This window comes from Leptidea sinapis, chromosome 23, assembly GCF_905404315.1.
Source record: "Leptidea sinapis chromosome 23, ilLepSina1.1, whole genome shotgun sequence".
NCBI lineage: Eukaryota > Metazoa > Arthropoda > Insecta > Lepidoptera > Pieridae > Leptidea > Leptidea sinapis.
This window is the reverse complement of record NC_066287.1, coordinates 11,658,903-11,730,991: the sequence shown is the minus strand read 5'-3', so window position 1 is coordinate 11,730,991 and position 72,089 is coordinate 11,658,903. Positions and strand designations below refer to the sequence as shown.

Below are 72,089 nucleotides of genomic sequence, written 5' to 3'. Positions count from 1 at the left end.
CAGTAGCGTGCACATGCGTTTTGCACACGTTGTATTAAATTCTTAGTATGTGCAAGTAAGCGTGGCCCTACTACTGTATCAGCATAATTAAACTTGGATAAGACCAGGGCTTCGCATAGCTTAATGCGCACTACCGGCAAAATAAAATCTCTTATGCGATAAAGAATCTTTAAACGGTAAAAGCAATTCTGAGAAATATTTAGAACGTGTTTTTCGAAACGAAGCCTTTCATCCATTATAACCCCCAGATTGCGCGCCTCGGTAACTCGTTGTATACGCTCTCCCTTTATTTGTATATCAGGGTCGTAGTGTGATATTGCCTTTATTTGTCGTTCGGTACCAAGTATCATGAATTTTGTTTTACTCGAATTTAAGACTAGGCAATTCGATTCTGACCATCGTACGATACGTTCTAAGTCGTTATTTAGTTCTACCATAGCTGAACGTGTATTTTCTGGCTTAAATGAAATATATAATTGTATATCATCTGCGTATATGTGATAATTGCAGTGTTTTATTTCCTTTATGATATCCGCAGTGTAAATAATAAATAAGATAGGGCCTAATATAGATCCTTGCGGAATCCCTCTTTTAACCTCACTACACTCTGACCGATCGACGTTGCCGTTCTTGTCTTACGTCTACTACTTGAGTGCGATCTTTCATATAACTTTCGAACCATAATAATGTTGCTGTAGAAAAACCATAATATCATAGCTTGGACAGGAGCAACGATACATTTAAACAGTCGAATGCCCTAGTATAGTCCAGAAGCACTAACATAGAACCCTCTCCTTTGTCCTGAGCAGTCAAAATGTCATCAACACCGTTATGAGAGCAGTCGCGGTACCTCTCTGTTTCCTAAACCCGGACTGCAGATCTGGTAAGATGTTATTTGATTCCAGATAAGTTCTCAGTTTTTCAGAAACTACTTTTTCTAATATTTTAGACAGGCATGGTAATATGCTGATAGGCCGTATGTCCTTAAGGTTATTTGGGTTATTTGTTTTTGGGATAGGCTTGATGATGGCCTGACGCCACTTGCTTGGAAAAGTACTAGTTAAAATTGACGTGTTCACTATTTTGGTTATTATTTGCAAGGTGTAATCTAGTGTAGCTAAGACCATTTCAAGTGAGATACCATCATGTCCAGTTGCGTTTGAGGTTAGTGATTTAATGTGCTTATAGATATCAAGCTCTGTGACAGTTTTCAAGCTGAAGGTGGAGTCCCTAAATTTGTGATTCTTGTAAAAGTTTATATATTTTTCAGTAACATTTTTATTACCAGGCACTGTAAGAAAATGGTTATTTATTAAATTTGGGTCTTTTAAGTTATCAGGCAATATAAAATCACTCTTTTTACTATTAATGTTTAAATTATTTTTTACGTGTTGCCAAAGGAATTGAGGATTACGTATGTTTTTGTTTATGTGTGTGTTATAGTATGCCTTTTTTTCATTTTTTATAGCAGTGTAAACCGTGTTTCGGAGACTTTTATAATAAGCTTGGGCTTCAATGTTGGTCTTTTGGGCTCTAATAAATGCTTTATCTCAGAGTTTCATCATTAATTTTATATTATAAGTTATCCAAGGATAACGTCTTTCTTTAATGCATACACGTTTAAGTGGGGCCAATTTATCAAAAATGCGCAGTAATTCACTGTCAAATATATTGACCATATCATTTAAGTTTTCTCTTTGGTACATATATTCCCAGTTATACATATCTAAGGTTTTTCTTAATTCAGCTGGTTCAATATTTTTGATATATCGGATATATATGTTTTTTGGGTGTATATTTACTTCATCGACATGTAATATACAAGACAAAAACGCATGATTACTTAAGTTACTGATATAATCGACTGACATACTATGAATGTTGGCATCTGTGCAGATTAAATCTAAAAGAGTTTGACTATGGCTCGTAAAATGAGTCGGCTCCCTTACAAATTGCTTCAATTTATACGATGTCAAAAAATCAGATAGCATCTTAGTACTATTATTATTAATGTCTAACATATTAATATTAAAATCGCCAATTAGGATATAATAATCACACCAAGAGAATTCAGCCAGTGAAGCACATAAAGCGTCCTGAAAACATTGCACGTTCAACCATGGGGGTCTGTAGGCTGTGCCTATTACTATTTTATATTTCTTGGCCTTGCCATTATATACAGCCACATTTGCTCAACAATTGGGGAATAGGGATGCTTAAGGGTGCTTGCAGGCAAACCGTGCTTAATGTAGAAACCTACACCACCACCTCTTTCCCTTACCTCCCGTGGCCGCGGAATATGGCGTAATGAATATCCAGAGATATTTGGGGCGCGGCTTTCCTCCCCTGGTCTTAGCCAAGTTTCATGCATAGCTAATATATCTATGCAATGTCTTTCAACTGCAACGATAAGTTCTTCATGGTTTGTGCCAAGTGATCCTGGATTTATAAAACCAATTTTTAAATGACGTCTTTGAGTAGCCATTTAAAAAAGATATGTATACTTATATATATTAAAATCGTATATTTTAAAATAGCAATAATCAAATTTATAGTTTGTTAATTTTACTCTAAATATAATAGATAGATAAGTTTTTTTTATTTATTTCCACTTTATGAAGCTTATCAGTGTATGTTAGCCGTTTAAAATTTAATTACATAATAACTCAAAAACAAAATAAGTAAATTGTTTAATATAGCTGTTGTTTAATTAATTTTAATTTACTCTTTAATTACTAAGACCTTCAAACAAAACAAATCTTATAACTATATTTACAATACTATCTATGATTACATAATATTAAAACTGTAGTTACGGGGAAGCGTTCCAAGAATAATGGCAGAATTTCCGCGTTGGATAGCTAGGCTAATCCGTTTACCGAGATAGCTGCCAGGTCTCGGGTTTCCAGTAGCCATAAGGGTGCTGTATCTGCCAACGGCCTTGAGTATCTGGGCGGAGCGAGATGTTTTCCCCGCACCTACCGGGCCCCCTCTATTATTCGTTGGCCGCGCGGCCGCGCTGCAATCTGGCTCCTGGGCCATCGTTGCGTCATGCGTGCAGGCTGCTGTTGTCGAACTATCGATACTTTGGTTATCGATATATGATTTATTATAAGCCGGAAATATTAATATTTAGGTTCAATTATACAATAGTATTGCTGTGTATCGAAAATATCGATACTATCGATAGTTTATCGATATTATTTGGCTTCAATTATTAATTATAATATCCTATTGATAAAGGACTATTGAACTAAAACTCTTTTGTGTGTCATGACTGTCATTTTTATTGTAGGTACATTTTATTTCTATGGTACAACTCGGGCGAATCAACATGACACCTGGCTTAAATGTCGCTTGGGCAATGTGCAAAAAAGTTTTTGTTTCCATTTTACTTTCTCGTACGAAAACGAATAATATGTATATTTTTTAACGTCTAACGTGTCTATTATTAAATAACATAGGGTGTCTATGTTATTTAGGCCTTAGGTAGTAGGTAACTTGTAGTTGTTATTCGATTTATATGGAAATAAAACAAAAATATATAAATAAATATACTTAAAAAAATAAAATAATTATTCCTGTTATTCTTTGAGATTTTTTTATTTTCCATAGTTAAAAAGTTATATTTTTACTATGTTTTATTTGTACTCTATCGCTATCATTGTCATATTCGAAACATCTTTTTCTCGAAGAAAAGTCCAAATGTAACAAATACAACAAAAATATTAAAAACCTCATTCAAGTCAATTTCCTACAATAGTAGAGAAGTAGTAGTAGTATACAACAGTAGATTTATAAGAGCAAAATCTCAAGTCAATTTTCTAATATGCAAATATTGGGGTTGAGCAGGTTATCAACTGTAAAGTAGATCCTGTAGATGAAGCCACAACCTGAGAGTTGAACAAATCATACAAGATTTTATGACGAAACGTCACTCGAACGGTTAGCTCAGTTGACAGAGCACTGGCACGGAACGGCAGAGGACGTGGCTTCGAGTCCCGCATCGTTCATAAAATTTTGTTTTCAAATTTTATTTGTGTATTAATCCTAGAAGTGAGGGATAACCCTCACTTCTAGGATTTTAGACTTTAGACTTTAAAAACATAACAAATTGCTTAAATATAAATAGCACGTGCTAATTTAGAATATTTTGTAAATCATGTTTGTTTTTAATTATAATAATTGAATCACATACACATGATTACACGTATATAATAATTATGTATTTAACACGTTGTAGCTAGGTAGAGACTTGGCTAAAGATCCCACTTCCCAGGAATCGATCCATTGAAAGGAAAAAAACATAGGGTTTTTTTTTGAGATTGTATCAGCATAGCAATGATATGTTGGACACCTCCACATACATTGCTATGCAGACGACAGCAATGGTGATACCGTATACATGGGCCATGCAGGTCTCTCTCGGGTAATCGTCGACCAGAACCTTGAACCTTGTCCACCAAAAAAACCCCATTTGTCGTATCACCGCTCTTCGACAACACTTCCATTAAAGCCTCGCCTAGTATCGGAATACTGGGTCTCGAAATCTCGAGCAATTGCCAATTCCGTGGCCATCTTGAGGGCAAAGCCGAATTGGCTTCGAAGAAGCTGGGCGTTATCAATAAATAATAAATTTGCGCAACGACCATCTTGGATTTCAAAAATGATTCCAAATTCGTTTTCTGCACCTTCAAGAACCTCGGATACGATATCCATATTGTTGAAATCATAAATTTGCGCGGCGGCCATATTGAATTTCGAAAATGATCCCATATTCGTTCTCTGCACCCTCCAGAACCTCGGATACGATATCCATAATGTTCAAATCATAATTTTGTGCGGCACCCATCTTGGATTTAAAAAAAAACCTGCACGATACAAGACTAGTAGGGTAAGAAATACTCTTACTCAATTAGTGTCAATCGCTCTCTCCCTTGATCAAAAACCTCCTCCTCTTCTTGAACAAAAACGTCCCAAATTTCCGTTACGCTTCCGTGTCCGCTTGATTTGTAAAAAATGCCCTCATGCGCCTAAAGAAGTTTCACTTCAAAACTTTTTTGCACACTGTACATTGCACAAACGACATTTGAGCCAGGCGTCATGTTGATTCGCCGATTCCGAGTTGTACCATAGAAATAAAATGTACCTACCTAATAAAAATGAGAGGACACGCAAAAGTGTTTCAGTTCAATAGTCCTCTATCATTAGGATATTATAACAGCAGATAATTGAAGCCAAATAATATCGATAAACTATCGATAGTATCGATATTTTCGATACACAGAAATGCTATAGTATAATTGAACCTAAATATCGATAGCCCTATAGATATTATAGATGATTTCCGGCTTATAATAAATTATATATCGATAACCAAACTATGGATAGTTCGACAACACAATAAGTACCTTATACTAAAATAAAACAAGTGTCACTAAAGCGGGATACGCAAATTAGTGCACCATAAAATTACAACAAGTAGCGTTCTCTCCTTCCGACAGTCCGACTTACACTGCCGCCCGTCGCCCGCGCACGGACCCGACCATGCGAATTTATATAGAAAACAAGGAATAGTTATTTTTAACCTTATAAGTCATTATATTGAGTCGCCAATCGTACACTTTGTGAAAAATATCTAGCCAAAATTTTATGCGAAAGAAAAATACTGAAATTCAATGCCGTTTAGAAGAAGTTACAAAAATTCAAGATTTTTTTTTTCATCTATTTATAACATTATAAGAATAATTTCAACCGTTCGAACTAAAATATAAGTCCAATAAATAACATATATTTTTTTTGTTCATTTATATTCAATCAATAAAGAACAGTTACACGAAGAAAACCACTTATTGACATATACACAATCCTTAATGAGGCGCGTAGATAGTACTCTCTGCGCCTCTGGGCCCCACGGTCCAAGTGTCTCGACGCCTAACGGCGCAAAGATATTTGACTCCCTGAGACCGACATATTTGCTACATTTGCTGTCTTCGGCAGTCGAAGTAGCAGCCCCAGCACCAACTGACGCAACTTGGACATAAGAAGGAGCCAGAGTGTCGACGCAAGTCGCTTCCCACACCAGCGCCCTTCCCCGTGCCCAAGCCACCAGCGTCATTCCATCAGGACGCTTCCCATGGGGGGTAATACCATTTGGCTTAAACAGCTGGTTTATTAAGAGCGGCAAATGCCCTGCCCTGCCATGACATCATTAATGCTGGCGTGACGAAAGAGCATCTACCTGATTGCCACATCTACCTACATTGATGTGGTACATTCAGTTTTATACCTAACAAAAAGAAAAGAATAATTTTCAATTACAGTTATTACATCATAGATCGTATCGTAAACAATAAAATGCAAATAAAAAATAAATTACCGAGCAAACGTAACCAATTACTTTGTGTATTTGACTTGATTATATATTGTTTTCTTATTACATAGCTACTAGCAGCAGATAAATAATATTAATGATACATTTTCTCTATATTTAATTATAATTTATGAAGCTTGAGAAGATGAGAAGACGTGTAGAACGTATTTTCCTCTGGGTTACATGATTCAAATCAGTTGTTGAATCGAGTTATTCAGACAGTAGAGCAACACCTAAAATAATAGTACAAACATTGTACTGCTCTGAAATAAACAAGGACGAGGTCAATGGACAAAAAAATTCAAAAAAGAAAGGGAAAGACGCACAGTTTCCGAACGAAAGAACCTACGTGATTACTAGACGTGCATAATAAAGATATTATAGTACCGTTGCCAGCTACAAAGTAAGTTTACAGATATCTTATCACAATGACTGTAGTTGCTAAGGCATTATATGAAAGTTGCTTTGCTCATTTTGGTGTTACTTAACGCTGAACTAGCAATTAAAGTCGTTGATTCTAAAATAACTTATTTTGAGAACTCTTAAGGAGTATAGATTAAAAGTAGTCCTTTTTTATGAAAAGAAGGGATGAGACGAGCAGGTCGTTCAGGTGATGGTAATTGATACGCCTTGCCCATTAGAATGCTCAGGATTTTTGCAAAACCCAAAAATTACCTTGCTCGTTACCTTGAGACTTAAGATGTTAAGTCTCATTTTCCCAGTAATTTTACTAGCTACTGCGCCCTACAGACTTATTTCCTTCTTCACGGCAGAAATAGGCGCCGTTGTGGTACCCATAATCTGGCCGGCATCCTGTGCAAAGGAGCTCCCACTGGTCTCCTTATTGACTACAGAGTTATAGAATACCCGAACGAAGAATCTAAAACAGGCTTTAGCAGCGCGTCTGATGGATATGGCGTGGAGTGACGAATTACCTTCTGTCCTAATAGGATTACGAGCTACCGCTCGTACCGCTGTATATACCGATAGGGGAGATAGAAGAGCAGAGATTAGTTCATCTAGTACATTGTAGTACTGTACCGACTACCATAGGGCCGACCGATCGTACCCGGCTAATGCAACGGTGAACGAGATGAATGAATCAGAGATGCGAAGCCTAGGACTTGGGAGTGAGTAAGATAACTATAACTTCCGCGGTCCTCTCACATAGTGCTTTTTATTAAGGATTTTGAATAAACAGGGAATAATCGTGATCAGGCTATAATTCCGTTATTATTGCAGATATTATATCCTTAACCTTAATCCTTAAAGTACCTTACGTTATCAGTAAAATGACATCAATAACATTTAAAAATCAGACGAGTCATATACCAGATTTTGATTTAATCGAATAGATTCTGTATACTCACAGAATAGAAATACTTAATGTTACAGTTTATTTTTCTTGTGCGGTGGAATTCCACCGCACAAGAAATGTAATAGAAACTGTAGAAAAATACACAATTGTGTATACTACTTTTGGAAATTTTAATTTAACTTAGGTTATAAGGTTACTCACATATTATTACTTTTATTACTTTTATTAATTATTACTTATATTATTACTCACAGAATCTAAGCGTGCAGCGCTTAATTTATTAATAATAATAGAATGACAGTCTTACGCAAGTGTCAATCGATATACAGCTTAAAAACGAGAAATTAGATATAGTTGATACCGCTGTTTTTCTTGGAATAACGCTAGATGCCAAACTCTAAAGGGTATCCCTCATATAGAAAATTTATCAAGTAGATTAAGTTCTGCTGCATACGCAGTAAAAAAGATTCGTTCCTTAACAGACATTGAAACTGCAAGATTGGTTTATTTTAGTTACTTTCACAGCATTACGTCATATGGTATATTATTATGGGGTAATGCTGCTGATATTGATTTTATTTTCGTGCTGCAGAAAAGAGCTGTTCGGGCAATTTATGGTATGGGACCAAGAGAGTCGTTTAGATCTAAATTTAAAGATTTTAAAATTATGACTGTTTCTAACCAATATATATGAAAATTTAGTGTATGTTCATAAAAATGGCAATAAATTTCAAAAGGAAAAACATAATATTAATACTAGAAACAAAAATAAACTGTTAATGCCCACTTCTAGGCTTAGTAAACTCGACAAGTCATTCATCGGTAATTGCGTTAGATTTTATAATAAGCTTCCTGAGAACATAATGGAAATGTCTCTCAACAAGTTCAAAGCCTATATTAAACATAAACTTATGGAAAAATCATATTACAATTTAAAGGATTATTTAGATGATAAGAAAGCATGGGTATGAATTGCTCTAAAAGATTTGAGTTTTAGTTACCCTTAATTAAATTTAATCATTAACAATTTTAAAAAATTGATAATTTATACTAAAAGCAAAATGGTCAAATTATAAGTAGAGGTGTTTAGTGAGTGTTGTTGAATATAGTTTAGATGAACATTCTTGTTTTTAGTTATTTGGTTGAAAAAATGGTCGAGGGAGGCGATGGCTGGCTCATGCGTCATGCTCGTGAACGGGCGCTGCTTGTGGTGGCGGGATGATCCTATTGCCGGGGACTCGGTTTCAGATTCTTTAAAGTTATTGTGTATATATATATATATGTATGGATATATACATGTTTATTTATTTATAATCGCTTATAAAATGCTCACAGAATACCTTTATTGATTTATGGTGTATGTGGATGATGCAGTTACTGTACTCAATAACTTGTATTAATTTACATTTATTTTTTTTGACTTACTCGTGTAAGACATTGACTATTTGACGTTTGAGTGTGTTTGTTGCATCATTTTACATTTTACATATTATATTGTAATTGAAATGATCTGTAAATCTTGATATAAAAGAGTGGCAATGAGTTTCTTGCTACTTCTTCTCATTAGCCCAACCCTTTACGAAGTAGCAGTAGATTCAATAAGATTTTTTTTTTTTTTTGACATTGATAAGTGTCATTTTCGTGACCTACTTGTGTAGTGACGTGTACGTGACAGCAGTATCAGTGTGTGTAAAGTTTTATTAAAATTATTTAGGAAATACCAAGCGGATTTCAACAAAAAGTGCATCCAACCATTTATAAAGGTACTGTGAACCACATACTTTGGAGGTTTCTCTAAGTCATCCCGTTTTATTTAAATAATAAGCAAAATATACGAAGCATTCTATGAACTATTTGTATAAATACCCTCACAATAATTGATAAATTATTGTCGCCACAATAATATAAATATCCAAACACGTCAGTCAACGTCACTGTTAAATTGGATATTTAGCATTTGACAACTGACAGCAGCAGTATTGCCATACCTAGCAGACCAACCGGTCGGATACAAGGATTTTGGCCTACTCTACAATATACTCTTTGGATTATTCTTATATTAAACTCTGATTGGGATAATTATAATAATGCACTGCCGTAAATGTTTAAAAAGTATATCTGATGTAGAGGGCATTAAATGTACCTCTTGCTTAGCATGGTTGCATTTTTATTGTGCTGATTTGACGGAAACAGACTTTAAAAAAATTTTACCTATGAACAGAATAAAGTGGAGGTGTTCTGCATGTAAGGCAAAAAAGAAAGCTATAAATTCAACGACCACCTCGCCCACACCTAACTTAGCCGCATCCTTAAACGTAACTAGATATATGGATACAAAACTTGCAGACTTGAGGCAGCAGTGGCGTGATGATCTCAATTTTGCTATCTTGGAGGTCTGACGAACACTTAGGAACGATATATGTGCCCTAGAAAATCGCATGAGCACATGGGAAGAAAGGTTGGCTCAAGTGGAATCGGCGAATGTCACAAACCCCCCTTCCCTGCCGTCAAACTTTCTCGAGGAAAATGCGGCACTGCGTAAGGAGCTGGAAACCCTACGCAACAAATTCGACGACGTCGATCAAGCCTCCAGAACCTGCAACATTGAGATCCAAAATGTGCCCGAAAGAAAAGGTGAAAATCTAATTCAGCTTTCTTATACACTTAGCAGGATATTAAACGTTGAACTAAAGGACTCTGACATAAAAACTGTTCATCGCGTTGCGCCTGGTGTACCTACAAATCGCCCGAAAAATATTATATTGCAATTAACAACTCGCAGAAAACGTGATGATTTTATTGCTGCTGCACGTGTGCGGGGCTCTCTGAAAATTGATCAATTGCTCAGCGGGTCTGCAGTTGCTCCTGGTGTTAATGACAATAATCGATTCTACGTCAATGAGCACCTAACTCTGAAAAATAAAATACTCTTCAGTAAAGTCAGGCTTCTTGCAAAGGAAAAAGGATATAAGTATGTATGGATAAAAAACTGTAGTATTTTTGTGAGAAAAACTGATGAAGCTAAAGTCATTCAAGTGAGATCCAATGATGATATAGCTAAACTAGTATGACTATATTGCCATTTGTTTGTATATTATATTATAGTCAAATTACCTATAATTATTATTGTTATTTGTTATTGTTACCTTAACAGGCATTTAACTGTTTTTACCATATCTAATACTCGTCTTTTTTACTCATGTCATATTATTATAATTTTGTATTTATACTCTATTATTGCAGTACGGAGCGCGAAACTGGTTTTATCTATAATTTTTATATTTTTCTTATTCATCTTTTTTGACTACGGATAATGGTTCAACATGCCTTATCTATTTACTATCAAAACTGTGGAGGCATGAAGAGTAAGCTTGACAAATTCAGACAAAGTGTTCTTTCTAGCAACTACGATATTATTGTGCTGGTAGAGACCTGGTTAGTTGATTCTATTTTTGATGGAGAGCTGCATTCGGGGGATTATGACATATTTCGACGAGACAGAAACCTTGAACTCTCTCGTAAAAAAGGTGGCGGTGGGGTCATGGTCATGGCGAGGAGAGAAATTAAAGCTATACGGTTGACTGAGTTTGAAGCCCCGGATTTGGAGGAAATATACATTAATTTGCCATCTCACTCTGGTCTGCTTCTCAATACTTGTTACTTTACACCTGCCTCTCACTACTCTGCATACATAAAATTCTTTGATAAATTGCATGACATATATGCTAGCTCACGTTTTTCTAATTACATAATTATGGGCGATTTTAATTTACCCAATCTCATTTGGTCATCCACTCCCGAAATTTTATTACAGTCTGCAAATACTGAGTCATCTAAATTATTGCTGCATACCATGTCCTTTATGAATTTAAAACAGATTAATGCTGCTTACAATAACAATGCGAGGCTTTTAGACCTAGTACTGTCAACACTTTCCGGAAAAGTTGACTTCTCCATTGATCCGTTACTTAATCCGGTTCCTCATCACCCGCCTTTAGATTTGCTATGTTCTTTTGATAAGACAACTATCATGTCATCAGCTACTGTCAATCGAAGAAATTTTTTAATAAATAATGCTATCGACAAGGTTGATTGGGTGACACTACTGGCCTCGTCTTCTACAGAAGATGCTGTTGCCATGTTTTACTTAAAAATAAATGAGATTATTGCTGCTTATGTACCATTCTGTAAACCTAAATCCCGAAAGTATCCACTTTGGTTCAGCAATGGCTTGATAAGAACTCTAAATCGTAAGCAAAAACTCTGGTATCGTTGGAAGACCTACAAAAACTTGTGCGACTACCAGGAGTTCTCTTTACTAAGAGCGCGTGTGAAGGGTCTTATGAAACATTGCTTTAATCGATACATAGAAGGGATTGAATTTTCGCTGAAAACAAATATCAAAAAATTTTGGAAATACACGTCGACAAATAAACATACTAACTCAGGATACCCTAAGCTTATGAAATATGGCACTATTACATCTGACGACCCTAAACAAATAGCAGACATGTTTTTAAAATATTTTCAGTCAGTTTTTGAATCTCAAACTGGTTCAAGTCGAGACACTGGTTACACGGTTGACGAGAGCCTTTCCAGTGACTCGCATATCCTTATAAATAATTTATGTTTTTGTAAAGAGGACATTAGTAAAGAATTGTATATGCTTGACTCTAATAAACGCCCTGGCCCAGATCAAATTAGGCCAGTTTTTCTCAAGCGTACCTATCGGTCAATATGTATGCCTCTACAGATTTTATTCAATAAGTGTCTCTCCGGTGGTGATTTTCCTCATTGCTGGAAATTATCTTATATAACGCCTATTTTTAAGTCAGGTTCTAAGAGTGATGTTGAAAATTACCGCCCAATCTTAATCCTTTCCGCAATCCCTAAGGTCCTCGAAAGATTAGTGCACCGAAGCATTTATTCCTGCCTAAAGCATGTTATTATTGACCAACAGCATGGCTTTGCAACGGGCAAATCTACTCTAACTAATCTCCTTGTTTTTACTAATTATGTTTTTAGCAGTTTGGATAGTAAACATCAGATAGACACAATCTATACAGATTTTCAGAAGGCATTTGACAAAGTTGACCATATAATGCTTTTACAAAAGTTGTCTTTTAATGGTATTAAAGGAAATCTTTTGCGATGGTTTACAGCTTACCTACATAATCGCGTTCAATTGGTGATTATAAATGGGTATACTTCATCTCAAGTATTAGTGACATCCGGCGTACCCCAGGGCTCAATCCTTGGGCCGTTGCTTTTCTCCTTATTTATCAACGACATATCGACGTGCTTCCTACATTGCAATTATTTACTCTATGCAGATGATCTAAAGTTATATAAAAAGATACTTACACCTTCTGATGTGTCACTAATACAGGAAGATCTTGATAGGCTCGATGACTATAGCAAAAGAAACAAATTATTTCTAAATTATAATAAGTGTCAGCATGGCATCTTTACTAGAAACACCCATAATATAATTACGTCTAACCTCACCCTTGGAGATCATGCCCTTAAATCTGTTCACTCTGTCAGGGATCTTGGGGTCCTTCTTGACCCTAAACTAACCTTGGACAAGCATGTGGGCATAATTATTAATAAAGCTTACCGAATGTTAGGCTTCATAACCCGTGTCATCAGACCTTTCAAAGATAAAGCCACATATATTTACCTTTATAAAACGCTCGTGCAGTCTCAGTTGGAATATGCCTGTCAAATCTGGAATCCCCATTATGCTATATATGTTACGCAGCTGGAGGCTGTATAAAAGAAATTCTTACGCATTTTAAACTATCGTATGAATTGTGGTAGGGCTAACTACAATGAACTTTTAAAAACATACAATTTACTTTCACTTAGCCAAAGACGTCACTTAATAGACTGTGTCACCTTAAGAAAAATATGTGTGAATGAACTAGCTTGTCCTGAACTTCTCGAGCTTTTGCCATTCAATGTTCCTGCCAGGTCTTTACGCACGCACAGAACTTTCAACCTACCGACTCCTAGAACCAATATTGGGTTTCGCGCGCCTCTTCACAGAATGTGTTCATCATTGGATTCTCACATTAATGTCGACCTGTTTTCGCACTCCTCTACTGCTTCATTTAAGACTAAGTTAAAACAACAATTACTGTCCTTATCTTAAACCTTGTATCTTTATTCATTATTATATCCCTGTCTGTGTCTTTATTTATATAATACTGTGTAATCGCCTAAATATTCTATTGTTTACTTATCCTATCGTTCTGTTGTCATGTATGTAAAATTGTATTCTTTTGTGTTCTCAGTGAAACTGTTCTAGGATATATCTAATATTGTAATTTGTATATTTATTTAACTTTATTTGTACTATAGTGATGTATCTGTTTGTTTCCTTAATAAATAAATAAATAAATAAATTAACTGATTTTGATTTGATTTGATTTGATTTAAGCCTGCGAAGTATGAAGGAAAATCAAATATTAACAGCAAAACTTTATTAAAGTACAAGGAGACTGAACTAGTAAATTTCATTGATTTTACTAAAATGGAGCGCTCCTTTCAATGTCTGAGCAAGAACAATGTCTGGATGGAGGAGACGATTCTCATAGTAACAATATCCGCATTAGTGCAGAGTCTGTTTTTGATACTGAAATAAGAAATTGTGATGCAAAAAACAATTAAATGATTAATGTTGAAAATAAAATGAAAGGTGGAAGTAACAAGAATAAACTGTTAAACAGTCATTGTACCAGTTTTATGATATTGAGGCATTTTGTAAGTACTACGTAGCAAGTTTTTATTTTCACTAGCTGACCTGGCAAACGTTGTTTTGCTATATAAATTATATATTATGTAAACCTTCCTTGAGCTTCAACGAATCTATTACAAAATATTTCATTGAGAAAGGTCGAATAGTTTAGGAGTTATTAGGAAACATACAAACATACATTCTCTTTTATATATGTAGATTGGCGCTGTTATATATTTATCTATATATATAAATGAATTGCTGTTCGTTAGTCTTGCTAAAACTCGAGCACGGCTGGACCGATTTGGCTAATTTTGGTCTTGAATGATTAAAGGGTGAATAAATAGGAAAATGCTGCTAAATTAAATAAAAACAACAAATTTGTTTTTCCTTTGATGTGTCCATACATAATTTCTATGAGAGAATTTATTGACGCACGGTTTGACAGTTCTGCTGTGAAACAATTTCATTACGACAGCAGGGTAACTAACAAAATAAATGTTTTTTATAAGTAATATTATTAGTGTTTGTCCATTATAATCTAACAGCATGTATATTTGTTTCAGGTATAATAAGAAAATAAATCTGTTTTGATTCTGGGCACCGGTCATTACTATAATCACTCGTAAATTCGTTTACACCGATCAAATGACACATTCTTAGCTTGTTGGTCTACTGAAACATGATATTGGCGAGTTTTGGTGCCCCTTCCACAGAAGCCACTAGAAATAATAGAATAGAACAGACAGCAGGGTGCATATTTTACGAAGTAATTTTTGATGTTATGATATGTAATAATATGTATTCAGTTCAATAATAAAATAATGTTTTTATTATACACAGAACAACGTCTGTCGGGTCAGCTAGTTTGTAATAAATATGTAGGTAATTTTGTGTTTAAGGGTTGATCTTCGTGTTTTAAACCACATAGAATATGCTTCTATAACAGTTAAATAAATAATCAAGTCTTGATATATACATAATTAATAATTGATTGACATAAATATTTACAAAAAATACCTTCCAATGTATACAATTTTATGGACTTTGGTTAGTGTATCGCGATAAATAAACTTATCAGCGAAGAGGAAAACAAAAATAAGTAGGTTAATATGCTAACAAATTATACTGATTACACAAATTATAATAAGGGTTACACTACATGTACGATTAAACAACCGAATTACCAACTTTGTTCTTCGAATAAAACTTAATATGGATTATTTTAAAAGTTTATTTTTTGTATACAAACCATTAGTTTATTGTTTAATTAATATTGTTAAAATCAAAGTAAAGAAAACATTCAAATTTAATTACTCTCCGAGAACCATTAGTCTGTACTTTGAGTTTGACCCATTCAATGTTAAGGTATTTTATTTAATTACATAGGAATTAATCAATTACATAGTTGATAATTTATCCAGAAACATCAAGTAGAACGGTCACGTGAGGTGTAAGATTAAATGTTTTTTAAGTGAATTAGCAAAAGATACACAATCACTGTATAAACTTTAATTACCAGAATCAGTTCTTTATTCCAGATAACTTGAAAGGATTTCTTTTTTCATTCTGTCAATTTGATTTATGTCACATGCATGTTCCAGACCAGTGAACCAAAGCTTAGCTCCGAATGAAATAAACTAAAATAAAGAAGGTGAAGGTTTTATCCTTTACAGTTAGATAATTAACGAAGCCGTTATACAGTTTACATGACTTGTGTATTTTATAATAGATTATTACAGAACCTTAATTTTTCATTTAAAACTCACCTCTTGGCGATCTTATAATCCAACATTATACCAAAAGTCATAAGATTGAATTGAAAATTAATTGGGTTCTTTTTCGTATGGAGGTGAATATAAAATACTTATCTTTATTTAATTATCGTAGATTAAGAGAATACTGGTCAACTATGTGATATCACCCTAAATAGATATACAATTTGATTCATCATATTAATAATTTTGTAAAATTTTTGCTTCATCCACATAAAGTAGAACGTTGCAGTTATTAATATTACTTTTTTTATTTAATTTTTATTTTTACAACTTTAGAAAACTTACAGCTAGGTACATATTAAAAATTAATCTATTGTAAAAGAGAAATCTATTTACAAGTTTTCACAAATAATTACTATTTATTGCGTATAGTTCCTACATTTAATATAATATTATATAACCTACTTTTACTTTATATAAATTAAAAGTTTTTATTTACTTGACGTCTAAATTGAAATGGTGTCGTCTTGAATAAGTCAAGGTCGTATTCACTATTAACTTAATTATAAAGTTTGCATGCTCTTATAAGAAAACTGTTCTGTCTATAATTACATTTTGCTGATTGTATTTCAAGTATGTTACTCGCATTTGGGAGGTGACAGTGGTTCGTAAGATCTGCTCTAGCAGTTCTACACAGTTAACTCTACCGTCTGCTATATTTAGGATATAAGTAATGTCTGCAACACGTCGCCTTTCTTGGAGAGGCAAAAAATGAAATTTTTTACAGCGTGACATGTTATTATCGTTATAGTTTTTTGTACGGAATTGTAAGTAACGTATGAATCTTTTCTGTATTGCTTCAATGCGGTTAATGTACACATTATAAACTTGATTCCATACATGAGATGCGTATTCTAGATGGCTACGAATGTAAGCACAGTATAATATTTTTATCAGTTGAATTAATGTTAGTTCAGAACACATCCTTATGATAAACCCTGTGTCTTATTAGCCTTAATAAATATATTATTTATGTGTAGATCAAATACACTGGCCTTCAAAAGTAAGTATCACACTTTTAAAATTGGGATAACGTTTTAAGTTCACAAGATATACTTTCGAAATCAAAAGTACTCCAAAGAGAATTTAATTTTGTACATAAAAACTTTATAGTCGGTAACCTTCTTTTAAGAATTGGCTGAAAAAAAAACTTCAAAAACAAAACCATTCCTTTTTCAAAGTGGACGTTTCCGAATTACAATTTTACCATTCACATTTTTCTTTCTGTTTTAAATTTTTTTCAATATCGATGGGTCTTGTTTTAAAAATTTATGCTAAAAGCACATAACATTTATTTATCATGCCTCTTTCAGTTGAAGAATGTGCTAGGATCATGGCTTTTCTGGAACATCAGTATGCGTCGCACTGCAAGAATGGTGGGTGTGATGGTACGAACGGTCCAGAAGGTAAAGCGAAGGTACGAAGAGACTGGACACCATCTGAGGAGACCTTGTAATGGCAGACCCAGGTGTACCAGTGCCCGAGAAGATCATTATATTATTTCCACTGTGTTAAGAAATTGCCACCAAAATGCATTTGAAGTCCATCAATAGCTACTTCAGACCCGGAGGGACTACATTAGTGACAGTACAGTGAGAAGAAGACTTGCTGAAGCAAATTTGAAACCCCGATGACCAGCAAGTGGCCCAAAACTCGAGCATCGAGTAGCGAGACTGCGATACGCCCGTGAACACATGCAGTGGGATGAAGAAGAATGGTCAAGAATTTTGTTTGCAGATGAGTCTCGATTCTCTCTTTACACTTCTGATGGAAGGCGAAGTATTTACAGGCAACCTGGTGAGCGATACTTTCAAGCCTGCATCTCAGAAAGAGTCCAATACGGTGGAGGCAGTGTACATGTATGGGCTGGCATATCTTCAGAAGGTCGCACAGAGCTAGTAGCCATAGAAAATGGCACCCTCACTGGGCAAAGATATGCTCAAGAGATTCTCAATGAGTATGCAGGACCGTATTTAGCAAATATGGGTGATGGATCGATGCTGATGCATGATAATGCCCGGCCACACACGGCTCATATCGTACAAGAGTATATTCAGGAGGTCGGTATCAGCGTGATGGCTTGGCCATCAAGGAGTCCTGATCTCAACCCGATTGAACACGCCTGGGATGAGCATGGGAGGCTAGTCAGAAATCGCAGTCCACCACCTACTACCCTCAGGGCACTAAAGCAGGCCCTGGTAGAAGAATGGGAGAATATTCTCCCCCCAACATCGGCTCCGAAACCTAGTGTTCAGTATTATCAAACCGGCTCGAAGCTGTAAGCAGAGCTCGAGGAGGCAATACCAGTTATTAAAAATTAAATAACACATTTTAGTTAATTTTTTTTTTAACTTAACCTAAAAATGTCTATTTTCATTGTTTTATCTTTTTAAGTTAAAAATATTACTAATGTATAATTTTAGTTTCTTGGAATTAAAGCCTATAAAATTTGCATCAAAACGTTTTTAATCTTAAATCTCTACCTTCTATAGTTAAGAAAATAAATTAATTTGAAAAGTGTGATACTTACTTTTGCAGGCCAGTGTAGAAGCTTTGAATCAAAGATAACTCCGAGATCTTTAATGGATGATACTCTTGTTATTTATATTCCAGATATTGAGTAAGTTTCATTTATGACATTCTGTTTTCTAGTATATGTGCAAATAAAGCATTTTGAAATATTGAGATCTAATTTGTATTCTGCAGAATAACTAACAAATTTATCTATATCAGTTTGTAAAAGTTCAGCGTCTCTAAGACAATTAACCGGGCAAAGTATTTTCATATCGTCGACGTATAGTATTACTTTGGAATGTTTAAAATTAGAGGATATGTCATTTTCGAAAATATTAAATAAGAGGGGGCCCAGAATGGATCCTTGTGGGACTCCTGAAGGAATAGACATAGTAGCATATTTAAAACCATTTAGAACAACAACCTGACATCTATTGGCGATATAAGCTGAAAACCATCGATATAAGTTGCCTCGAATTTTGTCTATGTGTAGTAATTTGTCAAGAAGAATAGAATGGTCAATTCTATCAAATGCTTTCTTAAAGTCAGTGTATATGATATCTACATGGGAAGGCTCCGACATATACTTTAACAGTGTTTCAGTGCAAAGAAGCAAATTTGATGTGGTTGATCTTCCATGAAGAAAGCCATGTTGATTTTCACTAAATATGTGTTTTAGGTCAAATTAAACTTGCTTGTGCAGTATTTTTACTAGAACTTTGGCAAAAACACATGGTTTAGAAATTGGTCTATAGTTTTCCACTCGGTCTTTAGGGCCACTTTTATGAATTGGTGTGATAAAGGCTTTCTTCCAGATATCAGCTAAAATGCATTCATTTATGGAACGTCTATAAAGAAGTGTCAAGCACCTGATGATTAGTAAGGGTGGAATGTTATCGGGACCAGCAGACTTGTATGGATCCAAGCATTTGAATAGTTTAAGAACTTCTTTTTCACTTATTTCTTTTTTCACTTTTTATATGGGAAATATCACTAAGCGAGTTATTGACGTCTATTGTTTCTTTATTATTGACAGAAACTGTGTTGTTGAGAAAGTTTGAATGAAAAAATCTCCGAAAAAGTTACAAATCTCCTCGCCATTACTTGAGTATCGACCCATGTATGTAAATACAGCGGGTTAGTTGTTTGAACCGCTCTTCGATATCTGATACCTGATGGTACGACCAGAATGACCTAGGATTATTGCTTATATTCGTCTCAATTTTTTTAATATATTCATCAAACATTTCACGCTCCATTCTAAGAGCACGATCTCTTAAAGTGACGTATGAATTAAAATCGGAAAGATTGCCATAATTTTTGAATTTTTTGCGAAATTTGTATGTTTCTTTTAAGATTTTGATAAGAGGCAATTTATACCACTGGGGATATTTGCGGTTATTATACATTTGTTTAGATGGTATATACTCGTCTCTTAATTTGTATAATGTATCATAAATAAAACTTACAGCTTCCTCAAAAGTTTAATTATTAATATGGTATATCCAATCAACCTCATCAAGTTTCTTTTTAATATAATCATAATCTCCTAAGTTATACTGGTACTTTAAATGTGGTACACCTTCTAATGAATGTAATTCAACAAATTCAGCATAAATTGTTAATGCTTTATGGTGGGCATCCTCAGGCACTAGAGGGCTGGTTGACTGAGAGACGGAAACCTCATTATTCGATAGTACAAGATCTAATATTTTATTATTTATGTTCAAAATTGAGTTATACTGTGAAAGATTGCAAATCGAAAGGTTGTCAATTAATTCCAATTGAGAGGTACCTTGTATATTACATGCTTGATATGAACAACCGTCCTCAGATATTTTCCATTCTAAGTTAGGTAAATTAAAGTCCCCTAATACAATAAATTTATCGGAAGGATGATTCATTACAATATTTGTTAGATTTGATGCGAATGTCGACGTCTGTTCTGTGAAAGAGTTCCCTAAATTTTGATGACACATAATATAAACTACACATATGTGCAAGATGCCGTCGTTTAACCAAGTCTCAGTAATACAAATAACATCATAGCCGCACAGACTTACATTTCTGAAAAATTGTAAGGTTTTAGTTCGTAATCCACGAATATTTTGATAAAATATTTTTAACTCTGCCATTTAAAAAAAAATTATAAACTTTATAAATAATTTGTTAATAGTTTTCAAATTTAAAATAAGCGAAGCATGTTGTTTGTAATAGTTTTGTGTGCGTAATAATGCTAGTAATAGTAATTAACCATTCAATTTGAAATAATAGTATTTGTATTTATAATATAGCAAGTTAGTGATGATAGATAAAACTTTAATAGCATAATCAAGAGTAAGCGTTTGAGAACTTTGCGGTAAGTAGTAATTGAACCTTGTATGAAACTTTTTAAAGTACATTTGATAATAATTTAATTTTGAATACGGTTGTTGGCGGGTTGCTAAGTGAAATAAACAATAAGCGACTGTCGGCAATGCGTAAGACCAGAACAGGTTTCTTATACGATGAGCAGCAGTGATATTATTACACGATGCATTTGTTGGACAGAAAGTATTGAGATTAGTTTTAGCTAAGTAGGACAGTATAGCACAAATGCTATTGTTTGTGCAATTAATGAATGGCAATTGAGTAAAGTGAATTGGATTATATATAACAGTGTGCAGACGTATCAGTAAAATTAGGTTTATGGTATAACATATGAAAACGAATATCAATAAATAAAGTTGTACGTGTTTACAGTGTAAAGTTAAAGTTTTCTTAAATCTGATTCTGACCTTACGGTGAGTGTTGGAGATGATGGATTTTTTTTAAAATATCTTGCAACCTTTCACCCATGTATTAGCATAATTCTTCTCTTTTGCTAATGTCTTAACTCTGTTTAATAACACTTTATTTTCATTGGTTAAGTGATCATTAACGTATACTCAATTCTCACCACACAAATCTAAGTTCTTAGGAGTAATTGTACATTTTCTTGCCACAGCCACAAAACCTTCTTTTAAGTATCTATTATGCACAGTTACTCCAATATTTTTATTTTTGTTGAATTTCGCATCAGTATTCTCGCCACATAGCTAATTGAGTCTTTCGATAGAGGACACTTTATCTACGATTAAAAACAGGTTCTCTCCACTGGTGTAAGGTATCCCTTTTATTTCTATATTATTTAAGCGTGAACGCTGTTCTTGATCCAGGATAGTGTCTTGAATCTGCTCCATTTGCTTCTGTAGGCGATTAACTTCTTCTTTCGTTTTCAGTAACACTTGAACTTCGTGTTCGACTGCTGTTATTTTCACAGTCAACGTTTCGACTGAACTGTGCACGAAATTCATTGATTTCTTGATGTCCTCTATGTCTGTTTTCACTGCCATGATGTTAGCAATATTGGCTTGAATTATTTTAACGCTCTCCATAAGTGCCGGGAGGGCTGATATATGCTTTGTTAGTAATCTTAGGTCGCGTGATATGCTCTCCATGTCTAGTGTCGTTGGGGATTTCGTTTCGGCTGATTTCGAAGTGGGGACAGTAAGCGGACTCAAGGACCCCGACGTTTTGCATGTGGAACATCTCCATGTATTCCTTCTTTCACCTAACTTTCTGTATCCCGTTTCCGTGATACCCGCACAGCCAAAGTCATAACGACCCTGACACGTACTACATAAAACTCCATCTCTGAACTCTGCCTCACACCGTTGACACTTGTACATACTTCAAATATATATCAGAACAAATCGATTTAATTACTGACACAATTTGTGTGTTAGTGGACAATGCCAATTACTATTAATATTGATGTTCAAGGCAAATATAAATGACCCTTATTGGGATTCCTGTCAGACCACAGATAATATAGTGATAGTAAATTTAGATAATGTATGTTTTGATGGAAATGATGGCCAGAAAACGAATTGTTTTGTAGGACTTAAATAGACCCAGTAGAATAGGGCAAACTGAGTGCATACTTTGACAGCCAAAAACACCTCTAAAGGCAAATTATGATTGATATTATACAATGCTTTAGAAAAATCAGAGTAATTGCATCTAACTTTTTAACTTCTATTTTTGGCCATGGTATCAAGTAAACTTTGTACTTTAGTTTGACAGTAATTAAATTTGTGTCTACAGACCTGCCGCGTAAAAATCACGGCCTGTTAATTTTTTGAGTTTCCAAAAATACTTTGGGTTCTTATTGATTTCATTCACAGAAATCTTCCTAAAACATTGTAGAAAATGCTCTCCATATACTGGGCTCTAGTTCTAAGTTGAGAAATTATAATATAATCCAATTTATTACCATACGTTTCGAGTGATAAATACGCTTTTATTTAAGTAGTATCATAAGCGATTTTAGTAATCCATTTTAATTAAATTATTTAATAAGAATAGCTTAAAATAGATTGACCAACGAATCACAACCAAAAATATATGTAATATATTTTATAAACACGTGTTTGTTGCTGTTGTTACAAACACATAAAACATGATCATCAATATTCCATTTCGTATTGATGGTGAAACCTACTAGCCAGCAAGCTCGTTCGCTGAACACAAATCAAAACTCAGGTTTAAAAATAAAGAAATTCTCTTGGTTTAACCTATTCCTGTTTCGCTACGCGCGTAGCGTAACCGGAACAATAACCGTTGTAGCCTGTGCAACCTGGTAACTGGTATAAGCTTCAATGGTTTGTTTCATATCTAGGTGTGATCCTTCATAATAATATGGATTTTGTAATGATGTTTTACTGTATCAGATCTAATAAAAACATGTAAAACATTTTTATCAACTAACATGTCTTTATTATTTCGAAGTGAAGTCGGTAAGTGTGGTTGCTACGATATGGGTAGGTATGTAGATGGAAATTTGCTTGAACAAATCACCTGCCAGGCGAAGGTTTTTACCATTTGTTAGCTCAGCTGAACTTACGCTAGTATCTATGTGGAGTTGCGAGGTCGTTCCATGAACAGCTGTTCGATAATTTCGCACGAAGAGCTATCTTCGGGCAAAAATGAAAACTTTTAGTCTTCCCATTACTCTTTGAATGAAAATTATGGCTTTGTATTCTGTTAATTCCTGTGGTCAATGTGTACATTATGTAGTTGTAGAGTATAAAATTAAAAATACTAAACAAATTGAAGCGTGTCCGATTATGTACGATTTGTCAATCAAAATAATTGGTTACACTAACAAAAGATTCGCTTTCCTTTTCTAACTGTATATCCGTTACAGATGTGCTTATCTCTCGTACGTTTCATAAGTCTATACACTGTATTGTAAATATATTATGGTTTCAACAATATGGTGCGACATGACATACTTGTACGTCTGGGAGTGACTGAACGATCGTTGACTCAGCATTTAGAAGGCAAACAAATATTAACAAGTTAAACACTAAAAACACAATTACCAGCAAGATAAAGTTTTAGTTACTTACATGTTAAATGACACGTGACGTATGAAAAAACCGTTATTTGACTTATTTATTTTATTTTTATCTTTGTTATTATGTTTTGGATAGTTTTGTTAACTAGCATCGGTAATCGATCATAAATAAAGGTGAACAATATGTTTCAATAAGGTTCACTTGATAATTGTAATTTTACGCTATACATTAATTGTCCAAATTTATTTTCACTTCACTTGGCTGTGAAAAGTGCGTACATTTTGAGTAACTGATGGCGACATTCTGCTACCGCTGTTTTTCCTATTCCGTGGCTAGAGATACCAACTTAACAATTCAACAAATTATATTTGAATATCGACAACTGGCGAGTCCTTTGTTGCAAATAAAAATATGTTTTTTCAAGAATCAATCCGACCTTGAGATAGATATTCTATGGTTTCTTAATATAATATTCTTAACTCAACACGTTATGTGTACTGAAGTTTAAAAGACAATTTTGCTTGAACATTTATTAGGTACATGAAAAAATACATTTTTGAACTTATAGGCAAGGAGTAAGGGCTTTCGCATACCACGCTTCTTTCAGGATTTCATTGTAATCGCGTGTTGGATGTGCTGTTATACATGAAAAAGGCCAGATTACTTGCGACTGTATCGATGTATTCGCACGAGAAACGCGCTACTAATGCGCATTATGACTTCTCAACATTTCCTTATTAAGGCGCGGTCATACCTTAATATCCACAAAAAATGGTTTCTTAGTTAATCGATAACAGATGACGCAATGAAAATATTCTGACGAAAAAATACAGCACAAAAAAAAGGACTTAAAGAAAAATTTGAACCGAATAGAATATTTATATATAATTTGAAATATCCAATAAAAAATTTGGAAGTTGCTTCCCAAAAATTGAAAAATTTTGAGTTAAAAAACTTTGAATTTTCAGCGATAACAACATTCATTTTTTAAAGAATTTAAAAGAATTTGTATTTTTCTAAAACGTATACCGAACAATTGTTCAATTTAATATTTTTATTTTCAATAAACAAAAGAAAACCAGTAAAATAAATGCCAATTTGTAGCTTAGCCACTTGATGAACACAAATATTGTACTATTGGTTGTAGCGTTTACAATCCTAGTCAGTCCGCGCCTTAACAAAGGCATAAGAACCAACGGAAGAAGTATTGGCTCAATTGATGCCATCGTAATACTATTGGCAAAAGACTAGTTACGTTAGTTCAATTCACCATTGTCGTGGGGTTTCTATTTCACTTTAACTGAACATCGCCATTACGCAAAAAATTCGACGTCTGCATATTCGAACTGTATAATATGTAATTGGTTGCGATAACATCACTTTGCGCATTCGCAGTGCGTTCCAGTTGCGTGAACCGCACTTCGAAGGCGGCTGAAAAGAATGTGGTATGCAAGGCCCCTAATAAGGTAGTAAGGTTAGGAGCAAAGTCACAAGAGTAGACGAATAGAAAAGTGATAAAGCCACAGAGGTATGTGCTTGGGTGGGTAAGGGATTGGGTGTTCGAGGTATGTATGTTTAAAACGGCTCTTTTGCGTGACGGGTTGTTTATATATCTATTCTATTGTATTTTTTGTTTGGTTGTTTGTTGTTAGGGCTGATGGAGATACTGGCTGCTTAAAATATTTGGCGTAAATCCGATCCCAGAACCGAGCACGTTTCTTCAATGCCGCACACTTGAGGTGCAACTGTAGATCTAACGCCATATATGGTGATCTGTCAAGCCTCTTCACTGCTGGCCAACGAGGCAGCTTTGAACCTTTAGGAATTGGTCTCCTGTAAAAAATATATAAATATAATATATCAAATAATTATCATAAAGTTTGTACACGTGTTTGTTCTTCTTACGCAATTAATTTATTTAATAATAGTATTTCAAGGTCGCAATGACATGAATATCTACAAAAATATTACTTTAACGGTGACGCCTTGTGATTCTTCTTTTTGGAGGAAATAATGGGGTGAAGGCCATCAGGTCAGGAAGGCTTATTTGTCTTATTCCATAAAAATAACTTCTTTTTAGCAGAGAGTGAGTGTCTGGTCACTCTTATGCAACATTTGAATTTTTAACATGTAGTATTATATATTTGTTCATCGGGTGCTAAGCAATTACCGCCACCCACATTCTCCTGCAACACCAAAGAAATCACAGGAGCGTTGCCAACCTTTATGGAAGGTGTACGCGCTTTTTTTGAAGGTACCCATGTCGTATCGCCCAGGAAAAACCGCACAAGGAAGCTCATTCCACAGTTGTGTTGAGTTGAAGAAAGTTCTATGAAAACTGCACAGTGGAGTCTTTTAATGTCTTTTGTTGGGCGATGTATATGCTTCTACAATATGATCCCAGAAAATTTATACAACAAATGTGTTACGAAATTTAAAAGAATTGTTAAAAAACGTTTGTGTGGCAAAGGTTACTATAGCATAAACGATTTTCTTAATGACACCACGGACTGGGAAGAAAGTGAACACCCTCAGGCTCTTTGATTATAAATGTTTATTGTACGATATCACATTGTAATCCATATTTTTTTATTTAAAAAAAGCCCGCTGAGTTTCTTGCACCCATTCTTCTCAGGTCTGAGGCAGTCTCTTTTGAATGGGTTGTAGTTTTAGACATTCAATAAGCGATATTGAATCCTATTTTGAATAAAAATATTTGAATTTGATAAATGCAATAATATTATACTAACGCCAAGACACACTGCTTGCGTTGCTAAAAAACCATCGATGCGTTAGGGTATCAGCTATACCCTGTTAGTAACGGTTAACGATACAAATAAAGACCCGCAAGTTTAAAAAAGATCACATAAACACCTCACGGTAAGTTGCGATGGACAGCGACTGTTTGGTAATACTGACATACAATTTTGGAAGCAACATTCTTTTTTTTTATGGAATAGGAGGACAAATGAGCGTACGGGTCACCTGGTGTTAAGTGATCACCGCCGCCCACATTCTCTTGCAACACCAGAGGAATCACAAGAGCGTTGCCGATCAGCCATGCATGAACATGCCAGTTCACTAATTGAAGAATAATTTCTTCAATTAGTGAACTGGCATGGCACTTCAATTCTTCAAAATAATAGTTAAATACATAAATACAAATGAATTTTAATGTGACTAAAGCGTATGAGTTCAGTGTAGGTACATTTGATGCTAAGTGAGTATGACCGCCCATTTCATCACTTATAAGTTATAACAATCCACCGATTGAAATTTTATTTGACTTCGAAAACTAGGGAATTTTCGAAAAGTCCGAAACGTGGGATTCGTTACTTAATATATTAAGTTATCAGAAGCTGCGGTTCGATAGTCAGATAATAGGCTCATGGGTTGATCAAATAGACGTTATAATTTTATACTTTTCAAAGGTTATTCTATAATTTCACTCACCCTGTAGATATAAAGTTTAACCATATACTCCTTGTCAAATTCCTCATCTCTTGAAGCCTTGTGTTTGAATAATTTGTACTCGGTAATCCATCATCAGCTACAGTGTATGTTTGACTGGAATGACCAGCCCCGCGAATATTTGTGTGCGGAATAATGGGTAAATCAGCATGAACGAATTTAAAATCATACAAATACACTTGTTTGTGTCCCGACTCTACAAGCAGTTTCACAGATCTCAACATAGGGTAAATAAATATAACATCACTAAAATAATTAATAAAGTTCAAGACTTGGTTATCGTCTATCGTAGAATTTCCAAAATAAAACTCTTTTATTTCCCTAGATACGTTTTTCTTTTCATCTTCGCTTTTAAATTTTAGGTCAGGAGTAAGGAATGGTTCAAAATCCACATTCATATCCTGTTTCCATTTGTCGAACAAGTTTAAACGGTAAAGACCTTCAAATGCTGTAAATCCATAGAGCATAGGTACTTTCGGGTATGCACCTCTTTTCAAAATATTAACAGGACTTTCGGTTATAAAGGAATTATTGTTTCCTTTAGGTTCAAGACAAGGAGACATCAAATACACTGAATCTTTTCTAGATGATACATCAGCCGACATAAGTAAATCAAGAGGTTGGCTTTTGTAATATTTTTCTAAATCAGCAACACTATCAGAGCCTGTATAATTTAAAAGTTTTGCATATTCTTTGGCGTTTGCTATAGGGTCTGTTTGTATACTAAATGCTGCAACACCAGCGCCACTCTCTGGTATAGCCTTATGAAACAATCCTCTTGCACTTTTCGATAGCATTAACAAATCGATTGACGATGCACCAGAACTAAATCCATCAAGAGTAACATCTTTAGGGTTGCCGCCAAATGCAGCGATATTTTGATTAACCCAGCGAAGTAAAGCCACCTGATCTTTCATTCCAGCATTTCCTGGAGCGTCTTCCGTTCCAAGACATAAGAATCCATGTGGTCCAAGTCGGAAATTAAATGTTACAAAAATTATTTTTTTGCTTTTTATAAAATTTTTAAATGTAAGTAAGTTGCCAAAGCCTATACGATAGGCGCCACCGTGGATGTGCACTACTACTGGTAGATTCTTCTCCTTTGTATCTGGCACAAATACATTTGCTATGAGGCAGTCTTCTTTTATTTTCTTTTTGCTTGGAATAACAATGCTGTATATTTTTTGTGGGCAAATAACAGTGTCGTCAACAGCATCAAGGGTATCGGACCATACAGGACCGGGAAGAGGAGCCTGGGAACATTACAAAAGTATTAATATTGTATTGGAAACAAAATGAAAATACGCATCATATATATATATGCTCTCCTACACACACGAGCTATTATAAAAGAAAGAAAGAAAAATATTTTTTTGTAAAGTATAATACCTAAATGCAAATACAAAAGACTTAAAAATAAAAATTAAAACAGAAACTAAAATTGTGGAATATTATTTTCTATACGTTATAAAGTGGTCCCAACTCAGCGCTGGTCTTCCATTGGGCCATTTGGTGATGTCGCCTTAGAGATAATATAAAATAAAAAACTAATTTTAGCTTGTAAATTAATAAACGAAAAGTGAATTAATCGAAGTGATAATATAATAAAATAAATACAAGGAAACCTGTACGTAATTATTTTTATTTGTTTATACCGCAGAGTATGCAATAAGGCATTTTTATTCAAACCTAAACTGACTCATAACTTATATTTATCAATACTTTTAACTTCACTGTGTCACAGTTTTTTCTAGTGCAATATTAAAATGTACGCGACGGTATTTTTATACGTTAAATGAATGAATAGTAATAAGGTCATTAAATTATGCTCAATTTTTGCTGACGATGTCAAATTCTATCGTACAGTAGGCTGTGCTATAGATGCAGACGTTTTGCAACACGATATTGATTCTATTTACAATTGGTGTTCAAATAATAAAATGGAAATCAATGTAAACAAGTGCTCACACATTAAATTCTTCAAGCGTAAAAAAAAAATGTCTCCTCTTAAAAAGTCAAGTAACAGTCGTTCGTGATTTGGGAGTACTATTCGATTCCAAGTTAAGTACTGTCAATCATTATGGTCATATTATTATAAAGGCATGGAAAATGTTAGGTTTCCTAAAACGTAACTCTAAGGAATTTAGAAACACAACTACTCATATCTGTCTATTTAACTCGCTTGTTCGATTTACTTTAGAGTTCAATAGCATAATATGGAGCCCTTTCTATAAATGCCACATAAAACGCATGGAAAAAATTTAAAAATCATTTACAAAATTCTTGTCATTCAAAGATCTCAAATGGATCACCTTACTGTGACAGATTAAATCATTTTAAGATTGTTTCTCTGTCCAACAAATGAAAGTTTCTGGAACTTTGCGGCCTTTTTAAAATTATACACGGATCCTTAGAACCTAACATAATATCTTTTATTATATTAACTTAAATTTCTCCATTCCAAGATGATTAACAAGACAAGATTCAAATAATTACTCTAGAACGAATGTGAAACAATACGGTCTTTTTAAATATCTACAACATTCAATGATATCAACGATCATGACGTTGACATTTTTCACGACACGTTTAAGTAATATAGAAATAAAGTTTTAGAAAAAATAACGACCACTGTAGATAAAAGTTTGTATTAGGTTGTTAATGACTTATTAATTCTTACTTAAATTTTTTGTAATTTCTCAATTACCACATTATAATTATTTACATTGTATAGTTTCTAGAATTAAGATTTATTACTAAGTTACTTAATTTTTTCTTATTTAAAATGTTGAATGTACCTAATTAGAATAACCAACCTAGAATAAGTATGTAAGTGCAAATCAATTGTTAATGTTAAGGTGAGTTATTGTTGGTACATCTAAAATAAATAAATAAAAATATCAGCATTTGTAGAAAACAAAGTAAAAATGTATAACGTATGGTCTACTAGATTAATATCTCGATGCAAACGATTTAATGTTTTGTAAGTATAGCTAAATGCTGTCACCAGTTGGAAGGAGCCTTTAAATGTATGAAATGATGAAAGACCAAAAAGTCGCTGGGCAGATGATGATAGCCTTGTACAAGTAGATGGGAAGGAATGGACTATTCACGGCAAAGACAGAGCGCTATGGAAGAAGATAAGTGAGGCCTACACCTAGCAAGGAGTTCAGATAGTAATTACTTAGAAAGAAAGAAAATTCATTTATACACTTTAGCTCAAAATGAAATGATGATTTTACCTCCTACTTCGAAAAAGTTGGACTTTAACGAGAGGAACAGGCAAGTAACTTATTCCCACTCTTTTAAATCTATATTTTACAGTTAGTATGTAAAGTGATGCACCAAAATTGCCCCAACGTTTTGAGTTACTTGTGCAAGTTAAAAAGGAATTATTAAATAAATTCAAAACCATAACGAGTGCCGCAGATGTGTCAATTCGCAAACACTGGGTATTATGCGAGCAATTATATATTTAAACTAATAACTTAAAATGGTATATTATTAATATTAAAATCCCCAAAGACAGGACCGACTTGGCACCAAATGCAGCCCCCATTCACAAGCATGGACCAGCCATCGTTTTCATCGCACATATCTCAGGAAAGGTAAACAACCCACGACGCTGACACGAGCAGATTCAAATAATAGAGATTAACCAAAACTAAACAAGATCTTATGATAAAAAAAACTAACAGACTAACTGAAAAGCTAAATGCTGTAGTTTTTTATGGAGAGGACTATCATTAAAAGAATTACAGGAGTGTTGCCAGCCTTTTAAGAATGTGTAGGTGACTTTAAAAGGTGTGTGGCGTATTAGGTAGAACCGTTGACTCTCAACACGGTGCCTCGCCGGTCACGTTCCAATGTGTCTTCCGACTCCAAATTCATATGAACGCTTCATAAGGTTGGCAAATCTTGTGTTAAATCTAGTGTTACAAAAAAAGTATGGGACGTGGATCACCCCGATGTGATAACACTTGAACCGTATGTTTGCTTCTTATTACTCTTCTATAGTATTACATCCTCTTTTTAGCATACTTTAAATTGCCACAAACTTTAACCCCTTTAACACCCAAGCCTTTTTTAGATTATTTATTTACGACATCGCTGTACTGTTGCGATTTCCAAATTGTATAGACTTCAATACTATCTTCATTAAATTTTAAGTTCTGTTTAAGAACACCAGAGATTCTTAAGTAACTTATTATTTACCTTAAACTTATTATCTCCGGTCGGTGCAGTTGCATACGGAATTCCATAGAAAGCGTAAAATCCTCCATCGGGGTCCAAATGTCCTCGAACATTCCCTTGTGTCAAGTTTACTGTTAGATCATCAGCCCCTCGCACACATGGCGACAAAAGTCCTAAAAACAAAAATGGACCTATAAGCCACATTATGCGGCCACGGATGTACACCGATTAAATGTATAATATCTACAAAACAAGGCGCTCCATCTTTATATACTTGCATAAGGCGCGGTATAGACGACAGCGAGCAGAATACTTCCGCGGGACAAAGGGATATTTCATTAGAGAAAGTTTGGGTAGAGATGCGATATAATAATGATGAGAATAATCTCCGGGACGCATGATTATTATCTTTTCACTTCTTGGCAATATTGAAAATAAATCTCAGCTAATATCAAAGTTTTTTCCCGCATACCAAATTTTTGGATGATGATGGCAAAACTTGTGGTACCGAGTTGTGATATGAAGATATGCAGTAGTTCAGTGATAACCTTCTGTCCCTATCAGAAACAAATAAATACCATGCATTGAAAGATGGAATTCTGCAAGAGAGTTTGCTTGAAGAGAGCACGGAACGACAATTTCAAAAATTTGTAGTGAGATGGAATTGGGAACACAGACCTTCTGAAATCACTAAGCTCGTATTGTCCAGAACCTTATTGACCATAGAGTAATCTAAAATAGGTATCAACGGTGCGGTAGATGGAGAATGCGTCATGGAGCAACGAATTACCTACAGTCCTACTAGAATTACATGGGCCATACTGAAAGATATTCAAGAAAGGTTATTTCAGAAAAAACTATTTAAGTTATTGAAACCGGAACACTCTCCGAGTGAGAGACCTTATCGACTAAGACGAGATCTAAAACAGGTATCAACGGCGCGTTTTATGGAGAATTGATTGAGTAATGACAGAGGCGGATTAAATATGGAGTAAACCTTTTAAATAGTAGTTTGCCTTAGGGATACTCTGCCTCTGGTCATGGAGTAATGAATTACCTACGTATGTACATACTAGGATTATGTAGGACATACTGAAAAATATTTATGATAGGTTATTTAAGAAAAAACTATTTAGATTTTTGATACCGGAATACTCAGCGAGCAGATGAACATTTCAGTAAGCAATCAAATTAATTGAACTTGAAAAAATATTCGCAGCATAATTTAAGTCAACAGAAAAGTCGGCAGAGGTCTCATTTGATGATGAAGCTCCATCGCGTAGCTTTGTGTATTCCTGGTTCTGCAAATTCAAACGTAGGAGTGATCACCTCTGTGGCGATTTACGTGAAGTTCGCCCGGCGACTGCTGTTACAGAATCTAATAATATGATACCTCATAAAAATGACAATATCAAATTCGTACTGACCTTACCTGAAATGACTCTTACCAAGTGGAAAAGTTGTTGCATGTACACCTGAAGGTTCGGTTTTTTTATGACAATAAGAGACGTTCAGCCGATGGTAATTGATACAGCCTGCCCATTAAAATGCAGTGCCGCTGCAAGAATCCTGTTCCTGAAAAACTCAATAACTCTGAGCGGCACTACAAATGCGCTCGTCACCTTGAGACATAAGATGTTTAGTCTCATTTCCCCAGTAATTTCACTAGCTACGTCGCCCTTCAGATCGAAACATAATAGTGCTTACACATAAATGCTTCACGGCAGACATCAGCGCTATTGAGGTACCCATTATCTAGCCGGCATCCTGTGCAAATGATCCTCCCAAAAAGACAATGAGCGGACTAGGTCTTGACCTTCAAAAGACCTGCATTATTTATAAAATGGTTGCCTCTTTATTCGGCAAAGTTTACCTATTACAGTACAGAAACGCTGGAAATCAATTTTTGGTTTATCCGTATTTATGTTTAACCTGATTCCTGCCGCCGAATTCCACCTTCGCACGCCACAAGTTCATATATCATCCCCACCATCTGGATGTGTGGCGGTCCTCCACAGTGCGGTTTTCAAGAAGCTTTCTTCCTCGTACTACGAACCTATGGAATGAGCTTCCTTGTGCGGTGTTTCCGAGACGATACGACATGGGTACCTTCAAAAAAAGCGCATACACCTTCCTTAAAGGCCGGCAACGCTCTTGTGATTCCTCTGGTGTTGCAAGACAATGTGGGCGGCGGTGATCACTTAACACCAGGTGACCCGTACGCTGGTTTGTCCTCCTATTCCATAAAAAAAAATATAGGCACACAATATACTTATATAGTTGTCAAATAAAAAACCAAAAATGAAATTTTATTCAAAGAAAAGACTAGTTGGTTGGTCTGTTTTATCATACGTGTAGACCAACCCTTATTATTTGTGTATTCAATATACTTTAGTTAGCATATCAAACTAATTATTTTTTGCATTACTTTTGGGTGATTATTTTAGATATTGCGATACACTAAACAAAGTACATAAACTTGTCAACATCGCACTTATTTATAATTATACTTTTTTGTAAATAAGGTAAGTATACCCTGTTTGGGCATCATTACATTTTACATTTTGATATTTTTTAAATACATTACTAAACATGACATCAGTTTAAGAGCTTTTCTGTGATGAATATTAGTAGTTTGTCTGTTGTTTGATGCTCGATTGATGTAGTTCTGGTTCGAGTTTTTTCTCAATTTGTTTGTGGAGGTTATAAGTTCGTGAGTTCATTGCCCCTATTTCGTCATAATTTTTTAAAAACTTAAAACATTATTTAAATGTTTTAGTAACTATGACAAGGACGATAATATTTTTACTAAGACATCTATATATATAGAAATGAATTGCTGTTCGTTAGTCTCGCTAAAACTCGAGAACGGCTTTGGCAAATTTAGGTCTTGAATTATTTGTGGAAGTCCAGAGAAGGTTTAAAAGGTGAATAAATAGGAAAATGCTGCTAAATTAAATAAAAACAACAAATTTGTTTTTCCTTTGATGTGTCCATACAAAATTTCTATGAGAGAATTTATTGACGCACGGTTTGACAGTTCTGCTGTGAAACAATTTCATTACGACAGCAGGGTGCATATTTTACGAAGTAATTTTTGATGTTATGATATATTATTGATAAATTCATATAAAAACATTATTTTATTTTTTATATACAGAACAACGTCTGTCGGGTCAGCTAGTACTTAATAAGACTTACTTAAAATTACGAACTCTTACTCCTACTTTTATGCGGCATTTTAAACAATGCATATACCTGGAAGATATAAATAACCCATCTATAAGTTTAAATCTTCCAGCCTTTTTTCGTAAGTGCTCTGTGCCTCACTTATATAGGCTTATCTATCACGTCTTTAGGAAAAGTAACAAAGTAGACTGACTCCCTCATTTCGTGTTTCTGATTCTGAGATTCTTTTCAAATTATTAATACTAAAAAATTACCACAAATAAACTAAGAACAAAATTTTATGAACGATGCGGGACTCGAAACCGCCATTTGCAAGAGCGACATCTCAAGTAAATTTCCTAATATGTTAATTTATTTATTTATTCAAGGTCCACTAACACAGAATACACAAGACAATTCATAAGATTGTAACATAAATTTTCCTGCAATTACAGGTGAACACATCATGCACATTAACATACAAACAATTTAGTTGTTAATTATATAAAAGTAAATTGAAGTCCTATAACGCTAACATGTTAAAACAATATAAAAAGATAAATTAATTCCACAAATCATTACAAGCCACAATACAGTCACTTCAATATATTCACTAAAATACTATATAGGTACAATATATTTTGTCAATGCGTTTTTTTAATATAAATTAGGTCATTGCATTTTATTAATCAGAGTGTCAGGTGTCATGTTATATAACAAATAATGGGGTTGGGCAGGTTATCAACTGTAAAGTAGATCCTGTACATAAAGCCACAACCTGAGAGTTGAACAAAGCATACATGATTTTATAAACGATACATCACTCGAACGGTTAGCTCGATTGGAAAGAGCGCTCGCACGGAACGTGAGAAGTCGCGCGTTCGAGTCACGCATCGTTCATAAAATTTTGTATTCGTGTTATGAATACTAACCACCACGTTTGTATTGTAATTGTATTAATCTTTAATTACATTACTTTTTAATAACTGGTCATTTAATTCTCCAACACTCGACATAAAATTATATAGCTCTATATTATGTGAAAGCCCAGCTTTATTTGGTTAGTCGGTATGAATCTTTGTAACCCCTCAGCGTCAACCATAATGTAACTTGCGTGTATCCATGTGTAAATAGATAGCGAGAGCGAATAATATCTCATTCGCACATGAAAAGCTGCTTTACTCTATTAATAGTTTGTATTTTATCACAGACTTCAACATATTAAATACTTTAGTAAGAAACTATTTTCTTTTTAAAAGAATAAAACTATTTCAAATTCAAATATTTTTATTCAAAATAGAATATAATATCACTTAGAAAAAGGTATGCCTCAGATCTGAGAAGAACGAGCGCAAGAAACTCAGCTAGCTTCTTTTTATAAAAATATGTTTACAATGTAATATCATACAATAAAACTTATTATTTAATAGCCTGAGGGCAGTTTGTCCATTCCCATTTCAAACCAATTTAAATATAAAGCAATTCTCAATTCGACTGTATGTTTGTTACTTCATAATATCACCACCGTTTATAGATTTACCTACACCGCGTATAGTTTAGTATTTTGTGTAATGTAAGTATGTATGTAAATTTGAACTAACTATTTTATTATGAAGGATACATAGGAACGCATGTATGTATAATAAATGATTAATGATAATGCAAAAGTTATAGGTAGCTACTGCTCTATAAACTATGCTAAATGATTTATTTCAGTCAGCATAAATAGATGCAGATTTTCCGATTAAGAAACGCATGAGCAAGCCACGTAGAGCTGGCCATGGAAGAAACATGCCATTATAAAATATATGCCTGATTCTTTTAATGTTTTACCCTGCGATTTGTTGATAGTCATTGAAAATGCAACTTTAAATAACTCCCCCGCCCACAGTCATCCGATCCGATGTGTATATTGGTAACTCCTAAGGTTTTTTGTGGAGCACGCATGAATAGCTCGTAGTTTGCAGTTTTTTTTTCATAGTTATCTTATATTATCACACTTATCGTTATATTGTTGGATAATTCAATCTATATCTTTATAAATTATAGCCTTTGTGTTATTTTTATATGTAAGCTATATTATTGTAAAGTTTTATTAACATTCATTCAGTAGTTTTTGCGTAAAGAAGTAACAAACATACACACACGCTCACAAACTTTCGCATTTATAATATTAGAAATAGACTCGGAAACAAACATCCATATTCGTTATTTAAATGTTTGCACCTACCGGGTTTCAAGCCGAGACCCTAGCTAAGTAGGCAGGGTACTAACCACTGGGCTATATGAATCGTTAATAATAATAAGCTAAGATTCGGCAATCCATGCACAACACTAATAATGAAAGAAATGGGAATTCGTTGCAAGCAGTTGCATTGTTCCAAAGCAGTGAGTCATGTTATATCTACATGCGCAAGTGTAAATCCACTCTAATATTTTATGAGATAGAAGCCAATATAGTTCATCTGAGATTCTATACGCTTGCCAAAACATAGACAGTAATTCTGTACCCAAATAGCAAACTGTAAATTTGGTATTTCGTGTTCATTTATATTCATGCATGTAGAGTGCCAAATGTTGCTTAGTACTTAAAATGTAGGTACATCGTAGTTTATAACGCGAATTTAAAATATAAGTATTGTGTGAAATGGAATGGAAAACGCCCGGTAGAGCACTCAATGGCACTTCGTGTTCATGGAAATTGCAATATTCCATCTACAAAATTATACAGGAAAATCGGTACAGTTTATGAAGTCTCATTCAAATTTTGTGTCTTATTGCTAAAACATAGAGTTTAAAGTATTTTGTGCTAAAATCTTTATAAACAGGTCTAAATATTTCCGACAATATGCTAGTGTACATTCAAAATATTGTATGCTACATAATCCGAAAGGGGGTTAAGAGATCCGTTATATATTCTATACCCAATATTTGAAAATTGAAACAAAAAAATAAAGAATTTTGAATAAACCATAATAAAATCATAATATTTTAAAATCACAAACTTTGGATTGGATCACCCAGAGTGTTATTAACAAACTCTCCTAATTTCTTCCGAGAGATGGCAGTGAATGCCAACAACCAAAAAATTATTAATATCTCATTTATAACAACATTGTGTAAAACTTAGAGCTAGTGTTATAGTTATTTAAGCAACTGTTGTGTAATAAGGGGTATTATAACAAGAATGTGATAATAGAATCAGATGAGTGTTTTAATACCTACTTATCAACAGTTGCATACAAGACTTTATCTACACCCATAATATGAATCCTCTATAAAAGATTCTCAAACAGTCAGCTTACTGCTAACATTAAAAAGCCAGTCCTAGGAACCATTACATCAACCAAACGACTTTCAACACTGATTGACTGAATTTCAGTACAACACTCATTTGGATGATGTAACGGTTATTAGGATATTGGTTGTTTTAATGTTGGCAATAAGCTAACTGTTTTAGAATCTTTAAGAGAGGGTTTAATGCATGGGTGTAGCTAAATCATCCTTATGTTTCTCAGCTACTATTATCTCAGTGAATTGGAAGGAAGACACGAAATAGTGCTGATAAAGATTAATTATTGAGATGTCTTGTAATAACTGACCCAATATATTTCTTCTGTCTTTTTGGGACGCCAGTACTCAAAGCAATTAGATTTTCTTCTATTGAGATACAAACCTTTTTAAATTGTCTACGTTTGCGCTGAAAATGGACAGATTAAAAACGTCTATCCACTAACTTAATATTTGTATATCCCTGCTATTATAATTTAATTACGGTTTGTTTTAATCAGAATAGGTGTGGTATTGCTAAACTTGCGACCAGCTGCGGCAGTTGCGATGAGGCGCGCTACATTATGTCTACAGCTTATATAAATAATTATTTGAGATAGACGTATGAATGTCTCTCAAGTTTCAATATAGTATATATTCCTTGTTTCCCATTTTATATTCATTTAGGTGGTCAAGGTCTTATTTTATTCTCTTGGTGGAATCGGATCGTTGTAATACTTTTCATATATTCTGTCCCAAAATCTAAAACGTCTTAGTATTACAATTCCTTTCAATTTGATAGGCAGATTAAGCTCCATATGTGGTGACCAATTCTTATATACTGGAGGCCAATTTGGTAGTCCCGTGTCATTTGTTACTGGAGTCCTGGAATTCATAGAATACTTTCAATATGGTGAACAGTTTTGAGTTTACCTTCGTTCTATTCTATACTTTGATATACAAAATAGGTAATATAATTGGAAAATTGAAGTGCACGTAAGCTTATTACATCATAAATAGAAACTATCAGAATATTAATTACATTAAAATCAATACTTGTATCAATTCAATTAACTCAGCTATAGCATTTGATAAGATGTTGCTGAGCTTAGCGAAATAGAATGAAGTTTGTTTTGCTGCTTAAAACCACAGAAACAATTATCTATATAATAAATATGAAATCTAAAATTGCTTCATCAAAAATCTGATGGGAGGTCAAGAAAATTCCATAAATATTTTTGATATAATATTTCAAACCGTGACGATTTCAATAAAGAACATTAAAAGGGACCATCCTACGGATAGATGGATATTTATCCAAAAATATTTTTCCCAATCCTTTGCAACCAAATCGTAATCAAATTGACTCACTGAAGTACAAATCAATTATGGCGGTAGAAAGAATTACATAATGGCACTTTATTCTTAGAAATCTAATATATGCTCACATTAGGATTCGATATATACAATTAAAAAAACATAAATATGAGTGGATCTTTTTATAACTTTGTAAGAAGAGTCTTCACTTTATGTTCCGAAATTGACGCATGGCGGTGTATCGAGAGTACAGCACGCGTTCCGTGCAAATGTGACGGCTTTAAAAAAAAGAATGACTTAATATTCGTTACATACAGCAAAAATAAAATTTATTGAAATGAGGTACTCACCCGTTTACTATAAAATTGGACCATAAGGTTCTCATTATATGTTTCATTTGCTTATAATCATCTGTAATCGACGATTCATCCAGAGTACCATTATTTGTGATGTCGGCAACAGCAAGTGTTCCTGCGATATGCCTCACACCCCTAATATTTGTATGTGGTATGTATGGAGTGTCTTTATCAACAAATGTATACTCATACAGATATATATTTTTTTGCCCCGCCTTCAAATAAAATTGAATAGACCTCAATATTGGATAAATGAATAATGTGTCTGAAAGGTATATCACAAAATTTAAAATCGTTTCATCATTTACTTCCTTGTCTCCAAAATAAAATCTTTTGACATTAGATGCAACACGTTGTTTTTCCTCGTCATTTTTAAAACTTAGATCTCCGGGTAGAAAAGCTGAGAAATTTCGGTTCATCATCGCTTTAGTGCTATTGAAAAGTCCAATCAGATGTAAACCTTCGTGTTCTGTGAAACCTTGAAGTATTGGTACTTTTTGATAATTTCCACTTTTCAAAATACTAACGGGACTTTTTGTAATAATTGCTTCTAGACCCAAATCACGTTCAACACATGGAGAAAATAAACCAGTGCACGATTTTGACACTAATTCAGCGTATGAAATTGTTTTATAAAATTCTTCTAACTCCTTAAGATTGTCAACCTTGGTGAAGTTTAGCAGTTTAGCATATTCTTGAGCATTTTTGATAGGATTATGTTGAATATGAAAATCCGCAATATTTGCTCCACTATCCATAATCACTTTATTGAATAATCCCTTGAAAGCATTTGATATTATGAAAATTCCCGTGGAAGCGGCGCCAACACTGAATCCCATTGCTGTCACGTCATCAGCATTGCCCCCAAAAGGTGCAATATTTTTTTTTACCCACCTAAATAGAGCCAGTTGATCTTTTAATCCAGCATTGCCGGGAACATCTTCTGTACCAAGACATAAAAAACCAAGAGCATTCAGTCTATAGTTATATGTAACTACTATCATTTGTTTTGTTTCGAGTAAATGCTTAAACGTAAACATATTTCCAAAACCGAATTCAAAGCCACCTCCGTGGGTTAAAACTAAAACGGGTAATTTTTTTGCACTTCTTCTCGGAACAAAGACATTAGCTACCAGACAATTTTCTGTTGCTACACTTACAGGCTGCGGGCAAATAATCGAACCGTTGACAGCCTTTAAAGGATTTTTCCAGGTTGGAGGAGGTAAAGGACTCTAAAATCAATAAAATCTTATATGTTAATATGCAGATACTAAGGACATCCAACCATTCACATCATTCTCTCAGAAATGTGTATTTGGTTTTCGAATACATATTAACGTTTATTCGACGCTTTATAAGGTCGGTAATGCTCTTGTGGTGATCTGGTGTAACACGTGCGATGATCACTTGCCATTAGGACCAGTCGGCTCGTTTGTCCTTCACTTCCATAAAAAAAAAATTGACATTTTGTTTAATTGTTTGATTATGAGTCAGCATTAAAAAATACATACAACTTCAAATTTTCACCCATCTACGATCAACAGTTACTTTTGTATCGCGGTTTTAATATCGGCAATACAACGTTTGCTGGGTCAGCTAGTCTTTATTATAATAATTATCATTTAACATTGTCGTTATTAAAATCATTGCTGTCTCCTACAAATTTAGGTACAGGTAACGAGTAGTTTCCTGGATTTGCAATCGGCCGGTAAGCGTACTTTTAACATCACAGATCGTTTAAAGTACGCTTGCCGCCTACTTTCAATATTGTATCACTTATTTAAGATTTTTTCAGAATATCTACAGAAAACATATATCGATTTTGAATCGGCATTTCAGTATGCCAATTTAAATTTCCAAATCTAGATATTGCTGAAAATGTATATCCGTCACATGCATGTGAATTCCAATAAGTCATCACATAGATTTATAAAAATATAATAAAAAAAATAAATAGGGTTATAAAAAGTGATCACCAAAATTATTGAAATGTCAAAACAATTATCTCGGATCATCTTGTACATGGGGCACACTAAAAGTTTTGCACTTCCAGCTAATCGGAACTAATTGAATTTGGAATGTTATATTTTTTGAAACGTTGCAACCCCCTTAGTAATAAAAAAAAACAATTGGCGGAAAATCACTTGCCTTCATTGTTTTTTATCACATAGGTATCAAATTTCTACGTACGCAACGAAAATGGAATTAAGTCGAAAAGATTTTAGAGCGATGATGTTTTATGATTTTAAAAGTTCTCTCAGTCCGCAAGACTGTGCCGCTCGTCTTCAAAATGCTTTTGTGAGAGAAGCACCTTGCTTGAGTACCGTGAGGCGATGATTTGCTGAATTTGATAGAGGTCGGGTTTCTTTACATGACGAATTTCGTGAAGGCCGCCCTTCAACTGCCATCAACGAAAATAATGGGGCTAGTCTTAAGCGGCTAATTGAATAAAACCCGCGGATTACCTATTTGAGGACTATTGGGGATTGGTATGAGCCAAATTCAGAAAATTTTACACGATGAATTGAAAGTTTGGAAACTTTGTTGTCATGAACTGACAGCGGAGCCGAAGCGGGCTCGCGTGCAATGGTGCTCACAGATGCTACTGAAGTACGACCACGGACATTCTAATGCTGCTTATGAAATTGTCATAGGAGACGAAACCTGAATTTATTGTTTTGAACCCGAAAAAAAATAGCAATCTTGTGAATGGGTGTTTGAAAATAAGAACAGACCAACAAAAGTGAGGCAGGCGAGAAATGTTGGTAAAAAAATGATCGCATTTTTTTCTCAGCTACGGCTCCCATCTGCACAATTCCACTGGAAGATCAAAAGAGTGTTAATGCCGAGTGGTATTCTATCATTTGTTTACTTAGGGTGTTAAAATATTCGCGAATGACGACCAAAAAGCCGCGTTCTCCTACATCATGACAACGCGTGAAGAAGCGACACGGCCAATAAAACTAAGTAATTTTTAGCTTCCGAAAAAGTACAACTCGTCACCCATCGTGCACATAGCCCCAACCTAGCACCCTGTGATTTCTGTATTTTCCCCAAAATCAAATATTTGATGAGAGGTTTCACTTTTACCAATTCCGAAGAGGGAGTGATAGCGTTCAATCAGCTCGTAGCAAACATGCCTTCAGATCTGTGGTCCTCCTGTTTTAAAAAATGTTTCGATCGCTTGAAAAATAATGTTAATGGAAAGAAGAGTATTTTGAAAAGTAATAAACATAATATTTTGGTTATAACATGTTGTTTTTTAAGTTACGCTAAACTTTTAGTGTGACCTTCGTATATAGAAATCTATTCATCTTTCTTAACACTTCAATCCTCGACCAAATTATAAATAAACGAAATAAATCTTATATGCATCCATGCTACTTCACAGAACCAGGTTATGTTACTAACAAGCTTCTAAGCATAGATCTTTCTATTTTTAGAGTTTCTTTTTTAATTTAAGTGTCTAATATTTCATTTTACCATACCTTAAATCTATCTTTTCCAGTTGGTGCTGTCGCATAGGGTATTCCATAAAATGATCATCGGCAGCATCCTTGTATCCAATCACCGGCCCTTGACATATGTTCACTACAAGCGATGTTTCACTATCCTTTTCTTGGATAGACAAGTTTATAAAACTTAAAAATAATAATAGGAACATGTTGTTCAAGATCCAGATAGCAATTAAATTTAAAACAAAATTTGGAATTATTTTGTATCGTTTTTGAGTCTAATTTCCGTTTCGAAGCGACAGCAAAAATTGATAACGTTACGCCACATCCTCAATGTAATTGGATTCATAGCAGAGTCAAATTAAAATAAATTGCAGTAAAAGATGATGGGTCGGTAAACTTTCAAATCGAGTGTCACTTAAATTTTTAACGGAGTGGTTCTTTCAATTAACGATCACAAAATCCAATGGTGAATTATGATATTTTAACTGTATATTTGAAACGACTCCAATCACATTCTATATTCATAATTAAAATATTTTCATTCAAAATAGCATTTAAAATCACGTAGTGAACGTTGAAAAGTACCTCCAATTCTAAAGAAGATCGGGATCTTCTCAGGTCTGAGCAATAAACTGTAACTTTCACTCTAGAAGTACAGTGGGGGCTCTTTTATTTAATAAAATTTCACCGCAATATTATTTCGTACAATAAAATTCATCATTAAATAGCCCGAAAGCGGTCGCTTCATTTCCAATCTGTGCTATCTGTCATTTACGCTATAGCACCTAACCAACAAGTTACCACATAAACTTTTTTCAACAATTACTTTGAATTCAGAACGACATATTTGTTTTGTTTATTTTCTGGGATTGTGTCCTTAAAGCATCGCAACACAAAAGACTGGCTAACTCCACTTAACCGAGTAGTGGGCATAACAAGTTCATGTTTATTCTTGGTCTTGTTTACATTATCATAATCACAGTTTCTAGCAAACTCACTAACACACCTAAGAACATACCGATAACCTACATTATCAAGATTATATTGAGATGAAACATTTAAAACGTTTATTTCCTTATTTCAGGCAAAGAATCAACCTTGCAATTAACGAGGAAATGCTTCCAGATGTATTCTGGGTACTTTCTAGATAGTTTTTATGGTATAACTAGCTGATGCCCGCGAAGTCGTCCGCGTGGACGCTATGAAACTAACTAACTGTCTAAGGTATTTGAAGCATCTTCCTCCAGCACCACATCTCAAAGGCATCAATCCGATTTCTGTCGGCCTTCTTTGTGTCTATGTCTCAACCCCATACCTGAAGATGGAAAAAATTTGACTGTTAACTAGCCTCATTTTAGTTTTTCGTGAGATGTGAAGGTCACGCCATTTTCGGAGATGAGACATTGCAGTTTTGGCCATTCCCGTTGTTGCTGATACGAGAGCGGCACTGAAAATTTCGGGAATCAAGGAAGTGACACATTTAAAAATATATTTATTGCTTTTCGAAGTATTCTCCGCGAAATTTGACACATTTTTCCATACGATGGAACCATGTTGGGGTCTCCAAAATGGCCGTTTTGTAGGCGTCCACAGCTTCTTCAGGTGATGAAAATCTCTGACCACGCAATTTAATCGTTATTTAAGGGAAAGTATAGAAATCATTAGGGCTTAGGTCGGAGCTGTACGGTGGATGGTCTAATAATTTTCTTAATTCTATGTTTTCTTGCTCTAAGAACACTTTTGTTCTGTGCGCGGTGTGAGAACTCGTATTGTCGTGATGGAGGTTGATGCGGCGGTTGTAGTTCACTTTACGGAGTTCAGAAACGACCTGTGGCAAACAAATGCTAGCATACCATTCTGCATTAACCGTTCTTTGTCCCTCAAGAGGAATAGTCGCAACATGGCCGGTTTTGGAGACAAACGTGGCCGCCATTTTTTTTGCAACACTCCGTGAACGAACAAGTTTTGTTGACTTTTACTCATTTCTGAACACCCAAACTCGTGACTGGTTTTTTGTTTCGGATTCGTACGCGTATATCCAGGATTCGTCACCTTATACGATATTATATACAGCATTTGAGGATCCTGCGTGGAATCTTTCGAGAGTTCTGACGCACCAAGTAACGCGAGCCGCTTTTTGCTCTTTACAGAGCAAATGCGGTATCCATCGGTAAAACAACTTTTTTACACCTAATTGTTGATGCAAGATTATTTGTATTTGACTCATGCCAATATCTAAAGTTGCCTGAATTTCGCGGTATGTCACATGTTGATCTTCCTCAATCAGCTTACGCACAGCATCAACGTTTTCTTTGGTGACTGCAGTTTTTGGACGACCTTGACGGGGATCATCACTGAACTTCACACGTCCACGTTGAAATTCAGCAAACCAGCGATAAATTGTGGTTTTGGATGGGGAGCTTCATCACCAAATGCAGAAACATCGGGTCAACACACTGTTTTTGTGTTAAACCACTTCGAAAGTCTTCTCGAGTCAATTCCATTTTCTCAACGACTTAACAAGTTTGACAAGACCTTGTGATAAGACCGAGAATCTTTTTTTAAATAAATAAATGGTATTCGATTTTTAAAACCAAGGAGTTTTCAATTAAAAATATTTGAATATGACAGGAACAGTGGAAATATTCCATTCCCGATACTTTTAGTGTAGCCTATGTAATAGACCCCAAATTGAATTGGTGAAATAGTCGACCTGTTCTAGATTCAGCGCCCCAGTCAGCTTTTTGGCGCGGTCGAATACCATAAGCTTAGTTTTGGTCTGTTTTATTGTACGCCCTATTTCCAAGCTAATATTAGCAACCCTGTTGAGTAATTCCACCATTTCAGATTCTTTGGCTGCCAAAAGCGTGGTATCATTGGCATAGCGCAGATTTTTAAGTTTAACGCCTCCTATGGTGATGCCTCCTTTTCAGTCTTCACAAGCCTCCTTTCCAGTCTTATATTGGACTGCGAAAACTCATCACAATATGTTATGCGATAGAGCATAATCTTACATATAATGTAAATAAAACAGAAATGATAATATTTAGATCGGGAGAGGTGCCTCAGAATATCCCCGCAGTTTGCATTAACGGACAACCGGTCAAGATAGTGGACAGCTTCAAGTACCTTTGCCACACACAATGCAACGTAAGGCTCTTTGTGTGGTGGGCAATATGATTGCGAGAAAGTTTAACCGTACAGCGCCTGAAGTGAGAATTACTCTCTTTGAGTCATTCTGCCAGTCGTTTTACACGTGTCAGCTTTGGACTAGTTATTTTAATAAGTCACCTACAATAACATTTTTAGATTCGTCATGGGCCTGAAACGTTGCTGTAGCGCTTCAGATATGAACGCGAAGGCTAGGGTTGATTCGTTTAAGTCTATTCAGCGTAAAAGAAGTGTATCATTCATGTCCAGGGTTACGTCTCAACGTGTAATAACGGCATTATCAGAAGTCTGTCTGACAGGCTGCTGTATCGACGCTGGGTGGATATTGCAACCTCGTTCTATTTGTAATTTATATTTTTGACTTTATTTTAATTATATATTTTATACTGTGTCTGTACTATGGATGGGTCTGAAATAAAGTATTATTATTATTATAATGTATTCTTCATAGATATTGAATAAAATCGGAGATAAGATGCACCCTTGTCTGACGCCCTTCTCGAAGCTAAATGCGTCTGAGACAGTTTGGTCGATCTTAACTGCCTCTTAACTGCAGATATATAAGGACTGAATCAGAGCAATCAGATGTTGAGGTACTCCAAGTTCTTCCAGAACTTTCCATAATTTAGACCAGATCACGTCGAAGTCGAAGGCTTTACTGTAGTCAATAAAACACATGACGAGGAATGTGTTGAACTCATATACTTTCTCGATCAGTTGGCGGATATTGAGGAACTGTTCACGCGTCCCCTTGCCTTTGAAAAAACCTGCCTGCTCCTGGAGAAACTGCCATCCCAGATAATGGTGGGCCCTGGCAGTGATAGATAATAATATAATGGAGAAGTACTTTGCTGGCATGGGATATGAGCGCCAGAGTTTACAAACTCAATTTTATGAGACCAAAAGTTATCTGAACAATATAGTAAAGATAATAAGTTCGCTTGAGAAGAAAGTTTGTCATTGCGTGAGCAAAACCTATGCCGAGATTTTATCTGATAAAGAAACGGGTACATCTTCGTGTTTGATAAGAAGCGATAAAAACATCCTTAACAGAGAACGGAATATCGAATTTACAAAACTATGGAGCCAAAACAGATCATTCACAAAAATGATCCGAATAAAGTGTTGTGTACAAAACAAAATGAGGCCATTACAGTTGCGTCATCGGCAGCCTCACAGAACACTGCTGAGAGTGTAGTAGATGTGCAAAATGTAGATGAAAGTAGTAAGGAAGGCAGGAACTCCGTATCATTACAGAGGCGGGCTCAAGTCCGGTTAGGCAACAACACGGATTCATTAGCGATTAAAGGTATGGAGCGGAAGAAATTTTTGCATGTTTGGCGTCTACACCCCCAAACTACACCGGAGGACATAAGAAGTTACATTGAAAATATTTGTGGTTCGGATAATTCTATTAAGGTTGAAAAAATCAAACCCAAATCTAAGCGAGATTATGCATCATTTTATATAGGTGTCTCATAAGAAAATTTTAATAAATTAAATAACCCTGACGTTTGGCCAATCAATATAGAATTTAGCGAATGGATCTGGTTTCGAAGCACAAGCAAAAAAAATGCTGGTAACTAGAAAAATACAAATTTTCTACCAGAATGTAAGAGGCCTTCGCACAAAATTAACAGAATTCCAGAATGGTTTACATCTTATGGACTATGATTTATACGCTATCACTGAATAGGGTTGCAATGAATCCATTCAAGATGCTGATATTGTCCCAGTGGGGTATCAAATATTACGCTGCGACGGAACGGACGGTCGTAAGCAGGGCGGCGCGCTTCTAGTGGCCACACAGAGGTGTGAGTTGCGTCGGGTATGCATAACCTCCGTATCTATTGACAATTGTGCATTTGAAATTATTTGTGCCACCGTCTTTTTAAATAACAAATTTTTGTTTTTATGTTGTGGGCTGTATATTCCACCGAATAGCTCGGAAAATGATTATTTAATTTTATTTAAAATACTAGAAGATTTATATATTAAGTTTAAAATAATAATTGTAATAGGAGATTTCAATATGTATTCTTGCCCTATTAGTGTCAGTAATTACTATGAATATTTGATAGCCTATTGTGAGTTCACTCAATGTAATTATGTTCCTAATAGCTTAGGTCGTCGATTGGAACTGGTATTGAGTTCGGGGTTCGATTCGGGTGCGGGAGGCGAGGTGTTAGTGTCCGTGGCGGACGAAGCGCTGGTACCGGTCGATGAGCATCACCCGCCGCTCGAGGTGTGCTGGCGCACTGCGGCTCGCGCGCCGCTTGACCCTGCCGCAATCACGACCGCCGCCCCGCGCCCCAGTGCTCAACATTTACACTCAGGTACACGCGATTTGCGATGCAAATGGAACTTTTATAAGGCCGATTATCAATTGCTGTATTCCAAATTAACTATGTTTGATTGGTCTACATTATATAAAATTAGTAATTTAGATGAAATGCTAAATTATTTCTATAATATAATAAATAATATTTTGGATGAATGTGTACCTAAAAGAAATAAAAAAAGGAAAAGTAGTAAAAATTATCGATATCAGGAATGGTACACGAGTGACTTAATAAAAAATATTAAAACTAAGGCGATGCTACACAAGCGGTATAAGAAGACGAAATTACTCAGTGATTACAATAAATTCTCTTTATACAGAAAGTCCGTAAAACAAGAAGTTGAAGTGGCATATGAACAACACAAGGAAAAAATTCAGTGTCAGTTTTCTGCTGATCCAAAATCCTTTTGGGGATTTATAAAAGCAAGAAGGGGGTCATCGAGTAAGCAATTAATTTTGAAAGATGGCAAACTTCTCACGAATGAAGAAAGTGCTTTGCAATTTGCTCAGTTCTTCGAAAGTGTTTACAGTTGCGAAAAGCCACTTTTGGACGCAAGATCGGCGGCATGCTACGGGGCTAGCAGCGCGCGCGTCCACTTAGAAGAGCTTACTGTGGCGGAAGTGAGTGAAGCTCTGGTGCGCCTCAAACCAAAGCGTTCCGCAGGCCCGGATGGCATACCAGCATTCTTGTTTAAGGATTGTAGTAGGGTACTAGCTGAGCCTCTTCAATACATTTTTAACACATGCGTGAAATATAGTACATTTCCTGAATTACGGAAAACCACGAGAGTTATTCCAGTCCCGAAGGGTAAAGCGGGACCAGATGTCAGTGGGTATAGACCGGTGGCAGTCCTATCAACGCCGGCAAAAGTGTTCGAGTCAGCTATACATCGCAAGCTGTACGCCCAAGTGTCAGCGCAATTTTGCGACTCCCAACACGGATTTCGTCCAGCCCGAAGCACTGCCACTAATCTTCTTAATCTGATGACATATTTGGTCCCAGCAATGGACTCTGGAATACAGGTAGATGTGGTTTACCTAGATTTCCGAAAAGCATTTGACACTGTTGACAACGACGTATTGCTGAGGAAATTAGCGGATGTAGGTTGCTCGCCAAAAACATTACAGTTCTGGGCTTCTTACATGAGAGATAGAAAGCAGTATGTAGACTTTAATGGATACGAATCGGAGCCATACTTTACGAGATCTGGAGTAAGTCAAGGCAGTAACCTTGGACCTCTTGAATTTATCATAACGATAAACGATCTGCTGGAGGTCCTAAGGCACAGCAAATGTCTCCTTTTTGCAGATGACGTAAAGTTAATGCTCCAAATAAGAGAAAAATCGGATTGCGACCACCTACAAGACGACATCTCAAAATTGATAGACTGGAGCAGGGAGAATAAATTGAACTTCAATCCTGCTAAGTGTTGTGTCTTAAGTTTTACCCGAGCCAGTAAACCTATATTGTATAACTACAAGGTAGGCACGGATACAGTGCAGCGCGTGAAGCAGATACAGGATCTGGGTGTCTTGTTTACATCGGACTTGATGTTTAGAGAGCATATAATTAAAACCTGCAAAAAGGCCTATAGAAATTTAGGGTTTGTTTTGAGACACTCTATATATAATGTATATCTATATGTATAATGCACTGGTAAGGAGTCGTCTGGAGTACAACTCGGCGATATGGGGCCCTTATGAGGACAAGTACAGGTTGGTGTTAGAGCGTGTCCAAAACAAATTCGTTAGGCACCTATACTTCAAGTTATATGGAGTATACCCATTTTACCCACTTATGTATCCGACACTGTTTGTGCTGGGTATGGTTGGGTATACTGAGTTGAGCGTCCGTAGGGATTTTTTTCTAGCAGCGTATGTGGTGAAGTTGTTGCGCGGGAAGGAGCACAACCCGGGAGTTCTGTGCTGCTTGAGTCTTCGTGTGCCGGACCGGTACGTGTGGAGGCGCCTCCATCCGCCACTACTATCCATTCCGATGGCGAGAACAAATGTGTTGGCAAAGTCTCCTTTAACTAGAGCCCTTCGCCATATAAATGAACTCCACAACAAAGTGGACATTTTTGAGTGTACGTGTAGTGATCTCACAAGGGTATTGTTATATGTAGTATGTTATGGTAAATAGTAGTATGTTTAAGTTTTTTCTATTTCTGGTGTAATATATTATTTGTAATGTAATGTAGTTTGATTGTATGATTAGTTTTAGTTTGATTTGATTGTTGTTTGCTGTGTTTGTTATTCTTGTTTGTTTGTAACTGTCGCATTAGGTAATACCTGTAATGATAGTTGCTATGTGTGTGTGAAATAAATAAATAAATAAATAATTGTCGCATTTGGTTGTAGAGCCCAAAGCAGCAAGTAGAGGTGTAGGGATGGATTTAACTGGAACGTTCTAGATATAACAAAATGTACAACTTTGATTGACTTTCATTTGTTTATACATTTGTGTTCAAAAATACCGAATTTTCAAAACGAGTTCCGGCGTGGAACTTACGTGTGTTTGAAGAGGATACCTATGGCTAATGAACGCACCGTGCAAATTTTGTTTTATTACATTCGTAGAGGAAACTTCGATTTGAAGAATGAACCCAGAGGAAGAGGATTCTATACGATAATCACATCGTTATTGCTGACTACAGCATAAAAGCCCTTTAAAATGCCCTTATGGACGTGATCCGGTCCCCTAATTCACGACACACTATCTACTAAACGACGTCCATACATTCGAGTCTTTTGTTGCATTTGTATCTACCTACTGCAAAGTGAGACCCTTTGGTCTTTTGATTACATTGCGCTTGCGCTTTTTTTAGGTATAAAATCATCCTCCCGATTAAAATTCATAGAATATTTTTTATTTCGATAGTTCTTCTGACATTCTTCTTATAAAACAATAGAAAATGCTTTCACGCTTTGTCAGAGTTCTACTGCACAACCAAAAAAACCATCCCGTGAGATATTAGATATGTATAAAGAGGGTAAATTCTACCAATAAATAAATATAAGTACTTTAAATTTTTCAGCAGCAAACGGCAATGTCGTACTTTTACCCCTTAAATGAAATATATGCATACCGCGGCCTTGAACAATTTAAATAAAACAATTACTTACAAGTAGCACGTGTAGGTATGTTTTTATAATTTTCCAATTTATTTTGTTATTTCAGTATTGATTGACATTTCGATTGACTAAAATAGTTTTTATTTTATTATTATAATGAAGGTATGAATTCGTTTCTTTTTGTTGAAATATTTATTTCAGTTATCACATTATTTGATTAATATACGAATCAATATCGTGGTATGGCCACTTTATGTTTTGATTTTCAATGTTTGTAAAGTGATGCAGTTAAAAAAGAAGTCATTAATAAAAAAAAAACGCAAAAGACTCTACTCTTTTGAAGGTGTGGTATTAATATGGAACCCGCTGATAATTTGGAACCCCTTAATATCCTAGAAATAGACAGCGACATCTGTTGAAAAAGTACATTAATACGTCAAACTGATACGATTGGATATCAAAGAGGATGTAAATACTAAGTAATAAGAGGCGGGACTCCCTAAGTAAAAATTAAAATTTAGTTTAGTATGAAACGTGCAGTCATTTGACATAAGTTTGAAATAAATTACAGTATCGCGATTGGTCTCGAAGTATAATCTGGCTAAGTTTGAAAGCGAATAGTTGCTTAAAACGTAGTGGATTTTGGCCTTTTTATAAGATTATAGCCGCCATCTGTCAATCTGTCAATGACTGCACGTTTCGTACAATCGAGTGAATCGCTTTTTTATTACAGAGATTCGCTAGTCTGTTGAATATATTCAATATTCATCGACAATTACGTCAACTTCACATCGAGTTTGACAGCTCAAACAAAGTTGAAATTTCACATCGCGCACAAACGTATAATTTGAATTTGCTAATATTGTATTTTTTTTATTTTTTTCGATAACTTATATAGAGGGTGGGGAAATAAAGTATATACGCATAAGTTGAGATCGATACAGGCAAGATTTAAGGTTTATTTTACCAAGTTTTAGTTTTCTGGATTATCTGCTAACAGTAATGGTTTGAATTTGGAACCTTATGAAAACAAAATGGTGAAAGTAATTGGTCTGCGAGGTAAATACGAAATAGCTGAGTTATTGGGACGTACATATATGAGGTGCCAAACTGGAGCAGTTGCTGTAAATGGGTTCAGGGTGACCACCAGAGCTCGCTATGCCACCCTTATCTACCGTCTACCAGTAAGCATGTTGCAGTTAAAATGCCACAGCCAGAACCTCAAACAATTGCCAACGATCATCGCGATGAAACTTGGATTCAGCGCGCAGATATTTGTTTTTTTTTTTATAATACATCAACCATAAATACTATTAAAAAAACCAATTGTTTTCATTGATGAAATTGTTTACTTATATACTTAACCTGTAGATTAATATATACTTTTTTACTTTATTAAGTTTCTCTTTTTTGTGATTATTTAGTTTTAATATAAGCTCTTTACGCTTGAAACACAGGTTTACCTAGTTCAGGCACAGTGTTAACTAGCTTTTCAGTAAAACTTGTATTATTATTCTTAGTTTGTATCCTAATAATCTCTTGATAAATAAATTGAAATTGAACTGAAAATATACTAACTATAAGTATTATTTTGCTACACGTTAAATAATACACATAGATACACTTTCGCGCGCGTAAAACTTGTGCGCCAAAATAGCTGGGAAGCTTGGAGGGATCGGATCGCGAGGGGATAAAGCATTCGAATTACACATACAGGAAATAATATAATTGTCCGAATGGCCATCTAACCATCAACTCTGATTTGCTGAAACCACTTGTATATTATAGTATATCGTTATGGTAATGCCGGGTCCACGCGACGTAGCAACCGACGCAAGCTACCCCGTTGGGTAGCTTTCATTCGTTAAAGACAGGCAAGTGAAAGAATTGTGAAAAGGAGAGTAAGTATCATAAAGGAAACAACAAGGCAATTCAATTTTGTATATTGTAATTTAAGGCTTCTTTAATAATTATAGATTATTACATTTTTGTATCAGTAATAAAAATGATTAGTTACCTGCCTATTAATTGCAACTATTCCTTACAAATGCTATTGAGACAATGGCTGTAGAGTAAAATAATTGATTTGCAAAAAAATTAATACTTGATAGAAACCTCTAGCAATTAAGATTAGTTATTATTAATTAGAAATATACTTACTTAGGTTTAAATAAAGTTACTCAGTAAGACCTATGGTCACTTTCATGAGAAATTAACATTTTAACACTTAAGAGTAGATACTTACTTTTGGTATGTGAGTATACAATGCAGTACAATTTTAGGCAATAGATAAAACAAGCCACTTATGCTATTGAAACATTTCATAATTATTGAGTAGACTTAAATGCCTTTGTATAACTTTGTGTAACACATAGAATGTCGGCGGCTATCGAAAGCAAGGGCAAGGAAGAAAGTAGGCCTGACAGTTAGGCTAGATATAGCGAAGGCCTAAGGCCGTATATGGCACAAGGCGCTTCTCTCAAAACTTCCATCATTTGGGCTTCCCGAGAGCTATTGCAGGTGGACCTCCAGCTTCCTCACTGGGCGCAGCATACAGGTCGTTATCGACGGTTATTGTTCGTATCCCATAACCGTGAACGCTGGAGTGCCCCAAGGCTTTGTGCTATCTCCCACGCTGTTTCTTCTGGATATCAATGATATGTTGGACACCTCCAACATACATTGCTATGTAGACGACAGCACTGGTGATGCCGTATACATGGGCCATGCAGGTCTGCATTCATTTGTTTTTGTGAACTGGCGGCAAAGATAAAACTCTTGTTACACGTAAAAATGAACCTAACGCGAGAAAATATTCGGCCAATGATTTATGTGAGCTTACTCAACAAGAAAGCTATGATAGAAGCCCCATCTCGTGCCACTATTTACAATTGGTTTAACGAGTTTAAGCGTAGAAGTAGCAATCTCAACGATAATCCGCGTGAGGGACGTCCTTTAACAGCGACTACTGAAGATAACATCAGTGTTGTGCGACGCATGATAGAGGAAGATAAAAGAGTAACCTATCAGCAGATACGGGCAAGCCTAGGCACTGGTATGAGTCAAGTTCAAAAAATATTACACGAACATGTAGGCGTCAGGAAGCTTTGTACCAGATGGATTCCCCACACTTTAACCGACGACAAATGCTGTATTTGACATCGTCATTGCCTCATTCTTTGGTCGGAATTTGTGCTAGAAGAAGGACGGACAGTTACTGCAGACTGGTATGCCAATCGCTGTTTGCCTGTTGCCTTGGAAAAAAATTCGACAACAGCACCCTCAAAGCAGGATCCTCCTTCACCACGAAAATGCTTCAGCACACTCCGCAAAACTAAAGATAAAATTCGCTTTTTGAGCTCTGAAATGCGGTGAAAGCGTACGAAAATGCCATAGAAGAGACCCCTAAGGAAGAATAGGCCTTCTGCTTTTCTCAGTGGATCCATCGAATGCGACGATGTGTAGAGAGGAACGGAGATTACTTCGAAAAACAATAAAAGTATTGGCAACTTTCTACATTAAGCCGTTTTTCATTTTCTAAACATTTTCAGTGTTACCTAGGTAAGATTGTATAATCTTATAAATGTACCATGAATATAATATTTGTGGGCTTGCTTTGTGAGCATTCTTTTGGAATTTTTAGTTATCATGCGTAGGTATGCTATAACATGGTTCGTCATGCTCACTTAATGACATCGCTAGCGGCGGCATAGAGAGCCGGGTCTACTCCTTCCCTCAAATATGTGCGAAGGGAACAATGGCTGGTCCATGCGTCAACTCCTAAACGGGTGCTGCTTGTGCTGCCAGGTGTGTTTTCGACTGGTGGATAATGGATCATTGGTATTGTTGGATGCAATTGCTAACTGTGATTACATTACTTCACGACCATCATCATGCAATAACCAAGAATGATAAATTTAAGGTCATGCAGGATTCACTCGACTTTTTCTCATCAAAATACGACCTTTTCGAAAGTGAGTCTAGAGCGTGCAATCTGGAGATACACTGCGTATCTGAACTTCACTCCTATAGTGAAAACTTGTTAAATATGGTCGAGCAGATTGGCAAAACAGCGGGGAACCCAATCAAAGGTCATATTTCTAAATGTACGCGGATAGCAAAGCTCAATAAAGATTCCCCTCGTCCTAGAACTGTTTTGGTGAAATTTTTCAGTCCAATCATTAGAGACCAGTTTTACGCTAACATAATAAAGTTTAACTGGATCTGTAACTCAAACCTTATCACTATGTACCGTGTATTTGCCGTCTAGAACAAGAGCATACTTTAATTCTTGGACCTAAATTAATGTCTAAGGTTCTTAGCAATGTCGGTAATACGCAAGTTATCAATTGTTCGGTTTGTTTAAGTAAGTTGGACAAATACCATCCCCCGTTAGAAATTTCCGTAGACTTGGGTGTCGAGGAGTTGGTCACCTCAAAGAGGTGCAAGAGGCCAGATTAGAGATTCTTTTCAGCCAAATACGATCAGGTCAATAGTGACCTTAAAAAGATTTCTTGGGTCGAAGTACTCTCCAACAGTTTAGGCGTTAATGGCATAGTGTCATGTTTCTATTCTTTAATTAATGATATTATTTAAACACGTATACCATTAAAACCTATCAAAAGTAATCAATATCCACATTGATACACTAGAAACCTAGTGAAACGAGTCAAGGAAAAAGAGAAATATAGAATTCGATTCAAAAAATTTGGCTACCCACTTGATGAAATCGAGTTCAAGTTGCAGAGATTTAGGTGTGAATTACTTATAAATTCTTGCTATAAAAGGTATACCGACAGGGTAGAAGCTAGTATAAAGTCACACACTAAATATTTCTGGACCTACCTGAAGCAACGACGCAAAAATAAATGTGAATTTCCTGCATCTATGGTTTACAATAATCAAACTTTTACGGATGGTGTTAGTATATGCGATTAATTTGTGAATCATTTCTCCAGTGCATATAGCATGTCTATTTCAGATTTTTCATCCTCTTCTGACCAGATTGATATCTGGTTGGCTGTAGAGTAAAATAATGTCTGATGACAGCATGCATAATTTTAATAACGTTGCTGTTGTGAATAATTTAACTTTCTCCATCGAAGATGTTAAAAAAAGCTCTTAAATATTGACATAAATAAAGGTGCCCCAGCAGATCAAGTTCCACCAATTTTTATCAAAAACTGTGCTAAGAGTTTCCCATTACTATCATATTTAATAGATCGGTATTAGAGGTGGTTTTCCCTAAGATATGGAAAGTTGGTCTTATCGTACCTATTTTTAAAGATGGTGATAGAAGGGCTTTCACAAAATATCGACCAATTTCTAAGCTGCCTATACTGGCTAAAATATTTGAGTCACTTGTTTGCCCTCATATTAACTGGCATATGAAGTCTATTTTAACCATGAGGCAGCATGGCTTCTATAAAAAAAGATCCACTTTGTCGAATCTACTCCCTTATGTTGAAAATTTATCATCTCAAGTTGATAGAAATATACAACTAGATGGACTATATACGGATTTCTCTATAGCGTTCGACCTAGTCGACCACAACATTCTTATTGAGAAGCTAAAGTATTACGGTTTCGTCGGAAATATTGTTAACTGGTTTGCCTCTTACCTAAGGGACAGACACATGACAGTAGTTTTGGGTGGTTTCGAATCTTCTATTTCTTATACACTCTGGAGTGCCATAGGGATCCATTCTTGGTCCGGTGCTTTTTAAAATATTTATCAATGGCATAGTAAATTGTTTTGTCAATTCAGAAGTTTTGCTTTACGCCGATGACCTGAAAGCGTTTAGTGCGATCAACTCTGTAAAGGACTCCTACTTGTTGCAGGATGATCTAAAATGTTTAAGTCGCTGGTGTATTGCTAATAAAATGGTAATTAATCATAATAAATGCTATTGTATTTCGTTTCATAGAAAAGTTCATCCGTTCAATTTGTGTATAGCATAAATGGCAATGATGTTCAAAATGTAAATAATATTAGAGACCTAGGCATCGTTATAAATCATAAACTAAGCTTTATTGCTCACATTGATAATATATGTACGAAAGGCTGCAAAGGCTTTCGGAATTCGAACACTAAATTATTGTTGTTTAACGCTCTCACCAGGAGTACTCTTGAGTACTTATGCTTCAGTTGCCTGGAATCCTCACTAATGCACATTCTATGAGAATTGAACGAATCCAAAAGCGCTTTCTGCACCATGTAAGTTTTGGCGATAAGTTATACAATATAAATTCTAGCTACTATCCCAGACTCCGACACTATAACTTACTAAATCTGTCGGATTGTAGAAAACTATTAGACCTATGTTTTTACATAGACTTCTCGATGAAGGCTTAGATGTGTCTGACTTATTTTATAAAATATCTGTAAGAATTCCACGGCCGTATAGTCGTGTAAAAAACTATATGCCTTTCAAAGCTGGCGTCTTAAAAACAAACCTAGGGCTCTCAGCACCTATCAATACGATGTTTACTTTATGTAATAGTATAAATAAAGTTCTCGACATTGATATAGTAGATGATACTTTTCCTAAATTTAAAAAGAAGCTAACGGACCACTTTCGATCACAATATAGTGACGAAATAGTATCTTTGGAATATTTCATAATATTTCATTTTTTTATTATTTCAGGTTTTTGAAAATTTTTTATTAGGTTTTTTTTTTATTTTAATTCTAAGTTATCTCAAATTGTGTATTATCTGTTAATTGTACTAGCTTTTGAAAATTTTATTATTAGTTTTTTTTTATTTCTAAGTTAGCTCTAATTGTGTATTATTTGTTCATTGTACTAGAACCAGCTAGTTGACTGTTATAACTTGTTGGATCTTATATTATATTTTCCCTCTTCTTTTTGTAAGTTGTATCTCTTTTGCAAGCTGTGGCAATCTCTAAGTGGGTTTACAATTTAACAATAATTTGTAAGTACCTCATTTTGTTTAGTTTAATAATGATTAATTGTAACCTGTTAATTGTCCTTAATAAATAAATAAAAAAATGGTCCTTCCAGCAAGACTCGGCGCCGGGTCATAATGCTCGGTCACCGTAATCTTGTTTGGAAACGAACGTTTCGGACTTCATCAAAGCTGAAGACTGGAGAGCCAATGGAGACCACTTCGAATAAGCTTTTTATATTTTAAATTGTTTTATATTTATGTATTAAACTAACACACTGTAATAGTTATCTATGCAACTGTTGTGTAATAAGGGTAAAATAATAATAAGTATTAAAACACGAATGTGCGTTATCTAACTATGATATGCGTATCACATGAGTGTTTTTACACCTAATTATCAACAGTTGCATACAAGAAATTATCTACACCCATAATATGAATCCTCTAAAAGATTCTGAAACAGTTAGCTTGCTGCTAACATTAAAACGGCCAGTCCTAGTAGTAACCTAATATCATCCATTAGTGATTATATACAAATAAACTAAGTATTAATGAAAGAATTATTGATTTTGCTACTAATTTACATTTTGTATAGTGCAATTATTAAAATGTTCTTGAATATTATGTTCTTTTGCAGCGTTTAAAATATCTGGCGGTGTGCTGTCAAAAACGAATCGCTCATTTTTTGAAAACAAAACACTAAAAATATCGAAGAAAAATGGCGGGGATTCGAATAACCTACTTTATTTATACGGCGCGCGGTGTTCTGGTATTGCGCGCGTAAACGAAAATGTTCTTTTTTTGAAATTCATATATGTAGATACCAAGTATCGAGGATTTACGTTATTGGCAAAAATTAAACACTATTGCCAAAAGAAAAAAAAATGAGAAATGCGTGACTGTCTGTTGGAACTCTTTGCGCATGAAGGGATCGAAAAAAAACATGTTATGAAATTCAGTACAACATTACAACACTCGTTTGGATGATGTAGGTAATGGTTATTAGGACATTTGGTGTTTTAATATTGGCAATAAACTGTTTCAGAATCTTTAATAGAGAATTTAAAGCATGGGTGTAGATAAAAGTATTAAATGTTATTTACAATAGAACATTTTTCTTTTCTTTGTTTCAGTATTTATGGCAGGACCTGGTCGGTATATTATGTAGTAGATTTTGAAATATTATTTTTTTAAATACTTTTTTTTTAATTCCTTTGAATTACTTATATTTAACATTTCTATTTTTTTAAACCAGGGGTACTCAAATACTAATAAGCATATATTAATGCACTTGGTACGAGATAGTTAAAGCCCTGTATAAACTGTCTTGCAAAACGAATAGGTACAATGCAATTGTACCTATTTTATTTAGGTTACAAAAAAAATATGACAGTAAAATCAATATTCTATTAATAAAATTAGATGATCTCTATACTGATGCAGATAAAAGATTTTTTCTAGAATGTTTATTTATTGATTGAGATTTACGAACAGCATAAGCAAGTTTATCATTTCGAAATATAATAATAACAATATTGACACACTTTTACACAAATTATCTTGACCTAAACTAGCCTGTACTATGGGTTCCAAGACAATTATATATTTAATACAATATACATACTTAAACATACATAAATACATCCATTACTCGGAAGCAAACATCAAAATTCATCATATAAATGTAGCAGTATCTAGCTCAGTAGTTTGGATCACTGGCAACTGGGCTATATGTATCGTCAATATAATTGTACGGATACAGTAAACGTGAGGAAAATGAGACTTTAAAATACAAATTACCTACATGAAAGTAAATAAAAATGTTTTTGGCACAAAGGCTATGGCCATTGCCTCTAATTCGTTAAAAGTTTTGTCTGCAACATTCACCAATGTTTTTTCGATTTTCAAATTCTTGTGTACATTTATTTGACACTCTTAAGGTGAATGAAAACATTGTCAGGAAACTCTAATACAGGATAGGCTTATGGCATCTTTATGGGAATGTATATGGGTAACTTTTTTTAATATACAAGCACCAACTAACGACCCAATAAGTGTTTTACCAGCATTCTTCCCACTTCTGATCAACCAATAATATTCACATCTAAGGTCAGGATATGATCACTGAACTCAAACTCAAACATCATCTCTTATCAACTGATCAAAATTCTTGAGGTCTTTAAGCTTAAATCAATTTATTCAAATAAAATCACAGTGTTAACTCGTTATTCAGATATCTACAAAAATAAATTCATGGAAAGGTCCTATGTATAGACGATGTATTACTTAAGTCTATATGAATATAACATACAAAAATATTGGATATAATGATAAGATTTGTTATTTAGGGTGTACATAAGTCCAATGTAATAATTGGTAATATAACACTTTACACTTAGCACACAAAGCAATAAGAGTCACATTCGCACAAGAGTTACACACGACAAGGACTGTTTGAGATCATATCATGTTAAAGGAGCGATTGTTCAACCATTATCTTCTCATATCCAGTTGGCGGTGGGTACCGGAAGTTATCAAGTATTATGTCCAATATAGCACCATCATCAACTGAAAATATAAATTCATTGTTATAATTTCTTCACATATTTGGGTGTTATGCGTTTTATGAGTAAGATTCTATTATAAAAAGAAAACCCCAGAAGGTAAAAAAAATATTATAATAATATGGTAGTAATAACTTCAAGGTTGGTTTTGTGGGTATAAATGATCCTATGAGTTCACTGTGATAAATAATATCCAGTTAAATAAATCCTTCACATGCCAAAATTCAAATATATTCAAGTAATTTTGATAATTCTGATATTCCTTGTGTGATGTTTCCGGGATGATATGACATGGGTACCCAAAAAAAAAGCCCTTACGCCTTCATTAAAGGCCGGAAATCCTGTGATTCCTCTGGCGTTCATTAATTCCGCAAGAGAATGAGAGTCATGATGATCACTTAAAATCAGTTGACCTACTGGTCCTCCTTTAGGTACTCCTTTATTTGTCGTCTGTCTCTATAAAAAAAAAAAAAGGGGATTTCAGTATCACTTATTGAACTTCAAAATCTACCACTCATTTGAAATATGTCTCAGATCTGAGAAGAACCTGGGAAGAAGGAGGCGAAAAAAAAACAGTAGGATTATTTTTAAATAAATTTGCATTACACTAAATTTATGCACCACAAGTATTATAGGCTGGGGCAACCATTGCATTCCCATGGTCATCACCATGTTGTTATAAAGTTAATGCTATACGAGACTTTATCACACAAATGATGTGCCGGTGCTCTCACCAACCTCGCTATAAAATTCTGTTTGCTTTGTTCAACTCTCAGATTGACTTATTTCAAGTTCTTCACCTAACAATACTTGGAAGTTTGCAAGCTTCAGGTTTGCAATTTTGCAATAATTTTATCCATTATTTATTATCTATTTGCTCAGTAAATGTAAATATTTTTATCCATTTTGAATTAACACTGCTAAAGGAAGACCACATTGTCAGTTGTTGAGTTGTATGTGGGGGTCAGCAAACCTATACATACCCACGATTTTGTTGTGTGTATTTTTTCGTGGGAAAGTGTATCTATGCATATTATTTTACGTGTAGAAAAACAATGATTATAGAGGTGAAGAAAGTGATTTCAGGGAATTTATCTGAAAGCGATTGAAACAATTTATTATAATGAATACACATTATTTGAGGTTGTATGGACAAAAATAAATTAAATCATTAATTCTTTTAGTGGATGTTCGTCATTAAGACAGCCAACCAACATCAGACGACAACCATAACCCCAATCCAAATGGCATATAAAGGATATGCATTGAGAAACTGTAATAATTTCAGAGTACATACATTAACCTTCCCAAAACGGCAGTGCCCCAGGGCAATAGATATTTCAGATACACTACTCCCTTACCAAGTTCTGACCCTTGATTTGTTTATAAGATGGTTTATTTTGCATCGTCTTACAGCCTGTTCCAATAACTTTCTGATAGATTCACTTAAATCATCCTAATTATAAGAAATATATTGCTACACATAAAATAATACACATTGATAGAATGCTGCACAAGCGCCAATATCACACTAATCTACACCATATCAGAGTGTGCCTAATCACTTAGGTTAATGACTTTGAATTAAAATACTAACAACAAATATTCACCATATAATGCTGGATAAACTGTTCCTCTAACACTTCGAACTGGTATTTCCAAGTTCTTTCCATTAAGAAAGAAGTTCAGATCTACATGATCATATGCAACACCTATTACATCTCCCTCAACTGGCATTGTAGCTATAACACTGTTTCGATCTTTTTCTTTCATTTCATTTTCTGGATCAGTTGGTGCACCAGTTGATACCAGGATTTCAGTGGTTGGTGAATCACAGGCAGCAGGTTTTAAATGATACAGCTCTTCATTATTGTGGCGTACAGTACCATCACTATTTAAGCACCAAGACTCTTTGTCAACACCGCCTGAAATTTATCATTATAAAATTTAAGAAGGCCATACACCTAAGAGACAAAAATTGTTTTGGTGAATTTCTATTAATTTACAAATTTATCAATTTTTTTGACAAATATTGATCTTAGTCACAGTATATGTGTATAGTAAAAGCATGTTATAACAGTCTAGGACTTGTAATGACTGTGATTAATGTTGTAAATCACAAGGTGCTTCACTGAAGAGTGCAACATGGACAATAACGAATCATTATTAATTTATTATTATTATCAATACTTGACTTATTATTTACTTATTTTTATTATTCTAATAAAAATTTAAATGAATAAAATACTAAATCTGCTCATTTACTGCGGTATTAAGGCAAAACAATGTTTGCCAGGTCAGCTAGTATATACATATATATATATATATATATATATATATATAATATATATATATATAGGACTATAATTGACTGGCAATAGATCATATCAAGCAACAATAAACCATATGGATTAATTTAAGCAAGTGGAGGACACTGTGGTGTACATATTATAGAAAGATAAGATAGGTAAGTGTATAATAATACCATGTACACTATTCATATCTGCTTGTCTTGTAGCAAGTCCTACAGCCCAGACACCACCTTGTTGTAGTTTTACTTCAAAGTATGCCTTGTTTTGTACTAACGGTGCATTCCCTAATACGCAACCAGAACCGCAAGCTCTTTGACCGCCTTTAACAATCACTACTTCATGACCTGCAAGCATTTTATCAGTCAAATTATTTTATAATAAAAATATCTAATTTAATTTAAATAAAGTCGAACTATTTAAATAAATACCCATATGAACAGTATCTAATTGAATCGGGCTTTCTCTTACTCGTAAAGGAACACTAGGAGTAAGCGAAAACCCATTGACACAGTTTTTTAAACAGCAAAACATTGCAGAAATTGCTACTATTTAACTTTTAACAGAAAATCAATAGTCTCCCTTTATTTTGCATTGATTCATTTTGTAAATATGAATAACTCATTACTCAAACAGAGCTACAACTTTCAACCAATGTCTTTTATGACAATTGACATCAGTTTGAAGTTTGAACTTTCAGATTGAGCCAATAAGAATTCTAAAATAGTTGTCAAATGTCAAGCCTCATTAGACATTATGTTAGTAGCGTTCAAAACCTTCAAATGTACAGTGCCACAAGGGTCTTTTGGCGCGTGGCCAAAATTGGTACTAAACGGCGCCATATTGCCAAACGTCATTTTGGCAGTTCGTGTCACTCTTGCTTACTCCTCAAGTTTACTCGAACATATTTGTGGTTTTTTGTGAAAATATTGAATTTTAACATGCCGAAAGTGATCAAAAGTGATGTCAGAGAGGTGTTGCTAAAGGTAAAAGAGTATTTCTTAAAAGAAAAACAAGCTACAGCTCCGATTATTCCATTTGTAAAGGTAAATGATCGAGTCGCCGCTGCTTTTTTTTTTTTAATTTATTTAGTGGCACAGTCGCCGCTGCTACAGGTTAGTGTTGCCAACATTCTACATTATCAGTTTGGCTAAAATATTTAAAATATTATAGGAATAAAAATAATTGTCATGTCAGATCTTCCTACTTATTTTCAGGCATATCACTGCGCACAATGACAAGAATTATAGGTGAAGGAAGATTGGCCGAAGCTTCATCAAGTAAAATTGTTACACCAGGGAAGAACAGGAAAAAAAGGAAAGACAAAATATTGATGGATGATTTTGATATTAGTGTTTTGCGGCGTAAAATCCATGAATTTTATACTAAGATAAAGGAAATTCCTACAGTGAATAAATTATATTGTGCTCTTAAGAAAGACATTGGATTTAAAGTCAGTCGAAAAATTCTCAGACAACACATAAAAAAGATTGGTTTCCGATTTAAGAAGTCAAAAAGTAATAGGAAGGTTTTGATTGAAAGAAATGATATATCTGCTTGGCGAGCTAAATACCTGCAGGTAGAGTATCATATTTTTAAAAGGCATAAAAGGCATTTATTTTCTCAAAATTGATTCCTTTAGAATTCTTTTTGATGTCATTTCTTATACTACTACCGCTTCGGAAACAAATGGCGCTCTGAGAGAGAAGAAGCGGCGCAAGAAACTCTCCCAGCATTCTTTTTTTTGCGCTCTTTTCAATAAAAATAATATTTAGTAACCTTGAACCTTAATAACTTGTGTATGTATGTAACAGAACGATTGTCTTCTATGTTTCAGGTTTTAAAGGACAATGATGAGACACATAAACTTCCAGTTGTGTACTTAGATGAGACATACATTCATTCTGGTCTAACATTTGGAAAATGTTGGCAGAATGATGATGGCACAGGTATTTTACATCATAATGTCCAATGCCAGTAAGACAAAGTGGTCCATTAGCAATAAACAACTCATAGCCTGCCATTTATCTTCTTCCGAATCTTGTTTGTTTGTTATAGTTTATGAATTCATTTATTCACAGATGGTGTACTGAATCCTATATCTAAAGGGCATGCTGCAGGTTTATAATAGTCCATGCTGGCGGTGAGCAAGGCTTTGTGGAGAATGCCTGCTTGGTATTTAAATCACAAACAAAAAGTGGAGATTATCATGATGACATGAATCACACAAATTTCAAAAAATGGGTTACTGAAAAGTTAGCACCCAATTTAAACCAACCGAGTCTTATTGTGATGGATAATGCTCCATATCACAATACAAGCATAAACAAAGCACCTAACACAAATTCAAAAAAGGGAGTAATACAGGAATGGTTATCAAGAAATCATATTGAATATTTACCACAATATACAATACCTCAATTATTGGAAATTGTAAAAAGAAATAAGCCGGAACCTGTTTATGCTATTGACGCCATTTTAAAAGGATTAGACCACAAGGTATTTTACTAATATATTGTCACCTAATATAATATTAACAAATATATTTTTATTTAATCTCCGGAATCGAATGATAACAGTTTGGTATTTAAAGGATACAAGATTACTTCATGCAATAAAAAGGTATTCCTAACTGCTAAACAGCTAACCGACTTTCCTAACCTATTCCATTTTACCAATTATACCTTGTATTTATTTGCAGGTATTGCATTTACCTCCATATCATTGTGATCTCAATCCCATTGAAATGGTCTGGGCTTCAATGAAACGCAAATTGGCTATGGTGAACATTGGGAAACTGGCTAATGAAATGCCAAGTATGGTAATGAATGCATTTAATGCTATTACTGCTGAGGAGTGGCGCAATTATTGTTCGCACGTCAAAAAAATACAAAAAGAGTATCACATAAGGGACGCGCATTTGGACGTACCATTCATCATAGACTTAGCCTCTGATAGTGAAGAAAGCAGCGATGGTGAAGACGAAGACGAAGAATTTGACGATATTCGACCACTTAATATTGTACACCTTGATCATAATTATAATAAAATTATTTGAAACATTATTCTTTTTTGCCACCATATGCTTATGTTTGATGAATGATAGTTATATAGGGATATACATGTATACTTTTATAGTTTACCATTTCCTTATGTTCTAACAGTTAAAAAAACTTAAAATTCTACACATCCTATTATCTGATATGTTCACTAGGCCCTAAGATTTCGGGATAGATACATATGCATGTTCTTAGTTTAAAATTAAAACTACCTATAGTATCTCTTTCAATTGGACCCTAAATTAGGCAATTTTTATTCACCGGTAACCCCAATTTCACTGTCGCGCCCTCCTGTCAATGTCACTCACGCGCCAAAAGACCCTTGTGGCACTGTAATAGTATTTCAAAACTTAAGACTCAATTTCAATTTTTACTTAGGCCTCAGAATAATGACACTATAGAAGTAGTCTCCACGTGCCCCTTTTGCATAGCAATAGTTTTGACAGGAGTAGTTTTAGGTGTTGTCATATTATTATTATGATTAATATTACCCCTAACGGAATTACATCTTACGACACAAAGTCACATACTCAACAGATGATTGGGAATGTAAATGAAGTAAACACAATAACGAAAAGCATGTCCTGATAATTATATTTATTTTTAAAGGACCATAACATAACAAAGAATTAGTAATATTATGAATTAATGAAATTTCTTTATTCATTTTGGTACAATTTGTACGCTTATGAAAGTCAGGTTTGATGCCATATTATGCCTTATTATCAAGAGACTACTAAGAGTTTACAAAAGTTATTTCAATAGTATTATGTGAAAACTACGGTCAGAACTGTAATAATGATCAGGAAACATATTGTCTTATTTCTATTCACATGTATTTATTTTTTTCTTAAACCTAAGTTTTTTAATATGTATTAAAAACTATGTAGTTAGTCATTCATTTAATACATAATATAATTTTTATAATAAAAACAAAATGCATAGACGTACTTTAAAAAACTAGATCCACAATCGCATAGTAAAAGGTCGTCAAAAATGTCAAGCGGCGTTGTATATACGTATACATTTACAACAACAATACAACTTATACAGATTACATTAAAACATTCATTTAAATTAGCATCTTACTTGGTGGCAGTAATGTTCATAGACTGTATATTGAATACCCTTAAAAGAAGCTCATTGTTACTGACCACTTTGTCTTTGAGTGGCGTTGTTTTCCAAGGGCTGTCAAAACAACTGAACAAAAGCTCAGCCTAATCGACGCGTAGGCTGAGTTTTGCTTCAGACAATTATTAGCGTGATTGTTGTTTATTGTACGTCAGTGACAAAATGCAATAAAAACTTAAACTTAGAGTGCGTCCGGCAGCGGTGACAGGGCTGCAGATAACTATCTATCACTGTATGTTTTGTGCCATCCGCCTAGCGAGAACCGCTTCATATAATGATCGAGGCTCTTTGCCTCGCCTTTGAGACCGTTCGTTAAGACTATCCGGACTATGATCGTCGAGCGAACGTCTCATATGTCGGTTATCTCGTTAGCCAACTCATTTTAGATGTCGTTTGGTGATACACATCATCGAAGGCTGACTTGTGCCTTCTGCCTTAAGACCGCAACATTGAATACAATTTATCAATAAACAATACTATAATTCAATCTCAGCAGGAAGTTGCTTCTGCTTTTGAGATTTTTTTTTCTGACATTCCAGTTTCTATCACAAGCACTCTTGTCTCCTCCACCAGTGTTGCTGAGTCACTTCATCTGGAAAATGTTAAAGAATGCCAACAAACTTTCAATTTTAGTTTTGTTAGTCCTGGAGAAATAATTAAAACTTTTAAGTCTCTCGACATGAAAAAAACTGCTGATATATGGGGCATTTCTGTTAAAATAATAAGTTCAATAATTGATGTCATAACACCATATCTTCCAATAGTCTTTAATAATTAAATTTAATTATTAATTAAATTTAACTGACCTTCTGAAACATAGTAAAATTACACCAATATTTAAGTCGGGATGCTCTTCTGACCCGAATAACTATCGTCCTGTGTCGGTTTTGCCGACCCTTAGTAAAATTTTTGAAAAATTATTTTAAGCTAAATGTTTACTTACTTTAACTCTCATAAGTTACTTCATTTGAAACAATTTGGCTTTACTGGGGGACGTTCAACAACGGATGCAGGTGTTGAGCTAATCAAGAATATTTTTGATGCCTGGGAGGAATCGCAGAATGCACTTGGCATCTTCTGTGATTTATCTAAGGCTTTTGATTGTGTTCAACATTCAACGCTGGTCAGGAAGCTATACCACTATGGCATAAAATGTACTGCGCTCGATCTTCTGACTTCATATCTAAAAAATAGAATTCAGAGGGTTGACGTGAATGGCAGGAGATCTCCTGGGACTCCTCTCACAAGGGTCTATTCTTGGACCGTTCCTCTTCCTTATCTATATAAATGATCTTCCTAATCTTATAGAGAAAAAACATAAGGTAGTATTGTATGCGGACGACACTTCACTGTTTTTCAAAGTGAAAAGAAACCAAGCTATGTATGACGAAGTGAACGATATTCTATCTGACATCGTGTACTGGTTTAGCGCTAATAACCTACTGTTAAATAGCAAGTAAACTAAATACATTAAATTTACCGTACCAAATGTCCAAAATGTAAATGCAAATGTTTTGTTAAACGGAGAGGTGATTGAACCGGTGGAATCTGCTATATTTCTTGGCATAACTCTAGATTCCAAATTACAATGGGGCCCCCATATTGAAGAATTGGCGAACAGACTTAGTTCTGCAACATACGCGGTTAAAAAGATTAGACAATTAACTGACATAGATACGGCGCGACTACTATACTTTAGTTATTTCCATAGTATTATGTCCTATGGTATATTGCTATGGGGCAACGCTGCCGATATTAATACAATATTTGTGCTGCAGAAGAGGGCTATTCGCGCTATTTATAACCTAGGTCCCAAAGCACCATTGAGAGCAAAATTCAAAGAAATCTAACATCTTGACTGTTGCTTCTCAATACATTCTTGATAATGTAATGTATGTTGATAGGCACATAAGTGAATTTGCCAGAAACTGTCATAACCATAATGTTAACACCAGGAACAGGCATAAACTTATGATGCCTACTACTCGGCTAAGTCGAGTTAGTAAGTCTTTTGTGGGGCGATGTATATTCTTTTACAACAAGATCCCAGAAAATGTTCAAAAGAAAAGTATTACGTTATTCAAAAGAATTGTTAAAAAACGTTTGTGTGGTAAAGGTTACTATAACATAAATGACTTTCTTAATGATACCACAGATTGGGAATGGAGTGACCGCCCTGAGGCTATTAAATAATAAGTTTAACTGTACAATATTACTTTGTAAACATATTTATTAGATGAAAAAAAAAGCCCGCTGAGTTTAATAATAATAATAATAATCCTTTATTCAACTAATAATATGTGGTACAAAATGTTTTTGTGCCCTACCCTCTGCGATAGGATATCCTGAGTTGCAGAGGCTAGGTCCTTCCGAAAGGCTATCCATTATTAAACATAATTAGCAAACTCACTAAAAAGAGGTATGTGTGTGTGCGTGTATGTGTATGAGTGCGTGTGTGTGTAAGTGTGTGTGTGAATGTGTGTGTGTGTTGCTGTATGTGTGTGTGTTTTTTTTTTTTTTTTTTTTTTTAAGTATTTGTTGTGTATGTCAAACTGTGCACAAGATTAAATAAATGTTTGTAATTGAATATTAAGTTCTAATTTTAAGAACATTTTCTGTATCTTCGTATTTTAATACTATTAGCCATGATTTTAAAGATTTTGTTAACGAGAATTTATTTACTTTACTTATATTTTTATTATATTTACTGAAGTAGTTGTAAGCGTATGCCGAATTAAATTCATACTGTGACTGAGCAAAGCCTGTTTTAGTGATTGGGGTACGAAATGTGTTTATTCTGTTATTATCATTAGAATTTATATTACTTTTTACATGAAATCTTGAAATTATTCCATAAATATATTGCTGACGGACACTAAGAAGTTTACTCTCTTCATGTAATTGGTTGGTTGGGTACCTAAACGGCTTATTGAAAATTGTTTTTAGTAGAGTTCTGTGCGCTCGTTCTAACTGAAGCATAAACGTTTTGCCAGCTCCACCCCACGCACAAATGCAATAGGTCATGATTGGAACACAGAGAGATTGATACACCATCATAGTTGTCTCGACTGGTGCCACGTCTCTTAGGTTTCTAAATAATGGAATGAGACGTTTTATTTTATTTTTTGTATTATAAATGTGGGCCGTCCAATTAAGGTGTTCGTCTAGCGTAACACCAAGGTATTTTATGGTTTCCTCTTTGGCTAGGATGTTACATTTACAATAAGATCGATTGTTTTTCCGGTTACAAGGATACGTGTGTATTGGGAGAGTAAATTGTCCGTCAGGATATTTCTGTTGGAGATATTGAAGCACATATATTTAGTCTTAGCAGTATTGACAGTTAGTAAACTATTTTCCAGCCAAGACGTGATTTGGCTCAATCCTTCTTCAGCTAACGATTTCACGTCATCCCACTGATTTCCATGAAATAAAACCACAGTATCATCGGCAAAGCAAACGATACGTCCTGATGTGGGAGAAATCTTACAAAGAGGGTTGATGTAAGCTAGGAATAGTGTAGGGCCCAAAACACTTCCCTGGGGAACTCCATAGTCAATGGTGATAAGATCACTAGTAAGATCGCCTATCTTAATACACTGCTGTCTTCCATTAAGATAATTTTTGAACCAGTCCAAAGCTATTCCTCTAATTCCCAAATTGGAAAGTCTGTTGAGTAAGATAGGAATTGAGACTGTATCGAATGCTTTTTGCAGATCTAGGAAAACGCCTATGCATTTATTGCCACTATCTAGGGTACTAGTGATATATTTAGTAACCTCAAGTACTGCATCCAGAGTAGATCGATTTGACCGAAAACCAAATTGGTTTTGCGCAAGTAGCTTGTATTTTTCAAGAAACTTGGTTAATCTGATATTAACTATTTTTTCCAAGATCTTACTAAAAACACTCAGCAATGATATGGGTCTATAGTTTGAAGCAACTTTTTTGTCACCACTCTTATGAACCGGAATTACAACTGCCTGTTTAAAAACCTCTGGGAAAATGCCACTAGAAAGACTTAAGTTAATTAAATGAACAAGCGGTTCTAAGAGTAAATTCATAAATCTCTTAACAAAATAAGAGTTAATTTTATCATAACCTGGAGCACTTGCTGATTTAAGTTTGAGAATAATACATTTCACTTCGACAATATCAGTAGGGTATAGCATAAGAGATCCGAG

At 34.8% G+C, this 72,089-nt stretch overlaps 3 protein-coding genes and 1 long non-coding RNA gene across 5 annotated transcripts; 1 reads left to right on the top strand and 3 right to left on the bottom strand.

Moving 5' to 3' along the window:
• Positions 1-24,624: 24,624 nt before the first annotated feature.
• LOC126971112 (esterase-6-like) lies at positions 24,625-32,002 on the bottom strand. Its single transcript, XM_050817267.1, has 3 exons — positions 31,796-32,002; positions 27,563-28,833; positions 24,625-25,942 (listed from the first exon to the last, which is right to left on the bottom strand). The coding sequence occupies exons 1-3, from the start codon at positions 31,976-31,978 to the stop codon at positions 25,723-25,725; spliced, it is 1,674 nt and encodes a 557-aa protein (XP_050673224.1). The 5' UTR covers positions 31,979-32,002; the 3' UTR covers positions 24,625-25,722.
• Positions 32,003-36,211: 4,209 nt separating this feature from the next.
• Positions 36,212-43,421, bottom strand: LOC126971129 (juvenile hormone esterase-like; the record flags this gene model as incomplete). Its single annotated transcript, XM_050817287.1, has 3 exons — positions 36,212-39,097; positions 39,880-41,117; positions 43,374-43,421. Coding segments are annotated over 3 exons (1,467 nt in total), but the record flags the coding sequence as incomplete, so codon positions are not given.
• Positions 43,422-61,020: 17,599 nt separating this feature from the next.
• Positions 61,021-64,365, bottom strand: LOC126971132 (SPRY domain-containing protein 7). Its single transcript, XM_050817291.1, has 4 exons — positions 64,147-64,365; positions 63,892-64,062; positions 63,017-63,331; positions 61,021-61,410 (listed from the first exon to the last, which is right to left on the bottom strand). Exons 1-4 carry the CDS (start codon positions 64,247-64,249, stop codon positions 61,313-61,315), a joined length of 687 nt encoding a protein of 228 aa, XP_050673248.1. The 5' UTR covers positions 64,250-64,365; the 3' UTR covers positions 61,021-61,312.
• Positions 64,366-64,591: 226 nt separating this feature from the next.
• On the top strand, positions 64,592-66,780 carry LOC126971137 (uncharacterized). Of its 2 annotated transcripts, none has more exons than XR_007730825.1 (5): positions 64,592-64,830; positions 64,933-65,294; positions 65,553-65,664; positions 65,797-66,214; positions 66,417-66,780. It is a non-coding gene; the product is annotated as an uncharacterized LOC126971137 (long non-coding RNA). The 2 variants fall into 2 exon arrangements; XR_007730826.1 differs by having other exon boundaries at positions 64,603-64,701.
• The last annotated feature ends 5,309 nt before the right edge of the window (positions 66,781-72,089 follow it).

Coding starts and splice junctions, on each gene's coding strand:
- LOC126971112 (XM_050817267.1), bottom strand. CDS start 31,978: ATGTGGCTTATAGGTCCATTTTTGTTTTTAGGACTTTTGTCGCCATGT. Junction 28,834..31,795: donor CCGGAGATAATAAGTTTAAG/GTAAATAATAAG, acceptor TAATGTTCCCAG/GCTCCTCTTCCCGGTCCTGT. Junction 25,943..27,562: donor TTAAACTTTATATCTACAGG/GTGAGTGAAATT, acceptor TATTTTTTACAG/GAGACCAATTCCTAAAGGTT.
- LOC126971132 (XM_050817291.1), bottom strand. CDS start 64,249: ATGTTTTGCTGTTTAAAAAACTGTGTCAATGGGTTTTCGCTTACTCCT. Junction 64,063..64,146: donor ATTAGATACTGTTCATATGG/GTATTTATTTAA, acceptor AAATGCTTGCAG/GTCATGAAGTAGTGATTGTT. Junction 63,332..63,891: donor AGATATGAATAGTGTACATG/GTATTATTATAC, acceptor GATAAATTTCAG/GCGGTGTTGACAAAGAGTCT.